Source organism: Panthera pardus, unplaced genomic scaffold (genome assembly GCF_024362965.1).
Source record: "Panthera pardus isolate Hobbes unplaced genomic scaffold, ASM2436296v1 HiC_scaffold_13, whole genome shotgun sequence".
In the NCBI taxonomy this organism is placed as follows: Eukaryota; Metazoa; Chordata; class Mammalia; order Carnivora; family Felidae; genus Panthera; species Panthera pardus.
The window spans coordinates 54,137,368-54,209,456 of NW_026526688.1; the positions used below are offsets into that span (position 1 = coordinate 54,137,368).

Genomic DNA, 72,089 nt, shown 5'->3' on the forward strand with positions numbered 1-72,089 from the left:
TCTGTCTCCATATCTCTCAAAAATAAATAAACATTAAAAAAAAATAAAATAAATAGGCTTTACTTTTAGAGCAATTTTAAGGTCATACCAAAAACAAAGCAAAAGGTAGAGAATTTCTCACACACCCTGCACTCCCACATGTGCATAGCCTCAATCACTGTTGATCAGAGTGCCTACCAGAGTGTTGCAGTTGTTGTAATGGATGAAACTACATCAACACATTATTATAAACCAAAGCCACAGTTTACGTCAAGGTTCACTCCCGGTGTGGTACATTCTATGTCTTGGGACAAATGTGTAATGATTTGTATCCACCGTCATATACCATACAGAGGAGTTTCATTGCTCTGAAAAATGCTTTATATCATCTTATTCACCTCTCTCTCCCCATTACCCCTCGCAACCACCGACGTCTTCACTGTTTCCAAAGTTTTGCCTTTTCTGGAATGCCAGGTAGTTGGAATGATGCAGTATCTAGCCTCCAGACTGGCTACTTTAACTTGGTGACATAGATTTAAGGTTCCTCCATGTCTCTTCCTGGCTTGATAGCTCCTTTCTTTTCAGCACGGAATAATGCTTTCAAGTTTCCACAATTGTGAATAAAACTACTGTAAACATCTCTGTAGAGGCTTCTGTGTGAACATGTTTTCAAGTCCTTTGGGTAAATACCAAGAGGCACAATTGCCGGATCTTAGAGTAAGAGTACGTTTCGTTTGGTGCGAAAGCATTAAGCTGTCTCCCAGAGCGGCTGTACCTTTAGGCATCCATTTCAACGACCCATGAGAATTTCTGCCGCTCCCCATCTTCACCAGCCTTTGGTATTGTCAGCATTCTGCATATTGACCATTGCGATCGGTGTACATTGTTGTTTTAATTTGCATATTATTAACAATATGTTGTGTTTGTGTAGAGCAATTGTTATATATGTTTATTTTCCATCCGTATGCCTCTTTTGGTAAGGTGTCCAATAAGGCCTTTGGCCCAGGTTTAATCCAGGTTGTTTGTTTTCCGACTCTTGGGCTTCAAGAGTTCTTTAAACTAATAACAGGTGGGGTGTCTGGGTGGCCCAGTCGGTTGAGCATCTGACTTCCTCTCAGGTCATGATCTCACGGTTCTGGGTTTCAGCCCTGCGTCGGGCCCCGTGGTGACAGCGCAGAGCCTGCTTGGGATTCTCTCTCCCCCTGCCCTTCCCCCACTTGTGCAGGCACGCTCTCTCTCAAAATAGACGTATAAACTAATAAGAGCACTTTAGCAGATGTATCTTTTGCAAATATTTACTCCCAGTTTGTGGCTTGTGTTCTCATTTTCTTGAAAACGTCTTTTGTGGAGAAGTAATCTTTAATTTTAATGCAATCCAGCATATCAATTCTTTCTTTCGTGGGTTGTACCTCTGGTGTTGGATCTACAAAGTCGTTGCCAGATGCAACTTTATCTCGATTTGCTCCGACGTTGTCTTCCAGGAATTTTACAATTCCCCACTTTACATTTTGGTCTGTGATGCATTTTGAGTTCGTTTTTCGTGAAAGGTACTGTGAAGGCCTGTGTCGAGATTCTTTTTTTTCTTTTTCCTTTTTTTTCCTTTGGCATGTGGCTGTGTACTTGTTCCAGCACCATTTGTTGAAGTTATTTTCTTTGCTTTATTGTCTTGCCTTTGTTCCTTTGCCAAATATCAGCTGACCATATTTATGTGGATCTATTTCAGGTCTCTCTTTTCTGTTCCATTGATTTATTTGTCTGTTTTTTCTCTAATACTGCACTGCCTTGATTACTGTAGCTTTGTAGTAAATTTTGAAGTTGTATAACGTCAGTCCTCCAATTTCGTTCTTCTTCAATATTGAATTGGCTATGCTGAGTCTTCTCCTCTCCCCTTTGTGGTGACAATACTTCCAGGCCAGAGGGGGACAATGGTTCTGATTCGAGGGTCCCCTCCCTGGTTAGCACAGCTACAGGCCTGCTGAAGCCACAGGATCCCATAGCAGAAGCTGCCTCAGTGTGACTATTTTAAAAATGTGGCTGGCCTTCAGTGATATCTCCTAAGAGGAATAAGGTTTCCTTGATGAGGGTCTAAGATGGCTATCCCATGTGATGTTGGAGAATTTCGCAGCTATCACCCCCCTAGATGGTTGGTGTGGACTGGAGGATGAGGGCACGCCTTCTGTATTGAGTTTCAGAGGAAAAATGTCCACGGGCAGAATGACATAGCCAGGTCTATCCTTCCAGAAGGCTCGTCTTTGTGAGATGTGTATCCAGATGGTAACACACAGTTTGTGCCACGGCTGAGCACTTGAGAGGCATGTGGAAAACGATTGTGGTTCAGCACAAATCTTCACCAGCACCGGAAGGAGTACAGTGAACTTGGGACATGGACGGGTCCTCCCTTGTGAAAGGCTGCCCTTCACCTGTGGGAAGAGCTCCCTGAGCAACGCCAGCTTTCTCTAGTGCCGGCCACTGCCAGCTGGACAGCATCAAGCGTGGGGAGGCCTTTCACAGCAGAAGTCATTGTAAGTGCAGCAGACTGGGGAAAGTTTTTAGCTACACAAACTTGTTTGGCCTCAGTGAACTCACAATGGAGAAAAGGCCTCATGAGCGTGGGGAATGCTTTAGCCAAAGCCCCAACGTCATGCCTCACACTGGAGCCAAGACTTACTACTGTGACGAATGTGGGGAACGTTTTAGCCTCAGCCCCATCTTGAGTCATCACCAGAGAGTTCTATGGAGCAGGGCCTTCTGAATGTGCCAAAGTGGGAAATCCTTTAGACAAATCCTGGCTTCGATGGACACTGCCGAGTTCGAATTTGAGAAAGGCCTCATACATGCAATGAATATAGGAAATCCTTTAACTACAAATTTGACTGCCTTCAACAACAGAGTGCACACTGGAGAAAAGATTCTTATTCAGTGTTGGAACACTGGAGGACAACCTTTGTGAGAGAGCCATCTACCCGAATTGAATTGAACTCCATCTATCTGAACATACACAATGGGAAATTCTGCATAAATTCTAGGAACATGGGAAGCTTTAATGAGCGGCATTGTACTTTTTTTCCCTCTCTAGATATTTATTTTTGAAAGAGAGAGACAGAGTGTGAGCAGGGAAGGGGCAGAGAGAGAGAGAGAGAGACACACACACACACACACACAGAATCCGAAACAGGCTCCAGGCTCTGAGCTGTCAGCACAGAGCCCGATGCGGGGCTTGAACCCATGAACTGTGAGATCATGACCTGAGCCGTAGTGGGACGCTTAACTGACTGAGGCACCCAGGCGCCCCTCCAGCATTATGCTTAACCTGCCCAGGCCAGGGCACTTGCCAGATTTATGTCACAGCCAGTTTCGGTGGCATAAGCTATTCCACTCTGCCACCTAGCAGATCGCTGATGTGTATGTAGTCATCCCAGTGTAATAAGGGAAGATCTGTTTCCTGTCTCATTTGCATGCCCTGGAGAGAACCATACATAGTCTGAGTTTTAGGGGGCCTCACTCTCTCTCCTTTCTGACTAGTTAAGACATAGTCTTCACACAGTTTTGGCCGAGAAGACCCAGTCTGGATAAGACTGGAAACTTGCAAAAAAATCTTTCTGTCAGCTCTTATTTAATCTGCATAGCAGACAAAGGCCACCTAGGAACAGCTACAACAGTTTGTGGTCCTATTTTGTGGCCTGGATCTCAGGGTTTTTGTGTGTGTGTGTGTGTGTGTGTGTGTGTGTGTGTGTGTGTGTGTTTATGTTTTAGGTCCAGAGGTCACCTTGGGGAAGGGAAAATTGTTGTGACAAGCTTCACTACTTTGGGGAAAAAGAAAAATTGGTTCCATTGTACCCAGGGCATGTCACATAATGCCCAGCACTACTGAGGGGAGGCCGTTCCCCAAGTACTGCAAAGGAGCCGTGTACCCTAATGTCCAGAATTTGATTTGCTGGTGTCACTTGTGATGAGACTACAGGGGCCAGACTGAAACACTGCATGTGATTAGTAGGGTCTAGAGAAGACTGCACCACCCTAGACAGAATGTGCCTCTTCTGAAAGTTGTTCAAGGGACTACAGCTGTATGAGATGAGTGTGTATACCTCAGACCTGGGTTTTTCCTGAAGTTGAGGTCATCGTCAGAGCAAATAAGGGTTTGTTTGCTCCTGTAGCCTCTGGATGGTTCACCTCAAGGCCATCGTTGCACAGTCAAAAGAGTGAAAGTAGAGAAAAGGGAAAATCCCATAGTCTGGTGATGTGACTTTTATCACTCAGCTAGAGATTTGTTGACTCAGAAAGAAACAATCTTTTTTTTAAAAAAAAATATTTTTATTGAAAAAAACATTTTTGGAACATTTATTTATTTTTGAGAGAGACAGAGCGTGAAAGGGGGAGGGGCAGAGAGAGAGGGAGACACAGAATCCGAAGCAGGCTCCAGGCTCCGAGCGGTCAGCACAGAGCCCATCAGATAGAAATGATCTTTATTGCTTACCAATAGTGTCTGCCACTTAGAAGAGAGCTATCCTTCCCAAGGCACACAAAAAAAGAGATGGTCACATATGTAGAGAGTTGCCAGACCTTCTGGTTTCTGAAAAAGAAGAGATCTAAACTTTTATGGAAACATTTTTTCAAGTTTTATTGAGGTATAACTGGCATGCCATACCCTCGCAAATTTTAAAGTGTACAATTGGGTTACCTTTGACAAACATAAAGACCCATAAAACCACCTTAATCATGCTAATGAACCTGCCCATTACCCTTGTATTTACCTTGTACTTCTTTCCAATCTCTCCCTGCCCTCACCAGCCCTCCAGGCAATGACTGATTTACTTTCCTTGACAATAAATTCGTTTGCATTTTCTAGAATTTTAGATGATCAGAACCATGAAGTGTTTGCTGTTTGTTTCATTCTGGTTTCTTTCATGCCACATAATTAAGATTCACACATGTTCCTTAAGTAATTCATTATTTTTATTGCTGAATAGTGTCCTGTTGTATGGATATACATACATGTGTATCCATTAGTCTGTTAATGGATGTTTGGGCTGTTTCCACTTTGGGGCTATTATTACAAATAAAGCTGCTTATTTAAAGTGGACAGTTTGATCTTTTGATACGTGCTAAAACACTACAACCAAAAGTTTCTTCTTGCCATTTTATTTATTTATTTATTTATTTATTTATTTATTTATTTCATTTGAGAGAGAGAGAGAGAGCATGAGCTGAGGAGAGAGGCAGAGAGATAGAATCCATGTTGAGCACAGAGCCTGACATGGGGCTCATTTCCACGACCCTGGGATCATGACCTGAGCTGAAATCAAGAGTCAGGCGCTCAACCCACTGAGGCATCCAGACGCCCCACTTCTTGCCCTTTTAAATCCATCCCTTGTGACATATGAAATTGAAGACATATCATGCCTTTTGGAACGGATATTTTTGTGTGTGTAGACGAATGGAGGCAAATGCCTTATGAAGCTCCCCGAAGTCTTCCCCACTTTTCCAACATTATCTGTTAACTCGTGGCCACTCTCATTGCATCTGTCTCCACCACGTTACTGGATTATTTTACCTATAATCCCAGACATCGTGTTAATTCATGCATAACTTCTTGAGAACGCATTTCTAGAAGGTAACTTCAGAACTTTAGGAACTATCACACAAAGTAAAAATATTTCAAATATGACAAAACTTGGATTAGGCGAATGGGTAAACAATACACAGACTAAAAAGAATTTTAAAAAAAGCCTAAACATGTTCCAAACATATATGAAACATATCAAATCTCACCAGCAACAAAGATAAACACAAATAAACACAAATAAACACAACTCTTGAATTTTGTTTGCCCACATCTGGTAAAGATTTGAAAGTATAATAGCGTTCGATGTTTCGCAGGGAAATGGTCTCTCTCATACCGGTTGGTGAAAATATACACTGGCATCACAGCTCTCAGATTAATCTGGCATAGCCTTTTAATTTAGAAATTTCACTCTTAGGAACTTAACTGACGGAAATAACTGAAAAAGTAAACACAAAGGAAAAATGCAAATAATGTTAATGCCAACTACAAGACAGTAGAAAATTAAAATAAATTTTGCCGTATTTCTTTCACAGAAGAATATTTTATCATTGAAAACAATGCTATGAGGGCTCCTGGGTGGCTCAGTCGGTTGAGCATCTAACTTTGGCTCAGGTCACGATCTCACAGTTTCGGGATTCGGGCCCACGTCAGGCTTTGCACTGATAGCCTGGAGCCTGCTTCAGATTCTGTTTCCCTCTCTCTCTCTCTCTCTCTCTCAAATAAATAAATAAATAAATAAACAAACATTTTAAAAACTAGGGGTACCTGGGTGGCTCAGTCGGTTAAGTGTCCAACTTTGGCTCAGGTCATGATCTCACAGATCATGAGTTCAAGCCCCACGTCGGGCTCTGTGCTGACAGGTCAGAGCCTGGAGCCTGCCTCGGATTCTGTCTCCCTCTCTCTCTGCCCCTCCCCTGCTCGTACTCTGTATCTCTCTCTCTCTTTCAAAAAAAAAAATATAAACATTTTAAAAAAATTAAAATAAAATAAAATAATATTGTTAATAGGATAGCAAATACCTTCCAATTCATGTGCCAAATTTTACAAATCCTATCAATAACTTTACCTGCTATGGACAAAAATGATAAAATGAGTAATATATGCATATTTTATTATGGATCAGATCATTATGTAAATAAATTAAGATTAATTATTTGCATGTTTAAATGTGAACAATTTATTTCATATTATTAGCAAAGTCATGCACATGTAGGCAATCTTTTGTCAATGGCAGCATAATTCAGACAATCAATATTCAGTCATCCTCTTTGTGGACCACATGAACTTAACAGAACAGAAAGACATTGTAAATATAATATATGTTTAGAAAAACATGATCAAAAAATAAATTACAAATGTATATGTACCAAAACATATATAAAACCATACTGATCAGAATAATAGCAACAACAACAATGAAGATCCTATAGTATTTGTAACATAGAGCAACAGGAAAGCATTTTCTGGCATTATTCTGCAACTGATCTATTATACTTTAGCCTTGTTACATTTTAATTACGATGGTTGTACTGTGCTTATGTAGGAGAATGTCTTTACTTGTTGGCTCTATCCCCAAATATGGGATGATGGGGGCATCACGTTGACGACTCTCAAATGGTTCTAGGGGAAAAAATCCTTGTACTATATCTTGGACATTTCTCTAAGTTTGAAATTACTTCAAAATAAAATGTAATTTTGAAAGCTTACCAAGTGAACTCATTTATAAATCGCATGCGTAACATTCTAGCTCACTAGAACAATTGACAGATTATACCTTTGTACATAGTTTTATTTATAACAGATTGAAATATCTTATTTAACTCCACATATTGTCATTATGTTTTCACTTTCAAAGAATGAATAAACTAGTATTTCATAGGGTCACATACTGTTTTACCAGATACAAATATAACTGTATATTCATTACAAATAGATTTATTCTATCTTATACTCTCCAAAGGCAAATTTGGAATTTGTTAGTTTATTTTTTAAAAATTTATATTTTATTTACTAAAAACACTTCTGTTTGTCATTTATTTTATGCACTTTACTTGGAATGCAAATTTCTAAAAAAAGGAAAAAAAAAAGATTGGGGGTCTGGGTGGCTCAGTTGGTTAAGCGTCTGATTTTAGCTCAGATCATGATCTCATGGTTCGTGAGTTCGAACCCCACATCAGGCTCTATGCTGAAGGTCAGAGCCTGGAGCCTGCTTCAGATTCTGTGTCTCCCTCTCTCTTTGCCCCTATCCGTTCTTGCTATGTCTCTCTCTCTCTTTCTCAAAAATAAATAAACATTTAAAAGAATTTTTAAAAACAAACGGGTTGAGAGAGAATTGCTAATAATGAGAAATGACATTTTACTATTTTCCACTTATAAGGTAGTTGTGTATTTTTTGAAACTGAATGGAATTTGTAAAATGTTAACTTGAAAAAGTGAGTTATTAAACCACACTTTTTCCTCATATGCCTTTCTCAAATCTAGAACTATTTTTCTATTTGCCTTTTTGGTCTGGAACATATATTAGGTTCATTTGGCATAAGAAATTTTTGAGCCGGGCTGGCTCCTAGTAGTAACCATCTTGCCTTACTAAGAGTCCAAAACTAATCGGTTCAATATCCAAGCATCAAATTATGCTGAAGATGGATGTCAGAGTGATCCCACTACAACTTCTGGAATTTATCTGTGCTAACCTCTTCCCCAAGAGCAATCCCCCACCCCTCATCTTGACTTATCTTGAGGAACCATAACCAATGTGCATTTCCGGTCTTCTGGCACCTGTCACATGCTCCTCCATGTTTGTTCACAGTGGCTATTCAATCACAAAAGAAAATGCTCAGACACTGAAGAACATCAGCATTTGGATTACTAATTAACTCACGTTAAAAGTGTTCAGGCTCCAGGCTCCAGGCTCTGGGCCGTCAGCGCACAGCCCGATGCAGGGCTTGAACCCACAAACTGTGAGATCATGACCCAAGCGGAAGTAGGATGCTGAGCGGACTGAGCCACCCAGGCGCCCCCAATGTTGCTTCTTCAGAGGCCTCCTTTCACTCCGGGAACTCCTGGAATCCTCCTCCTCCCCCACCCATGTAACTCTACCCCGGTCCTGTTTCGTTGTTTTTTTTTATCACCCATCACTACCTGTAATAATTTTTTCTGTGTCCTTCAACTAAAAGGGGAGCTCCGTGAAGGCAGGAATACTGCTGTCACCCTGGGGCTTATTACTGACCCAAGCACACAGTAAATGCTAAATAAGCTGTTGAATACAGTGCTAATATTCGAAGCATTAACTGGCCCGGTACAGACACAACAATCAGAACAGATGCCAGATGTGAACAACTAGAGTCACCCTGCTCCAGTGTTCAGACTGAATGTTAGCCTCAGTGAAATGAGTGAGTGGCTCTAAGCTTAGGTCATCGGCCTACTGGCCAGGAACTTATTACCGTTCTCCCTATTGCCTTCCTTACAACGCTTTCTGGATTCGTACCCGTTAACAGTGACTATCTCTCTCTTAATTGGAAAGCAGAACTTTATTACTGCAAGCCTCACAAATATTTCCAGCAATATTTTATAATGAACCGTGGTCATGGGATGGCTCGTATTTTCTCATTTTTTCTATTATCTGGCTTTTGAAAAGACTAATTCTAATTCCAGCCTGTCTTCCTTTGGCCAATATTAATAGATAGCATATATAAAGTAGAATATAAAGTCTCAGTATACCAATCAGTTTTTCTTTTTGGATTCGAATTCAGCACCACTGTATTTTCCTTTTTTCATTTCATCTACCTTGAGCAACTCAAAACTGACAATAAAGGAGGTCAAGTATTCTTCACATGCTTTGCTCTTTCCGTTGAAAGTAGACAAAATACGCGAGGCCCTGTCAGGATTGAGCCTTCACTCTGTATTGAGTGTTGCCCACCTGCTCTCCTCACATCCACCACGCAATAAATTGTTTAGGTCAAGACTCATTTCTTCATTTTTTAAAATCTCTTTAAAATCCAACACCCAATATAAGTGGGAACAGTAACTTTAAGTTAAATTGAGTTGAATTTATCTTCTGATTTATCCAAGCTGGATTTCAGTATGCACTATATAAAATTAATAATTTCACACTTCTCTTTTTCCTTCTTTCTTGGCCCAAATAATTTCCCTTTTAGAGTCTTGGAGTTGCAATGGTACATATTCTTTCTACTCCCTTGTCCTTGCTCTCAGATCTATTTCTGACATCTCGCTGGTTCACAGTAACAATTAAGATCATGTTCACCCATTTATGGTTAAATTTAAATTTCATTTTATTCATTATTCGCAATCACTTACATCTCCTAATTCTTTTTTCCTGTTGTTCCCATTTAAGAAGTACCAGGGAGCCATTCCAAAGTACCTGGTTTTCAATTTTATCTAATTATTGCCCCCTTCCTCTAAATGTTTTGCTAAAATCCAGTCCCTTGAAATGTATTCCAACTTTGCCAGGAACTCCCCAGGATAAATTAACATCTAATGATCTTCCTAGTATTGTGCTGGATAATTTCACATCCGTCTTATCACTTGACCTGCCTGTTGATATTGTTATACAAGCTATCATCCTCATCTCAAATTTTATATAACTGACCTGAGAGAGATTAAGTAACTTGCTTCTGGTTACACAGTTGGTAAAATAGTAAGCGGGGATCGATGTCTACTGCTCTTTGTACTTTGGGTGATTTCCCTTACCACTCTTTCTAAAACTCATCCAGAAAGAGCTTGGTACTTAGCACCACCTAACGAGACAGTTACCCAATGCCCAGTGTCTTATTCCTACTATACAGTTCTAAAATTTGCCCAAATATAACAACAGTGTCTTCCAGAAATATCATTCATTTCAATGCAAGTCAGAAAAAAATAGTAGTATGTAATGAGCCTCATGAAACTTGGCAGACTTTCAAATGAGCCTGCTTGGGATTCTCTCTCTCTCTCTCCCTCTCTCTCTGCCCCTCCCATTCTCCCTCTCTCTCAAAGTAAACAGACATTAAAAAATTAAAATTAGAAAAAAAGAACAATAGAGTGACAAGGCATAGGCTGTGTCACATTGGTCAGTTATGCCATTTCTAATATTTTTAATGGTGTGAAGTCATACAATTTACTAAATATATCGGAATCTCACTTTCCTCTTCTGTAAATCAGAAGAAATAATCATTCCAACCTCACAGCATCATTTCAGGGAAGAAATGAAAGAATGTGTGTAAACCTCTAGGTTTAAGGCCATCACTGAGAAAAGTTAATTTATTAACTTAATGAATGTTAACCACCATCATCATATTCACTGTCATCATCATCATCATCATCATCATCACTATTTTGGAAACATGCACCAGGAAAAGAATGCACATCTGATCTCACCCAAACTGGCCACTGTAATCCGAAACACAGAAATAAACTCCTCGTAGTCTAACGTGAGGTTCTGGGTGATTTTCGGTATCTGTAAATCTTGTTGTTGTTTTCTTTAGGAAGATGGTTATGGAGCACAGAATGTTCTCGCTGGATCATTTGATCTAGCTTTCAGATAGGAACCAGTCAATAAGAACTGTGTGACTGAAGAAAAGACACCTTATTGCTTTATTCTGCTCATGCATAACATAAAGGAGTTGGGACAAATCATAAACAGCAAAGACTGGATCCGGATCAAGGTTCAGAGATTATCTATTGGCCAGGTCCATCTTATGATAATTAACATCTGGGGTAGCAAAGAATAAATTGTGGGGCGCCTGGGTGGCGCAGTCGGTTAAGCGTCCGACTTCAGCCAGGTCACGATCTCGCGGTCTGTGAGTTCGAGCCCCGCGTCAGGCTCTGGGCTGATGGCTCGGAGCCTGGAGCCTGTTTCCGATTCTGTGTCTCCCTCTCTCTCTGCCCCTCCCTCGTTCATGCTCTGTCTCTCTCTGTCCCAAAAATAAATTAAAAAAAAAAAAAAAGAATAAATTGCTCTCCAGCTCCAATTCACTAAATTGATTTCTAGCTCTTGGAGAGAATTATTACATCATTTTAACTCCAGAAATAACAAGACACAAAGGCACTTCTCTCTAGTAGAGATTAATAAAGTATTTTATCCACCCCCCCCCCATCAATGCAATGCCAAATAGACATAGTAGTACATTCTTTGGAATAAGTATAGTCACCTGCCATGATCTATTACCTCATTAACTCTTACAAATTCCCTACAAATCACTTAAGCAGTATGTTGCAGAGATATTTTTGTTTTAGGAGAAAAAAAAATGTATGTAAAATGAGGAATTTGCATATTTTGCCTAAATTGTCCCATAACATTGAGGAGAAATCTGGAAGAAGAAACTGAATTTGGGAGCTTCCATTCCCGTGTCCCTAACTAAGGAAGACGAGACATTGTGAAATAAACAGATGAGAAGTATAGGGAGAGGAGAGATCTTTTTCCTTCCTTTACTCCAGCCTGGACTGCCTCCAAAACCCAGATCAGGCAAATTTCCAAAGTGTCCAATCTTCTAAAAGAAGTTTACTAATAGTGGTATTCTCTCCATACAATGGAACTGTGCAAAAACTGTATTTTTCTTCACAGTGAGTCACTGGGAAGACAACTGATCTTATCTGACCATTAAGCCAGTCATGTGTATTGCCACCGTTATTGAGAGCTGCCCTTCCTGAACAGTCACCGTGCTTCACAGCAGACAGACCTTGATTCCCAAGCAAGGGGGTTGAGATATGCTAATGTTTCCCTCCTTCCCTTTCGTGTACTCCCTCCCTTCTTTCTTCCTTTCCTCCCTCCCTCTCCCCTTCCTTCTTTCCTTCTTTCCTTCGTCCCTCCCACCTTCCTTCCTTCTTTCTTTCCTTCTTTCCTCTCTTAGTTTTTGTCTCTGTCTCTGTCCTCTCTCTCATACTCTTCTTTCTAAACTAGACTATCCCCCTAATTTCACAGGATACTTAGGCTGCTTGCAATAGTTACGATTAAAACCCAAAGGGGCTATCAGTAGGGACTTTTTCTATAGTTAGCTTGTACTGTTATTTACACAGTGTAATATAAGATCTCACCTTCTAGCTTCAAAAGGTTGACAGCAATTAGGAAAACTAAATTCCAAAGCAGAGTGAAAGCAAGCTAGCATATTTATACAAAAGTAAAAAATCTTGTAAAGACCTCAGTGTCAGGATTCAGTTAAAAAACTGATAGCTCAAGTTATCTAGATATGTCCAAACATATTTTAAATCAAAATGAAACAAACTGTAACATTTTTTAAAAGGAGTATCTGGGGGCGCCTGGGTGGCTCAGTCAGTTGAGCGTCCGACCTCGGCTCAGGTCATGATCTCATGGTTTGTAGGTTCGAGCCCCGCATCGGGCTCTGCATTGACAGTGTGGATCCTGCTTGGGATTCTCTCTCTCTGACCCTCCCTGACTTGCACTTTCTCTCTCTCAAAATAAATAAATAAACTAAAAAATGTTTAAAAAAAATAAAAGGAGTATCTGGAAAAATACACTTGTCCTAACTGCCTTGATTATTTGTGCTCTTTTGTGACTCATAGAGAAAATGAAAGGGTGAAAGGCTGCTTTGATCAGGGATAGCTCTAAAAGTTCTAGCATATTCCCTGATCAATGAGAGAATATTCATTAAATGAACTCAATAAGTTATAACACACTTAACTATTGCTACTTGTTATTTTTAGATCATCTCAAAGAAGTCAGTTCATAAATATAGGACAATTACAGGTCAATGACAATAACTTAAGTACAATTTTTCTCAATCCAAAAGTTAACCTACTTGTCCCCATTTGAAGTAAATCTGTCTATTCATAGGCTTCCGACATAAAGATGGCCAGTTCAAATTCTATAGTGTAATATATATTATTTGTTGCAGTTTGTGTTATTAAATCCAATATAGCAGAGACCTACACCATAAATTTCATAGTATTAGCAAATGTTATATCTAGCCTTCATATTGTTTTCTTTCTAAAGATTTTAATTATGTTGTTGTACAGCGGCACGGATCTTTCGCAATATTTCAGGGGCAGAGAGCCTGTGATAAATGGAATGAATAGATGTGAACCGTTGCAGCCTGTGGTCTTAGCCCTGTCCTCCTCTCTCCTCCTAGCCATGTTGCCTTCTCTCTTTTCCCACATTATCCAGGGTTCAAGAAGCTCTGAGAGTCGGGTCCTGTAAGAATCACCCACAACAATCTCTTCCCTGTCCTATTATCATTCTTTGCTTCCTGTTTGCAAAAATGTCTAAGCCTGACTTAGAAAGAGTATGGGGGGAGAAAGGGAGGAGAAATACAGAAAAAAGGAGGAAAGAGGCAGGGGATTAGGGAAGCAAGGAGAAGCAGAATCCTTAGAGGGACTCTCCACTTTACCCAAGCTGTGATGTTACAGCTGAGAAACCTGAGCATTTGGTCTGCAAATGCTCACGTGTGGCTTATTCACATGGGCTCATACCAGGGCAAATTCTCTTGACTTGCTAGTCACAAATCCTAAAAGTTTCCAAGTCTGGATTTCTATCGTGTATTCTAACTCTTTGTACCAAAAATAGATTCACTGACTGGTTTTTTTGCCCTAATTTATGAAGTTTGTTAAATTTATTACCTTAAAAACCGTAAGAATTTATGAAACATGGAAAATCACATATTAAAAGAGTCTCTTCAAAGTTTAGGCAATGGGCTTTTGAACATTACCCTTTATTGTTACCAGGTACTAAAGACCAGGACCCGTACTGACATCAGCTCAAAAAATTCTCATCACCAATGGCATATCAGCAACATTCACACATTCTAGACTCTAAATCTTCCCTCTACAGAGGATTTTGGTTGTACATTTGAGTGTATTGAGGCTTAGATCAGTTGTCCTGATACTTTCCGGAAGGCTTCCTGTCTGATAAGGCCTCCTCTCCCCAAAAATGAATGCAGTAGTTCTCGCCCTGATGCGTAGGAGGGTCGGAAAATGATAAAGAATCCCCTTACTTGCAGGAAATTTACATTTCCTTCTACTCACCATACTGGGAAATGCGAAAAGACTCATCTGATTGCCCTTCTCTGACCAAGACAGTTAAATCGCCAAAGAGACAAACAAGCCCATCCTAAAAGATTTTCTAGGATGTTACCCAAAACTTCAGCAAGAATAAATAACTTCCCACAGATGAACAGCTCAGCTCAGTACAAAAAAAATTGCCTTCCCCAAATTTAAAACCCAAATGTGCAAAGTCCTAATATCCAGAATTATATATATATTTTTTCACTTTTATAAAGGGTGCTACCAACTCTAAACAGAAAACAAGCCAATGCAAACGTGAATGGGCGATTGTCACCAGAGATTTCATTGATGTTCTTCTGCTTGATTCTGTCCTGTGAGGTTGATTCTAGTGGTTGGCATCCTGATGGAGTCTTCAACTCCCCTGCTGTCCTTACCAGTGTTCGAATCCCTTTGTCCTTCCCAAGCCCCTAAATTCTGTAACAGTACAACAGGATAAATACAGTCTTGCCCCTGACTTCAACTCATTCTCCAAGCACAACTAAGCTAATCTTTCAAACGCCAAAATCTGAGAGGTCTCTGGTTTTTAAAACCATCCAGCGACTTCCTACCATCCGAGAGTGAAATCTGAAGCCCATTTCATGGCTTAAAGAGTTCTTTGTGGTCTGGTTCTCGCCTTTTTCTCCAGCCTCATCTTCTGCATTCCTATCCCCCACCCAAGCTCTCGTCTTTCTTCTGATGGTTTGAATACATAGCACTCTCCCTTCCCGTTAGACCCCAGAATCTTCAGATCTCCCTGTTTACACCACCCTCTCTCCTGCTCCCTCGAGGAGAGACATCTGTCAGGTTTCAGGAGACCTAGCACTTTCTCAAGGAGACTAGCCTCTCCCCAGTCACACCTTACTATGTTACCTCCCTCTGACATGTGTGTGCTCCCACACACCTGCCTGTGTCCAAATTATTGTCTGCCTCCCCAGTCAGGTGAGGTTTTAAGCTCCATGGGAATAGGGCCCTGTGTTTATTTTAATGCATGTTCTCACATCGTGGTGCTGGACATATCTTTGGTGCCTAAGAATAAATCATACAAGTCATATAAACATAACATATTAACTAGGCATTACTTGAGAGCAGTTGTTTACAAATGATGCTGACCAGCATCAGGTACAGCAATTATTCAGATTCTTTTCCCTCAATCCTCAGATCTCCTGCAAGAAAGGGATTTCTTTTTCCTCTCCCTCCTTGTCACAGATTACCAACACATGAGCATTTGGCAGGTATAACCTTGACCATTCTTCTCCCATTATTTTTGCCTCCCAGCCCTTACTATTCACAGGACGTGTCGATTACAAGTCACAAAACTGGCTCAATCCTTAATGCGTGTATAGGGTTCCCCAATGCAGTGTAGTCAATAAGCAGACTTCCAGTTCCAAACTGGAAAACCTATCTGTTGTGGGGTGAATTGTGTCCACCGCCGACTTCTGCAAATTCATTGGTTGAAGCCCTCGGTACCTCAGAATGTGAGTATATTTGGAGATGAGGTCTTTAAAAAGGTGATTATGTTAAAAAAAAAAAAAAAAAAAAAGGAAAAGAAGGCCTTTAGGGTTGTCCCAAATCCAATCTGACTGGTATCCTTCTAAGAAGAGGAAATTTGAGGGGCACCTGGGTGGCTCAGTCGGTTGACTTTGGCTCGGGTCATGATCTCACGGTTCACGGGTTCGAGCCCCGTGTCAGGCTCTGTGCCGACAGCTCAGAGCCTGGAGCCTGCTTCGGATTCTGTGTCTCCCTCTCTCTCTGACCCTCCCATGCTCATGCTCTGTCTGTCTCTGTCTCAAAAATACACAAACATTAAGAAGAGGAAATTTGAATAGGCAGGGAGACACCAGGGGCATGTGCACAGAGGAAAGATCAGGTGAGGCCACAGGGAGAAGGCAGCCATCTGGGAGCCAAGGAGAGAGGTCTCAGGAGAAACCAGACCTTCCAACACCTTGATCTTGGACTTCCAGCTTCCAGAACCGTGAAAAATAAATTTCTGTTGTTTAAGCCACAGCGTCTGTGGTATTTTGTTATGGTGGCCCCAGCAGATGGATACACTGTGAAAGTTTGAAATTAATTACCTGTATTCTGGAGGTGAAAACCTATCCTTCTCATCACGGTTTTTCCATTTTTAACAAAGTCTTTATATCTAAATCCAGGAAGAAATATGAACATTAAGGAAGAACTTAATACTAATAATTCATGGGTCACCAAATATGTGCCAGGCACTGTTCTAGGTGCTTCATGGTATGTCAACCTATTCTGCACTGAACAGCTCAGGAAGCAGGACTACAGAGGTTGAGCGATCAGCTCCAGATCGTACAATTAGCAGAGAGGAAAAGACCACATTTGAATGTACACCTGCCTGAGACAGCAGAGTCGTAAAGGGAGCAAAGGCTCTGGAGCTCCATGGCTCGGTTTGGACCCAGGTTTGCTGCTAAAAGTCAGAGTGTGAACTTTGGGACAGGTCACTTGTCCTCCACGAGCCTCAGTTTCTTCATCTGTAAAACGGCGATAATAACATTGATCTTGTAGGCTTGGCAAAAGGATGAAATGAGAGAACACACAAAAGAACAAGAACATAGTATATATTCAAAGCTCCCCTCTTCTAGCTCGTGCAGGCGGAGTCAAAATGAGAATCCTTGACCCTAATCTTTGCAGAAACTGCCTTATTTTAGCAGTGCTTTTTGGTTTTAGTAAAGAAAAGAATCTACTTCTATATTGATTTATATGTGAGCATTTAAAAATTAATAAGCTGATACCTATCAGGTGACTGATTTGCCTCTCTCTTTAAGCTGGGCCTGTGACTAGTTGTATCTTGGGATGTCTGCGTTCACCCCAGGCAGGGGATGTAGGAAAATCAAGTTAAGACTGGCTTGTCTTAACAGGTCAGAACTGAACCAACAAAGACTAGTGTGTGTATGAAAATATATATATTTGATTGGGAATTCTGACTTGAATTTAAATCTATTTTTAACTTGTATTTCTTAAATCACGATTTAATCACGGCTAAAACTACTGCTCTGCTGTGATTACCTCGAAATGAAAAATTTAATTAAAAACCAAAAGGGACGCCTGGGTGGCTCAGTCAGTTAAGCATCGACTTTGGCTCAGGTCATGATCTCACAGTTCGTGAGTTCAGGACCCTCACTGGGCTCTGTGCTGACAGCTCAGCCTGGAGCCTGCTTCAGATTCTGTGCCTCCCTCAATCGTTCTCTGCCCCTCCCCCCCTCATGCTCTGTCTCTCTCTCTCAAGAATAAATAAAACATTAAAAAATGCTTTAAAATAATAAATAAATAAATAGCAAAAAGAAAAAAGAAAAAAGTACCACTCAGTACCACATCTTGACTCAAAAACACTTCCTTCAATTTTCTAGGTAGATGACCTTGGCCAAATTCCCTAATGTCCTTAAACTCATTTTCCTCATCTGTAAAATGGCCACAATGATTCATTGTTTGGTCGTAAATGATAAATGCAGTGATACACACACACACACACATACACACACACAAACACACACACACATATATGTGTGCTTCGAGAAAAAGGCATTTTCACAGCATTTGCTATGTGCCAGTCACTGGCCTGAGCACTTTACCTGAATTTATTTAACTCAGTTTAGTCTTTACAACAACCTTATGAAGTAGGTATTATTTCATCCTCATTTAACGGATGAAGAAGCTGAGATTCAGAGAGTGAAGTAACTTATTCAAGGTCACAAAGCTAGTAGGTAGTACTGAGAAAAGCCACCCCTTTTAATTTGACTGTTATTGAATTTCATTTTATCTGTTTTCATTTAAACAGAACTTTGTTCAAAATTACTAAATAAGGGGCACCTGGGTGGCTCAGTCAGTTAAGCATCCGACTTCGGGTCGAGTCATGATCTCGCGGTTCACAAGTTCAAGCCCCACGTCGGGCTCTGCAGCTAGCTCAGAGCCTGGATCCTGCTTCGGATTCTGTGACTCCCTGTCTCTCTCTGCCCCTCCCCTGCTCATGCTCTGTCTCTCTCTGTCTCTCAAAAAATAAATAAATAAACTTAGGGGTGCCTGGGTGGCTCAGTCGGTTAAGCGTCCGACTTCGGCTCAGGTCATGATCTCGCGGTCCGTGAGTTCAAGCCCCACGTCGGGCTCTGTGCTGACAGCTCAGAGCCTGGAGCCTGTTTCGGATTCTGTGGCTCCCTCTCTCTGACCCTCCCCCGTTCATGCTCTGTCTCTCTCTGTCTCTCAAAAAATAAATAAACTTAAAAAAGTATTAAATAAAATATAACCTATAAATAAGAATACTTCACAAAATTATGTGATGGTTTGTTTCAGATTTAACTTAGTTTTACCTAGGAATTATTTTTTTAAGTGTACAAACTATATTGATGATAAAATTGTATAGCTAATGTAAATGAAACTAAATACTGCTATCACATAGAAGCTGAGAAATATATATTAGAAACCACAGGGGTGTGCTTACTGGGTATAGAATATACTATATATAATGTCCTGTAGACATATTTTTTAAAGTTTATTTGTTTATTTTGAAGGGGGGTGGAGAAAGTGAGTGGGGGAAGGGCAGAGAGAAAGGGAGAGAGAGAGAGAGAGAGAGACAGAGAGAGAGAGAGAGAGAGAGAGAGAGAGAACCCCAAGCAGGCTCTGCACTGTCAGCGCAGAGTCCGATGCAGGGCTTGAACTCACAAACCATGAGCTCGTGAACCAAGCTGAAATCAAGAGTTGGACACTTAACCAACTGAGCCACCTGGGCACCCCTCCTGTAGATAGTTTTAAGTCAAAATGTACATTTAATATAAAATATCAAAACACTCCGCTTCAAAAATTACCATACCAATGTACTTTTTTCCATTCTTACTTTTACGTTATACAAAAAGATAATCATAATATACAGGAAATCTCACCATCTAGTTCAAATTTTCCATCTTCTGTCAAACACATCTTTCATATTTATCTGTACTTTTCTTCACCCCACATGTGCAAGCACACACTTTGGGTGGCCTTGTACTGGATGCTGGAGATATCCAGAGAAAAGGACCCTGAGCTGGACACATAGATGGTAAGCTCATCAGAAGGATATGATTGGTGTTTCCACTGTAGAGTTTTCATAGATGAATTGGAAGACAAGAAAAGAAAGTGGGTGGGGAAGTATCCTCAGGCAAGCAGACAAAGAATGGCAAAGACCTGGGGCTTGGAAAGTGGAGTAGGTTTGAAATGATTTTGCTTCCTAGACTATAAAGAGGAACTCCAAGAAAGATGTGGGCGTGGAATGCCCCACCTCCTATGCAGTGTCCTAGAGTCTGGATATTTTAAGGACATTAAAAGCAAGAATGTCCAAACGTGACTGGATCTATATTTTAGAACTTTTACTGGGAAGAGTGTGGAAACTGAATTGGATTTAAGAAATTTGTGGGCAAAGTAATTCAGGATGTTAACAGCTACTGTGATCACAGGAGAAAGTATAAGAAAGTATGTGATCACTGAACAAAGACAGTGACAATGGAAACTGAGAAGAAAGGTAGTTAAAGGTGCTAACTTTGCTCTAGATCCCAGTCCTTCCTATGTGCTATAAACAAACAAAAAACTGTTTCTCACATTTTTTTCTATCTCTTGTATATTATTTATTAACAATCCAGAAGTAATTAGTTAAAACAGATATTTATTGTATTACTGTGTACCAGGCATTAGAATAGTGCTTTATAAGTAATACCTAATTTAATTTTCACCAAAGTCTTATAGGAACTGCTACTTTACTAAGAAAAAGTCTGAGGCACAGAAGGTAAAGCAACGTGCCCACGGTCACCCTGCTGGTCAGTAGCAGAGGCAAGATCCAAACCCATTTTGTCTGAACCCAAAGCTGACGCTCTTATGTCTCACCCACCCACCTCCAGACTGTTTCCGGTTCCTCTTACTCTCATGGACTCCTTGCCTCATAAGCTGAATCAGTCCTCCTGTCCCTCCTTAAAGGACAAACTTATTTTCCCTCTAATCTTTCCAACTGCTGTCCAATCTATTTCTTTCCATGTAATGTCTTGAACTCCTGCAATACCTATCTTCTTGCCAGCCATTTTCTTCTTAAATCTCAGCCCTTTGGTTTCTGTGCCTTGTAAATTTACTCACACTAATTATTGTTTTGAAAAATTCAAAGCATTTCTCCATCCTCCTTTTCATTGTGCTCTTTAGGATACTTTGTGTAATTAACTGCTCCTTTCTTCTTGAAGCTCTTTTCCCCCATGTGTGCTGGCCTTCCCAGCATGGTCCGATGTCACTGTTGCAGTTCCTTCTCTGTTTCTTTTGTCAGTTCTTTTCTGTTGAAGAACTTGTTCTTCTATCCTCTGTGCATGCTACTTGAGGTTTTTATTTCCTTTTTTTTTTTTTTTTGTCCTCTGCTGTTCTCTTTCAGTATGATCTCTCAACTTACTCTTCATATTATGACTCTTTTAATTATTGTGATGGAATGTAAGTCTCTCTCTCCCTTCATTTCTCAATATTTTTTGAAGATCTAATTTCAAACTAACTTGGAGGTCTTTCTTCCGAGGCTTACTGATATGTATTTTACAGGGCCTTCCCAGCTTCCCTAAACACCTTCACTGCTGACCGGGTCACCTTCCCCCATATCTCCTGTAAACAGCAAAGTACACAAAGGATTCATTCTGCTCTTAGTTTAAAACCTTTTTCCTGACTTTCATCTCCCTGGTGCTTAGATTTCTTTGTTCATAAAGACAAATGCCAACCTGGTATTATGCTTACAGGATTAAAACTGAAGGGGCGCCTGGGTGGCTCAGTCATTAAGTGTCCAACTTCAGCTGAGGTCATGATCTCGCAGTTTGTGGGTTTGAGCCCTGCTTCGGGCTCTGTGCTGACAGCTCAGAGCCTGGAACCTGCTTTGGATTCTGTGTCTCCCTCTCTCTCTGTTCCTCCCTGGCTTGTGCTCTGTCTCTTTCTCTCTCTCTCAAAAATAAATAAACATTACAAAAATAATTTTAAATAAAATTGAAACCTGCAGGTGATAACAAGGGGGGAAAAAGTGACTAGGTCAGAAGAATAGCCATGGCGAAAAATAGCCATGGCTGAATCCATCTTGGATACACAGCCGGCACTCAGGCTCCTGAAAGAAAACTTTCTGTCCCATACTTGCAACTCAGAGCCTCCACAGCTAGTATGATTCAACGAGTAAGCATTCCATTGAACCAACAGTTCACCAGGCTAAAAGCGACTCTGGAAGTCCTGGGCAAGTAAATGATTACCATTCTTGTGGAGCCCTCTCAAGATGACACACGGTTGACACTGATCTGAAACAGAAGTGCCAAACCTTAAAGTCCCAGCCTTGAAGTGATATGATTCAGGGGTCTTCGGTCAGAGCGCAGTTCGATTATCTCTAATGTCTGTACAAGACTGTCAACCGCACAACTAAGTTAAAAAAAGAAATAAAGAAAGAAAGAAAGAGAGAAAGAAAGAAAGAAAACAATGGTGCTAGTTACCTCTGCACCCCACCCCCATCCGCACCCCAATCGCCATGAGATGGGAATTCAGACATAAACTTGGATACAGACAAACAGCAACACCCCTAAAATTTCTCTTCGTTTGCTTGTTTTTGTTTCTGATTCGGGGCAGTGGGGGGTAGCAGAGAGAGGAGGCCCTGAGGGTTGGAGGGGGACACCAAGCTCCCAAGCCCCTCCCTCCTCCGCTCTCCTTTTATCCGGGGGGGTGGGGGGGTCTTCGGCGCACTGAATGAAGGTAATCTTTTTTAGAAACAACTTCTCTGTTTTCCCTGTCAGCGCCCTGCCAGCCACAGGCTCTGACCCGGGCAGCGAGTCAGGAAGGCAAAGATCGCGAAGCCTGGCGCCCCGGAGCGCTCAGCGCCAGGTGACACAGCCGTGGGCTCCCCGGCGCGGGCTTGACAGTTTCATCCCCGCCCACTCGCAGGAGAGCGCCCCGCCGGGCTGCACGCGCGCGCGCAGGGGGCCATAAAAGCTGCGGCGGCGCGGAGACGCCGAGCTCGCCCACCGCCCGGAGCAGCGGCCGCGTCATGCATGTGAACGGCAAAGTGGCGCTGGTGACCGGCGCGGCGCAGGGCATCGGCAGGGCCTTTGCGGAGGCGCTCCTGCACAAGGGCGCCAAGGTAAGCGTTGGCGCCCGCCCCCCTCCCCCCCGGGAAACGTGTCTTCCCACCCGGAGACTCGCCCACCGGTCAGAGGACTCCCGGCGAGCTCGGGGCGGGAAGGGGGGCGGGGGGTTGCTGCGCCCCAGGTTGCCCACCTTTGCCACTTTCAAAAGCTGCTGAGGCTGACGGTCTGGAGCAGACCTCGAAGGCGGTGGGGAGAGACCCCGAATTTTAATTGCGGAGTTTGAGGTCCAAGAAGGGGGAGCGTCCCGGTGTGTATTTACTGTTCGTCCGGCTGTTTCACAAGCTGCGCAGAACCTCGATTCCTCTGCTCTTTATAGGTAGCGCTGGTCGACTGGAACCTTGAAGCAGGTGTAAAGTGTAAAGCTGCCCTGGATGAGCAGTTTGAACCGCAGAAGACTCTGTTCATCCAGTGCGATGTGGCTGACCAGGAACAATTGAGAGGTAAGAGAGGGGAATCAGTCCATCAGCACGGAACATGCCTTGAACAAGCAACAACCTGAAGGCAGCCGGGCCGCAGCGCCAGCTTGGTGCAGGCATATGCAAGGCTACCTCCTGGAGAGCAGCTATTTAATAAGCTCCAAGGCTACCTCCTGGAGAGCAGCTATTTAATAAGCTCCGAAAGATAGCTTGGACTGTTATGTTTCCTGCCGACATCCCCATAGCCATGAAAACTAAGAGGGGGAAAACCAAGACTGTTTGAGAAATCTTTTATTTTATTTTTTTTTAATTTTGGCAGCACGTAATGTAATCAAAATTCCTTTGTGTATTCAAAGACCGTGCTGCTACAGGGATTATTAAATGATTGAAATTGCAGATGGAACTTGGAAAGCTGAAGTAGGCTAAGGGACTGTGGCAAACAACTTCTTCCAGAATGCTGGAAGATGCAGAGTTCAATGACAACCAAATGTGGCAATGTTTCCTTTTAAACATACTAGAATGCAAGATCAAGGATCATCATCGCAGACGTGCTAGATGCAATCAACTAAATGTTCTCTCTGGGTTTTCCCCTATGAAATGGTACTTTAAAAATAATAATAGCTCTACTGCAGTGTTAGAATCACAGAAGAAAAGTTTCTATCAGACTTTCCTCAATGCTTTCCTGTTTCCGTCTACTCCCTTAAAATAGACCCATCTACTTGTGAGAGATCAAGGACAGTATTGGCACGGAGACTAAACACAATTGGTCATATGGAGGTTTGGTAGATCTGCATGGAAAATATACATTTTTTTTTTCTGGAAAAAAAAACCCAGAAAAATAAAATATACATATTTCACAAAGTTTTATTGGAAGACTCAGTAAATGTGGGGCACATCTTTAATGAAGGGGCCAGAAATTTTCCATAAAAGTCATGCTAGTACTCCTGTTCTTAAAGAACACTGGATATGTGAATTTCTTTGAAAGTGTTGGGCTATTCTGTAGGAGAGTAAAGATGGAGTGGTACATTAGAAGCGGGTTTTCCCCTGCTGTTAAAGGAAATTGTTTTATAGGAAATTATGTAATTAAATCTGAAAATGCTAAGACTTACAATATGACTTACAAGCTTAAGTAGAAGAGATCTGTGAACACAGTGCTAGTGGAACATATTTTGCAAGAGGGTAAAGTTTTGTTGATTGTGCATGATATTTCGGATCAAGGATAAAGTCGTGCCAGATCCCAACATCCATGCTGATGAAATAGGAAACAGTATAGATCATCTGAAAGCTATTTCTGCCTGAATTTATGTAGTTTCACATGTGACATTTAACCTTAATTGTTTTGCTTCCCAGTATTTAAAATTAGTATCTTGGCTGTAAACACATTCCTTAAGGATTGTGGAGGAAGAAATTCAGATACAGGAGTGACCAGGAGAAAGCATGTTGATCATGAGAAATCCACACATTGTCTGGACATCAGCATTTATTTGCATTTAAGGAAGACATGGCCTTGACTCTTCCAATTTCAGGATTTAATTCTGTGTACGAGTTTTGAAACTGTTTAGGTGGCGGCCGAGGGAGACTTCATTAAAATCATAAAAATACAGAGGTGAAAACTGTCTTAGAGATCTAGACAGAATTCATTTTGCAAATGAAAAAAATAGTGTGGAGAATTTAGGTAAATTACAGAGTGCCTCAGCTTATAAATGTCAGCAAGAGCTTAATCGTAAGCCCCGTGAGCCCCAAATTCAGTGGTAGATCAGAAAGAGAATGATGTATTATCTACTGATATGGGCAGAGTGTAAGGTATGCAGTAGAGACCAGGAGGAGGGAAGAAGAATTAAAGAAGCAGTTAGACTTACATACTTAACAACCGAAATCCTATAAGATGAATGTGGGGTTTTGAATTTTTTTTCCTAACGTTTATTTATTTTTGAGACAGAGAGAGACAGAGCATGAACGGGGGAGGGTCAGAGAGAGGGAGACACAGAATCTGAAACAGGCTCCAGGCTCTGAGCTGTCAGCACAGAGCCCGATGCGGGGCTCGAACTCACGGACCGCGAGATCATGACCTGAGCCGAAATTGGCCGCCCAACAGACCGAGCCACCCAGGCGCCCCGAATGTGGGATTTTGAAGAGTAGAACATGCTTAGGATAGATGCAAAAATAGATAGATAGATAGATAGATAGATAGATAGATAGATAGATATTCCTTAGATGTTTTCTGCTGGAGGACCTTTTCCAGAATCAATTTGACATTTTAAGCAGTTTAAAAATTCCATGAAAAAGTAAGCAGCTTTTATTTTGTTGTTTTCTATTCCAGTATGGTAAAGTACTGTAAATAATGGCCTTCGTAATATTTCTGGCAATTAGCTTGCATAGTGATTTACCCACTTGGGAACTGATGAGCCCGTGTCCCCCTCAGTATGTCTCACGGTTGTTAGTAATTCTAGATTTCATTTCAATCAAAATAAAGTTTCTGTGACTTTACTTTTTTCAAGGAACTCATATACTGACCTTAAGACCAGAGAAGACATTTCTGTCCTGTGGAAGAACAACCCCAATTGTTATCTGTAGTCTCAAGTAATAGAACTAGAACCAATGGTAAAAGGCCCAAGGAATCAGTTTAAATCTATAGAAGTATGTCAAAAACTGCTTTGATGATAAAGCCAAGTATGAACTGGCTAAGGAGGGTTTGCAAGGACTGGATATGTGGTTTGACAATGCCATGAATGACTTTCATGCCTTAGCATCTATGTGGGCTTTTACCCTGGTTGAACATAGCTTTTATACAAACTAGGAATACAAAACAGCAATAATAGTGAGAAAGAGAAAAGAATGAATGGTACATAATTCAAGTTGCAGTACCCAAATCAACTGAATGAAGTATGTACACTTTTACTTCCTGGGCTATTAAAACTCCCTGAAATGGCCATAATGGATCTGAATACACAAGAAGACTTATGTTTAATATTACACTTTATAAAGATAATACAGCTTATTGAGAAAGGATGTTTGTCATAGTCTAAGCCAGAGAGCTTCAATAATGTCTTAAAGACAGACTGATACTGGCTGCCCAGATGGATTTGTAAGAGCTCTTAGTTTAGGATGCTCAGTTGTCTAAAATTTACTTCATTAAATTAAGAACTTCAGTGTATACGTACAGGTCATCTACAGACCTTATTAAAGTTAAGATTCCGATTCAGTAGGTCTGTGGTGGTCACAGATTGTGCATTTATAACAAGTTCCCAGGTAATGCTGATTGATGTTCCTGGCTCACAAACGGTACTTCGAGAAGCAAGGCATTAAGTCACTATCTAAGAGTGTAATTTTCGTTATAAGAGTGAATACATGAAAATTGATTTCAGGGCACAGGGTAGGACTGAAATGTATATATGGAAAACAAGAACATATCTATATAATGTCTTCTTTTTTGGAGGCGCCTGGGTGGTTCAGTCAGTTGAGCGTCTGACTTCAGCTCAGGTCACGATCTCGCAGTCTGTGAGTTCGAGCCCCGCGTCGGGCTCTGGGCTGATGGCTCAGAGCCTGGAGCCTGCTTCTGATTCTGTGTCTCCCTCTCTCTCTGCCCCTCCCCTGTTCATGCTCTGTCTCTCTCTGTCTCAAAAATAAATAAATGTTAAAAAAAAATTTATAATGTCTTCTTTTTTTTAATTAGATACTTTCAGAAAAGTTGTAGACCACTTTGGAAGATTGGACATTTTGGTCAATAACGCTGGAGTGAATAATGAGAAAAACTGGGAAAAAACTGTGCAAATTAATTTGGTAAGCTATCTTAGCCATGTTTTTACTGCCTGAACTTATTTTTAAAAAATGATGCTTTTAAAGGAAAAAAAGGTTCTTACATTCATGAAATCAATACAAAAACCTACAACGTAGAAAAAGGGAAGTTACAGAAAGCTAGGAAAAAAAGCATTTCCTTTTACAAATAGGAAGATATTTGAGACTTCTAATTATGCAGATAAATCTGTCTTAAAATCTTCAAAGGAAATATAAGAAAAAAAAACCCACATAGTTTATTGCATAACTTAGTAGTTGGCAAACTATGACCCACAGGCTCACCTAGCCTGTCACCTGTTTTTGTATGACCTGCAAGCTAAAAATGAGTCTTATATTTTTTAATGGTTGAAAAAATGTAAAAAGAAGAATATGAAGTACATAAATATACGAAATTCAGATATCAGAGTCTATATAGTTTTATTTGAACACAGCTACAGTCATCCATCTGCATATTGGCTGTGGCTACTTTTTGCTACAACAGCAGAGTTGAATAGTGTGACAATGACCTTGTGGTGCACATTGACTAAACTATTTACCATCTGGCCCATTACAGAAAAAAAAAAATCTGTTAACCGTGGCTTAACTTACTTACTTAAAAACTAAATCATTTTTAAAAATGTTTTATGTTTATTTTTTAAAGAGAGAGAGAGAGAGAGAGAAAGTGCAAGCAGGGGAGGGGCCCAGAGAGAGGGAGACACAGAATTGGGAGCAGGCTCCAGGCCCTGAGCTGTCAGCACAGAGCTGACGCAGGGCTCGAACCCACAAACTGGGAGATCATGACCTGAGCCGAGGTTGGAGGCCCAACCGACTGAGCCACCAGGGTGCCCCTGAAAACTAAATCTTAATTTAATTCCAGAAATTTAACAGAAAATAAGGCTAAAGGGACAGTGAGACTTTGTAATTATTAAGATTTTTATCTTGAAAGTCGGTATGTGTGTACGTGTGCGTGTAATTTCTACAATGTTTGATGATCGTTTAGGTCTTGCTTAAATTACAAAAACGTCGAATAAAGAAATAAGATTTGTTTTATCCACTGTATTACAAGGTTGTTGGGTATCTCATTTTATAAACACACTTGACATAAGGTATTGGGATTTAGTAAAACTTAAACCTTAGCCAAACAAGTTGTCGGAGCTAAGCTGTAGGGGGGGGTCATCCCGCCCTTGGTAAGGCCATTCGACTAGTTTTGCAAAGCAGGGATGTGTAAAGTACAGAGAGGCCACTAAGTGTGTTTAAACATACAAGGAGTGGCCCCCTCCTTCATGATACCCTCCCGGGAGATGATAAACACCTTAAAAACAGGAACTGAGTTATGTTTTTGCTTTCTCTCTTTCCTTTCCTTCTTTCTTTCTCAGTAATCAACACAATATCTTGAAGATAGTGCTTAGTCAGTAAATGTTTGACTTGAATCTACATTCCCAGGAGTGATTGCTTAACAGTAGTAACGTGGTGGGAGTAATGAGAATTATACTACCTCACAAAAGAGAGGAATGCGTGAACACTCTGATAAGGATACAGAGTTGTTCCCCAAACTTGACAGATGCCTAAAGTCCTTTAACCAAGAGTGAAAGGTACTGTTTTAAAATACAAACAGGGGTGCCTACGTGGCTCAGTCGGTTGAATGTCAGACTCATGACTTCAGCGTAGGTCATGATCTCATGGTCTCAAGATCGAGACCCTCCTCCCCAAGCTGGGTGTGGAGCCTACTTAAGATTCTCTCTCTCTTCTCTCTCTCTCTCTCTCTCTCTCTCTCTCTCTCTCTCTCTCTCTCTCTCCCCCCCCTCCCCCATACTCTTTCTCTCAATCTCTCTGCCCCTCCCCCATATACTTTCTCTCAATCTCTCTCTCTCTCTCTCTCTAAAAAAAGAAAACTAAAGTACAAACACTCTCCTAATTCTTTTTAAAATTTGTCACAGGTGTTCCTAGATATCATGAGATTTCAGAAGAACTTTAAAATGTTATTTGTCAAGTTTCCCCCATATCTTTCTGGGATATATGTGTATGTTTAGAGACCTGTCAACTTTTATGTTATATTTGTCTCTTGCTGACAATATACTGTGAGCTCTTATTTTTAAAGCCATATGTGAGCATATCTGCATTGTATATTTGTGAATTTAAGCCACTTTTATTTTTTACCCTTCTTTTGGAACTTATTTCTTACGCTTTAGTTCATATTTTAAATTTACTAAGTTTTCTTTTTGTTTTTGATCTTTTTCCATTCCTTTCTTAAATTCCACTGGATACCTCTAAATTTTTTTTTTTTGCTGTTAAGAATATTTTATTAATCTTTGGTGGTTGCCCCTGACTTATTATGAACCATACTTCATTATATACTTTGGTTGCCAGATTTAAAAAAAAAAAATGAATGTACAACCATTTGAGAACTGCAGGAATAGTTAAGAATACATTTTTATAAACTTGATGGCACTTTCCAAAACCACATAACGTGGCAAGAATTTCTTTGAACTGAGTTCTGCTGGTGAAAAAGCACAAATCCCACAGCCATTTTCTCCCTGAAGCATCACTACTGATATTTTTAATAATTTCATCAGTGCTGTCTACAGATATTTTATAGATAAAGTTCACTAGGGTATAAAATTCCATATTGGTTGTATTCATAATGGACAGCTACTGTGTCTCTTCTCTGAGAAATCAGCTGTCAGAAAGCAGTGTGCAATGATTAGAGCCAATATAAAGAACGTGAAAATAGTGAAGAGATTATCTTAAATAATAGGATTCAAATTGTCTATCTTCATCTGACTGAGAGGGAGTGTTTGCTCTAATGTAGCCTGGGTGAATAAACACTTGCTGCATGCTAGAAAGTTCTTACATTATCTGCAAATAGAAAATTCTGGAAAACCAGGAGAATTTTATTTGGCTCCTTTGTCTACAACTCACTCTCCTGGATCCTTGCTCATTGAAATTATCTGGTGTTTATTTTTCTTTGGCCTCTGCTGACATAGGCCACTCCTTAGCTTAACTCCAGGAACTAATATTTGTTTAATTTTACATCGAGAGAGCAAGATATAACCTTTGTTACCTATATATAACTCGAAAACATGTTACTTCCCTTCCTACCTTCAACACCCATTTCAAGAGTAGATTAGAATCTGACCAATCATTATCCTTCCAACTTGATTATGTCTGTTAGTATAATGCAAATATTTGTGTTAGGTTTACATAACATATATTTTTTTTCGACTCTGAATGTAATTTGCCCCTTTTACAAGATCCTGTGTGTGCTTTTGCATTTTTCTGTGCTCCTGTCCCTGTCAAGAGAAGAACCCTTTAGTTAAAGAACCTTACCACATATCACTCCCTCTTCTGGAATCTTGTACAACATTATTATACCATTCTTAGAAAGGCTTACAAATTTAAAATTTTTATTAGAATTATTTTTTATACCCATGCACTATATGCCAGTATACTCTGAGCTCTTTCAGGGCACAAAATTTGTGTTTTGTGTACAGAGTAGGTGTTCAGTGAATGCTTATTGGATAAATAAACTGTCATTCGATGACATTTTGCATACAGGGGTATTCATTTTTGTGTTTTAATACACTGTTGGGATTATTTCCTGATATATCAGCGTTGCCAGGCTGTATCATCTGTCCTTCCACTTTTCACTCCTTACCAGACTTACCCCTTCCTTATCCTTAACTCCACAGATCTCCCCACTCTCCCCACACAACAGGTACATTAAACCTCTTCCCAGTCTTTTGTTCCCACAAGGCTAGTCTGTGCCTCCTCCTTCATCTGGAGCCAACTGCGCTATCTTTATTTCGAACTGCTCAGAGCTAAGAATGTTCAGGAAAGAATGAATCTTTTCATAGCTATCAAAGGTTACTCTGGCAATTGGGTGGAAGTAGACTTGACTTTGAGAACTGGTAAAGCCATTCTGTGATGTATTCCTTTTACTCTTTGACCCTTTAATATGCCTGACTAACTTCTTCCCGTTCAGGTGGGATTTCATAACCTAATTTGGACACGTGACTAATGTATATTGAATCCCTTAGTGTACTCAAATAAAAACTAAACAAAATAGATAGCTTATTGCTATTGATTATTTTTGTCAGACGTACACGGGTTGACTAAAGATTTGCACTGGAAAGGTCAGTCAAGACTGGATTCGGTCAAAAGTAGATTCCAGCCCTGAATTTAGAATGCATGAGCTTTTATTTCATTTCTGTGGTCTTGGGTTTCACGGTTGTAAGAGGATGGGGATACTTTCCTTGCCACGAAGGATGGTTAAACTTAAATAAACCAGAACTTGCACGAAGTATCCAGCACAGTGCCTGAACATAGTATTCACTCACTAAATCATATTTCTCTTCCAGATTGTAAAAACACATTGTTTTCATTGGCACAGTCTGATTTCTATATGAGGTTGATTTCTCTGCCCTTCTCTACCTCTAAGGAAAAGTTGAGGAGGTAGATAGGAATGTTGTCAAATGTACTCCCTTTTCTTGGTTCCCAAGGATGTTAATTACAAATTAAATTAGTAACTTCTTTCTGTTATTGCTACTCAATAATATCTAAAGGTCTAGTTGAGCTCTAATGGTTAGGCAAAACTTGCTAAATTTTAAGTAGTTCTACAAGGGGAAATATAATATTTACTGCATAAATGAGTAAAAATGGGAAAAGACTGGACACAGAAACAAAAGATAAAAAAAGGATTTCAGGGAAAAAAATGGTCATCTATTTTAGTATTTCTTGAGAATTGGGCTGGTGAAAAGACAAGAAACCTGAAAGGCAGTGTTTCATGATTTAGATGACAGAATTTTTAAAATTAGAGGTAGAATGTAGCACAAGAACCGTAAACTAAAAGGGACCCCAGATCGGAGGAAGGGAAGGGAAATGATAGATTCGGAAATTTCAGTAGCGAATGCACAGGCACACTTGTATTATATATATGTTATAGAAATATATATGTAATACATAACATTGTATGTTATATATAATACATTATGTATCTATAAACTAAGAAGACATAATGTCTGATAAGAAGAGTTAAACAAGTAAGCTACTACCATTTATCCATTTATCTTTGTTACAGGGGAATTTGCGAGTGGTTTTAACTTATAGAGTGCTTTAATCTGTGGAAAAAACTAATTTAAGATCTGGAATACAGTGCAATTATAATTTTGGTTTTACATATAAAAATTGCTCGTAACCAAAACTATGGAGTAAGCATGTGTTAATTAGGTCATTTGGTCACTAATTGAATTTTTATTCATATTATGTGAAATTAGACACAAGATATACTTTCTTTCTTTCCTTTTTTTTTTTTTTTTGTTTTTGAGAGTCAAGTACAAAATGTTTTGAAGGTCAAGTACAAAATTGAGGGTACCTTGGGGCGCCTGGGTGGCTCAGTTGGTTAAGCGTCCAACTTCGGCTCAGGTCACGATATCACATTTTGTGGGTTTGAGCCCCCATCAGGCTCTGTGCTGACAGCTCAGAGCCTGGAACTCACTTCAGATTCTGTGTCTCCCTCTCTCTGCCCCTCCCCTGCTTGTGCTGTCTTTCTCTGTCTCTCAAAAATGAATAAACGTTAAAACAAATTTTTTTTAAAATTGTACCTTTATATAATGGACTGAAATCATACTATAGACTCCAGCTACTTTGTGTTTGTAGCTAGAGCATGTCTGTAGTTTTCATTTTCTTATTTTCCCCTAGATGCTTGGTATTATAATGACCAGATCTATGTGGTATATAAACATTGCCAAGGGACAAGAAAGATATTTAGAATTTAACAACAACAACAACAAAAAAACCATTTTGTTCTGTGGTTTCCTAATATTTCATTTAATATATTATCTGTATAAGGCAGAGATTGTTATAGGAAAAGAGGTAAAATACCCTATATGCCCCAGCCAGAGCATATCAGACCCTGTTTTGTAGATTTATTCTGAGAACACTTTCATTTGAAAAGTTACTCAGTTTTTAACCTGATACTGGATGGGAAAATAATCCTTTGTCCTCCACCACCAAAGACCTGGAAATAAATCTTCCTTCTTTAAAAAATTAAAGCTTAAATATTCCCAAACTGTCTAACTGGCTGCATCTTGTAGATGTTGAAAACACAAAAGCAGGGTGTCAGCAAAGCTGTAAATACCTGAGAATAAAAGCATAGCGCCAATACGCATAAATAGAAATTCTGTCCAGACATGCTAGAGACTTAGGCAGAAACTACCAGAATCTGACTGACTTCAGTAATTTCAGCCATATACATTTTTTCCTTCTTATATAAACCATCGATGTTTTGGGTTTTTTTTTTTCTTTTTAAAGGGAATCATGGGGAGATTTTTACTTATTCTCCCTAAGCCTACTTAATATCAAACTGACATGTGGTTTAAGTGAATAGAATCTTCAATTTACTTTTTTGTTCTAGGACTACTGTTAGGTAGAGAGGCAAGAAATCTTGTTAAGAAAACTCTAAAAGGACTTTAAAGAAAAAAAAAAGGGTAAACACCAGTGTATGCCCTCAGTTTCAGGCTCATTACCTATTTCATCATTATCTTTACAGTCTCGTAAAGAATGAAAAAAGTAGGAATAAAGATGTCAAAAGAAAATATCCACCTTCTAAAAGTCTAAGTTGGAAAGGAGAGCAGTTCTGACATCTAAAAGGGAAAATAAGGTTTCAAATATAAGTTTTGTATCACAAGTTACTCTGGGTAGTGGTGAATTCTTAAATGTCAGACTCCTGCAACAGAAGAGTTGCCTACGCGTGGAGATAGGTAACAAATCAGAGTAAACTCTCAGAAAGACGGTGCGAGAGTGAGGAGCAAACTTACGTGACAGACGTGACTGAAGATCCTATGTCCAGCTAATGGAAAAGTCAGGGTGCTGAAATTGGGTAAAAGAGTTATATGATCTCACACCACACAGGCTTCAGGATTGCTTTATACTGCAACACAGTGTTATCAGAACCTAGTTTCTTTTCATCTCTCTGCTCTGTCTTCCTTCATGGAGGTTTCATCTTCAAGACACTGGTAATGTAATGATTTAACCCAGCCATCACACCTTTATGAAATGATGCAAAAGGAAAAATGGAATCATTTCTTTCTGGTTTTCTTAAAAGCAAAAATTTTTTCGGTGACCTCCTCTCCCACCACCCCATCACCTACCTGGACCCCCGCCCCCTTTTAGCTGACTGCTCTTCAGATCTCACCACCTAGAAGTGGGTCACCTACAGGCTCCTAAGCCAGTCACTGGCATAGAGAATGGGCTTTCTGTGACTGAATTAATCAGTATCTACCCTAAACCTGGGGAGATCACCTTCCTCTGGATTACATGGGGAAAGAAGTGGATACAAATGCAAAATAGACTTTTTATTAGGAAAAAAAAAGATGAAAACTGTATAGGAAATCAAGGGTTTCCACTATTATAGATTCCCAAATCCAAAAGAGTTAAACACAGCAGCTGAATATAAAATACCTGAATCTGAAAACCTTACGCTAAGAAGGGTAAATACATTTTGTGTCCAATATTTAGAAAAGAGAAAGAATACACAGTACGGTACACACGAAAGAATGCTGTAAACTGTGTACTGGAAGGTGCTGCGAATTGAGGTCAAGTGACAAAACACCACGGGTATACAACTTTATTCATAAAATATCAGGCGGGGCAGTAAGTGAAGATTTGCAGAGATGTGACGGGCTCCACAACAGTAGGCAAACAAAGGAGAATGCAGTCAACGACTAGCTTTAAAAAAAGGCAAGCAGTCACTTGAAAAAGCTTTCAGGGGTAGTATTTGCGGAAATCTCCCTGGGTATCTGCAAGAGCAATAAAAACTTTGCTGTGTGACTGTGCAATGAAGTATAATGAATAGCTTTTCCCATTTATGCCTCTGGATTAGGTTTCTGTTATCAGTGGAACATATCTTGGCTTGGATTACATGAGTAAGCAAAATGGAGGTGAAGGCGGCATCATTATCAATATGTCATCTTTAGCAGGTAAGGACAGTTACTACATTAATAATAATTTCCTATTGGTAATTTGGGCCACAAAAGTGAATCTTCAGAGGATATTCATTATCAGTTCAGGTTTGGAATTGAAAATGTGCTTAATAGTTTTGTTGTTACCGGCTCTATGGGATTTTCTATTGCATTATGTCAGAAGTTTGAAGTAAATGTTTATTTCTTTTAATTAATTAATTAATTAGAGGGTGCAAGTGAGTGAGGAACAGAGAGATAAAGAGAGGGAAAGAAAATCCCACTAGAGGGAGGGAGGGAGAGAGTGAGTGAGAAGCGGGACTCACCTGACTCGAGGCTCATGTTATACCCGACATGGGACTCAAACTCACGAACTGTGAGATCATGACGTGAGCCGAAGTCAGATGCTTAACAACTGAGCCACCCAGGCGCCTTATGTCTATGATTTTAAACTGTGACTTTTCAAGTTCCCTTACTGTGGCACTAAGCAGTAAGGCACGTGAAAGCATCTTTGACAGAGTCAAAAATGCTAAAACACCATTAAGGTATCTCTACTCCCCTGTGACTTTAGAAAGAGAATAGAACTTAAAAACACGGCACATACAGTTGTTGGGATCTGTTGTGGGCAAAGCCAGATTTTACTTGTAGTTTCTCAGGGTCTCTGGCTGGGCCTGAGAATTAAATTGACCTAAGACAGATTTGCAGGAAAAAAGCTTGTGGATTTTTATATGTCCACGAGAACCCCTATGGGAAACAGAGACCAAGGATAGCTAGGCCTAAGCGTTTATAAACAAGGTTGAAGGTTGAACGAAGAAAGGTAATTGTGGGAAAGTGACTAAAATATATGGGGGGCCCTAAAGGAAGATAAGAGTTATTTTAACAAGGTCTGTACGGATTTCCGTTGGCCTCAACTCCCCATCTCTGGTGATAAGCATGTTTCTTTGCCACATGCTCTTGCCTAGGAAGGCCCTATTTTACATGGGAGTTGTAGCACCTGCTTTCAGGAGGAGGAGAGGTCAGAGTACCCTTCTCGTACCTGCTGATTTTTCAAGTGCCCTTAGGTCAAAATAACCCTTATGCCAAAGTGCCCCATTTGGGGTGAACTGTTCTGCCACCCATCAATGCTAAACTGCTATAGTAAATAGACCCAAACATGTAATGGCTTAAATATAGTATAATCTTATTCCTCACTTATATATCAGCCCGGGGCAAGATCGTTGTTGCCAGGAACCTCTTCTATATGCAATCACTTGGAAAGTCAGGCTGGCAGAAACCCTTTGGCATGGAGCTTCCACAGTTAGGCTGGCAGCGGGGCGGGGGGGGGGGGGGGGGGACTCCTTTCTCTGCAGCAGAAAAAAAGAGAACACCGAGGAGGCAAAGCTTCTTTTCTAAAACCCCAGCCCAGTAACGGCACACCTCATCTCTGTTCATGGCCCGGTACAGGATTTGATCTCCTGGGTCACCTAACTCCAGGGGAGTCTGAGCATGTGGTCTAGCCATGTGCCTAAGAATGGATTTCAGTAGACTGCTAATCATCTTTGCCACAACGTACAATCCCAAGCTACGTTTTATTCAGAGCAGGAGGCTCTAATACCATCTGATACCATATTACTCAACAGTAGCTAGAATATTTGGCAGCAGCTTTTTGAGCCACTTAACCAGATGACTTTACTTTTAAAATTCTAGGGGGAAAAATCATCAATGGTTCTTGAGTAGTTCAAATGAAATGACGAAGTCTTAGAAGTCTGGCCGTTATTGAGAGCAAGTCTCAATTATTCGTGTCCAGGAGTAGTGAGACTGTCTTAAATTATCTGGTTGGTTTCAGTGAGTGTGGTAATTGTAGGGGTTCCCCATCTCTCCCCCTTCTGCCCCACCTGCCAGTTCTGGTTGTATTTCAGGAATCCGTTTTGGCGATGCCTGTGATCACACCGGAGTCTGATTCTCTTCGTCTTTACCTTCTCCTTCCTCTGAGAATCATTGTCAGATGGCCCTTAAGCTGCGGCAACCGTGCCCCCAGTGGAGACCTAGAAACCTCCTTCCTTACAACTTCTCCAAAGCAGACTAGCATCTCATTTTCTGGGTTGCCGAAAGACAAAATGACATCCCTAAAGTTATTGTAGAACTGATGCTATAAATTTTTCAGGGTAACCGGGTTATTTTTCCTAATGCAACATCTCCTTATAAATGATAACACTGCAACTCTGAGGATACAGTAAAAGGTGACAGCACGGACCACACTTACAAGAGATATTTGGCCTAAGGGAAGGCCATGTTTTAGATTCTGGGAGGCCGAAACCCTGGAGTCAAATTGTCAAGGCCACATACACACTATTTTAAAATGAAATTATAAGGAAAAAATACACAAGTGACTGGAGAAGTAACAAGAAGTATTTAATATTTTATTAAAAACAGAAACTTAGAGGGGGGCACCTGGGTGGCTCAGTCGGTTGAGCGACTTCGGATCAGGTCATGATCTCACAGTTTGTGGGTTCGAGCCCCGTGTCGGTCTCCGTGCTGACCGCTTGCTCAGAGCCTGGAGCCTGCTTCAGATGCTGTGTCTCCTTCTCTCTCTACCCCTCCCCCGCTCACGCTTTGTCTCAAAAATAATGTAAAATAAATAATAAATAAATAAAATGTAAATAAATGTGAAATTCTCAAAAATAAATGTAAAAAAAATTTTTTTTTAGTTAAAAAAGAATCGAAACTTAGGGACCCCGGGGTGGCTCAGTCAGTTAAGTGCCTGACTTCGGCTCAGGTCATGATGTCACAGTTCATGAGTTCAAGCCCCACATAGGGCTCTGTGCTGACAGCCTAGAGCCTGCTTTGGATTCTGTGTCTCCCTCTCTCTGTGCCCCCTCCCCCACTTGCACGCATGCTCTCCCTCTCCGTCTCTCTCTCTCTCTCAAAAATAAATAAACATTAAAAAAATTTTTTTAAATAAAAATAGAAATGTAAAAAAAAACAACAACAACAACAACAACAAAAAAAAAACGTGGGCTTTTTTTTCACCACCCGGGGTGGTGATCAAGAGATAATTCCATGGATTGTGTCTTAAAGCCAACAGGCTAGAAAAGCTTGTTGAGCCACAAGCACTGTATAGGGAGCCCCTCGCCCTTCTGCCACTAGAGGTACTTATTTCATTCCCAGGAAGCCTGCAAGGCTCCAGGGCTGGATCAATTTAGGATTCTGTGGGAGACATTCTATACCATAAGGGGAGGCTTGCTTGCATCAAAGTAAGTATGAATAGCAAAATGCAATGTAGCACTGTCTTTTATCCAATAAAGACATTTAAATGTGTTAACACTTCACATTCATTGAGCACTTGCTGTGTATGTGATACTGTTTTAAACACTGCGTGAGCATTACCTCATTGAATACAACAGACATGAAGTAGATTCCGTAATCCCCGTTTAGTAGATGAGGAAATCAAGGTAGGAGAATTTAAGGATCTTGCACAAGTGTATATGGCAAGGAAGCAGGGAAGCTGGAATTCACATGCAATCAACCTGCTACAAGACCTCTTCTTTTTTAACCACTAGATTATCTATCTCTTCTCTCTGGGAGTTTGTTAATTTGTCTCTCCATCCACCGCCATTTTGGCCTCACTGTGAAGTAAAAGAAACAGAATTCCTATAACTTGATTATGCCAGGGAAACTTCTTGAGGCCTGGGCACTGCTCTAATCTAAAGACGACAAGACTAAACCCCAGTGGTATCTTAAGCTTTTGCCCATTTGACACACATAGTAAAGCCCTGAAAACATTTGAGGAGCTTACCAAAGTCGCAAGTCAAAACACGTCACTGAGAAGAACAATTTAAGGATTATAATTAGACGTCCACTTGGCTCTCTTGTCTAAGAGCTTGCTCTATCACACTACCCACCCCAGGGTATTCTTTCTCTCCTTCCCTATTTCAGGGTCAACATTTGGAACCGTGTGTGGGTCTTTCTCTAATTATGCAGATAAGACAGTGATTAGATCCCAAAATCAGTGATAAGATCATTTGGGTTTTAAATTGCCTTTCTGGCACTCTTATAATTTAAAGAATATCCTAACCTTCCTAACTGCATCTCTGCCTAATATTCCTCCCAGCCAGCAGGGTAACTCTATTTATAATGGTTAAGTAGTTTATCTTTGTCCATTCTGTATGACTCGGTGCCTCCATCCTTGTGAAGAAAGGTTCATAATGCCTGACCATACCTGTTGCCTTTCTACTATTTGTCGCTGGCCAGTCTGGACAGCCCTGGACCAGGCCCTGCCACCTCTCCTCCCACCTGGGCTTTGTCATTAAGGTACTTTCATCTGACAAACAGTATTAAGATGTACTATCTTGTATTTTGTCCACTCACCAAGCGCTTCTATTCTTCCCATAATAAGATGAGTTCGATAAACATTCAGGATTTTGTAATGGTAGAAAAACAGAACCTCTCAGGTGTCACACTTTCCTCAGAAATGTGATAAAAAAATTGTCTGCCCTTGAAGTCACAGCATGATGGGAGAGGCCAGATGACCAAAAGAGTCTTTGAGGAGTTACCAGAGTCAAAGTAATTTTTTTTTTCCAGTTTTATTGAGGTATAGTAAACAAAATGTAGAAAAAAGCATTTCTAACGCTTGTTTCCTCTGTGTTTTCCAAAAGTGCTTTCCAAACTTTCTCTCCTCACAGATTTTTCCTCTTTTTCCCCTTACTGCTCACTCTATGAAGGGAATAGCTTTGGGTCCTGTTGAACTCAACCAGTCTTTCCTCACGGTCTCTTACATAGATTCGGTGGAGTCCTTCACTGTCAGTAAAACCTTAAGTTGAAACACTGGTTCGGGCAGAGAAGTTAATGAGTAATGACCACTGACGCAGCCCAAGTATCAAATGCAATTAATTAGTTTAACAAACAGGAGTAAAGCGGAGAGTGATCCCTCAGCGTACTGAGGGAAGGGTGTGCTCCATCTGGAAGCTCCACAAGCTGTTCTGATCACTGTTAACCACACAGACTCTTCCGTAGGAGTTTTTGTCTATAAACGTAATATATACAGCTGAGCTCATTTTGCCACATTCATCATTAACTATTAAAATTTTTTTTTTTTTTGAGAAGAACAGGGTGACGTCTGGTGTCATGCAGGTAATTAACCAGCTGTGCTCTGAGCCTAGGACATCCTGTAAGAGTCAAGTTTGCTCCTTACATAGTTGCTTCAAACAGGGAAGGACAAAGCAGTTGTCAGAGGAAAAGCAATCCCCTTGCTAATCCTGCTTCCACCTGCCTGCATACTCAGCTGCTGAGGTCTTTCACTGGGGGCATTCTCTGTGCCTCTGACAGTCACTCAGTAGCATTTTGTGAGAGATCCTATTAGGGTCTTTTTTTTTTTTTTTTTTTTTTGCTAAGATTGAAAACAATAAATAAGAAAACTTATTTTCTGAAAACATTTAGAGTCTCAAGGAAATACGTGAGCATGTCTTAAATACCAGCCCAGTAACATACTTATTTGAGGCATACATTTCATCTAAAGGAGTGTAATTAGCTTGCCATTTGTGTTAAGGTGGATGTGCCAAAGTTACCACTTTAAGTAACAAATTCAACTTAATCATACATATCTTGGGCATGTACAGAGAGGCAAATAGGGATGTGAAAGTAACGAGGCAAAATTTCTGCCTGAAGAGCCGCATATCGGTATCTCTCATCAACATGGCAGAAGTAAATAGAATGACATAGACTTTTTAAGCAGAAACATGATATCGAATTGCAAGGCGCTGGGATTCCCATGGCCTGATGAGTGGTAGTTGGACTGGAATGTCGCAACAGACCAGAAATATTGGGTGACTTAGACTACTGATCACCTTCTTTCATCTCCAAGCCGACAGTAAAAAGAATCAGGTGGTACCACCCTCTGCAGTATTCTTTTTTTTTTTTTTTTTCAATAAGCGTTTATTTATTTTGAGAGACAGGCATATATAGAATGAGCAGGGGAGGGGCAGAGAGAGAGAGGCAGAGAGAGAATCCCAGGCAGGCTCCCTGCTGCCAGTGCAGAGCTTGACGCAGGCTTGAACTCACAAACCAGAAGATCATGACCAGAGCTGAAACCAGTAATCGGACACTTAACCAACGGGGCCATCCAGGCACCCCAGAACTAATAAAGTTGATTCTTAACAAACAAAATTACCTTTCCGGAAAGATTTTCATTACAGAAGATGCAGTAGTTTTGTGAATGCTTACACCACTTTTCATGTCCTGTCACACTTGCAAACGTGACTTGTTAATGGCGCACATGATACTGATGGAAAAAAGCAGCACCAGATAAGGTGTTCTGTTATGTGGAAGATCGCGTATAACGAGGAGGTGCACCGACTACTTGGGTCAGCTGTCTCCACCAACCTAGATAAGCAGATTCTCATCACTTCTTCCTTCTCCCTCCTCTTAGAAGAGCGATGGTTGAAAACAGAAAGATGGGTAGATGTTTTCTTTTTTGACCGTAAAGAAAACGTGAGGGGTTCACATTCCTGCTTTTTGGCTGAGCTGCTGAGCTACAGTTTCGCATGCGAGGATTGGTGTCCTTGGATTCTCAGTTTGTTTTCCTAAGTGGAATTTCTTCAGCACTTCTGTGTAATCTATTTGACATGGCTTCTGTCCCTTTGAAAGGAAGTATGTTTGGTGATTCAGTACAATTGCCTTGTCTGAGCAGATTTGCAGTTTTTTACCTTCTATGAGATGTAAAGGTTACAGCTATCTGTTGTAAATATGGGCAGAAAGAATATTAAAGATAGAAGAACTAATGTGGAAATGGAAAATGTATTTTTCTAAATGACTTCCTTCTATGTTCTGTAATTGCATATGTAATTTTCAGGTATTTAAATTTTTTTTTGTAATTATCTCATCCAGTCATTCGCTATTTGGTGTTATTATCCTGAGTGTTTATAGAAAGCATTTATTTTGTGGGTAGAATTTCTCCTTCCATTGATTTTTTTTTAACTTTTTTAATGTTTATTTATTTTTGAGAGAGAGAGAGAGCGACCAGGGGAGGAGCAGAGAGAGAGGGAGACACAGAATCTGAGGCAGGCACCAGGCTCTGAGCTGTCAGCACAGAGCCGGATACGGGGCTGAAACTTACGAACTGTGAGATCATGACCTGAGCCGAAGTCGGACGCTTAACCGACTAAGCCACCCAGGCGTCCCTATTGAATCTTTTTTCCCAAATGAATCTATACTTAGGGTGGACATAAACCTGTAAGTAATTAGACCTATTATGTTTTGGAGAGACTCATTTTGCAATTCTGTAAGTCAACTTGCATCATGCTGGGTCTAGACTAAGGATTAAAAAAAAACTATTCTTTTTAAATAAAGTTTATTCTGAGAGAGAGAGAGAGAGAGAGAGAGCGAGAGAGGGAGGGGCAAAGAGAGAGGGAGAGAGAGAATCTCAAGCAGGTTCCACACTGTCAGTGCAGAGCCCAGTGTAGGGCTCGAACTCATGAACTGTGAGATCATGACTTGAGCCAAAATCACAATTTGGACGTTTAACCGACTGAGCCACCTAGGTGCCCGAGTATAAGGTAACCATTTTTAAGCACAAATAATAGCTTTCTCTTTCACAACATTAAACAAAACGTCATTTCTTTAGAGACTGCTATCTCGTTGTCATAATCCTTTGTTTTGTTGTTGTTCTTAAATCCTTTAACATGAATATCCTGTGCATATCGGTATTAATTTGCAAGATGTTAAAAACCCACATTAATTCCAGCCGCTGGCCAGCTAGTTACATACTGGCAATATTTCCTTGAAGTTGGATGACTGGCAGTGATCTGGCCTTTCAGCACTGGAGGGACTCATTTCAATAGAGTATATTTTAAATATGCTTCCCTGTGCCTTGTACTTGAAACAGACTAAACACATAGATCTCAAACGAATGTACTTCTGTAAATCCTCTTGAATTAGGATTAGCAGCAGCCCACGGTTCACCAGGTTCAGAAACCCAACCAAGTTAGGACATTGTACCAGATTTGTGGCATTGTAGTTCAAAAGTATACATTTTCAGAAAAAGATACAATGTGGAAAAATAAGTCTGTAAAATGAGATTTGGGGATACAGATCTCTAACCCACCCTTCCTGTTCGGAACATAAGAAGTAACAGTTAAGATCTATATATGCTGGGAAGATTAAAAAAAAAAGTCTCCAAATTAACTGTGGCTTGCCTAAGTAACTGAAAAATAGAATTCTCTTAACTTGTAATACCCTCAAACTGGAAACAATCCAGATATCTATCAACAGGTGAAAGTATATGCAATTGATGGGTATATTCTTACAGTGGAATAGTATTCAGAAAAAAAAGAAAAGAAAAGAAATTAGCTATTGATACACACTATGACGTAGGTAAAGCTCATGATTATCCTGGGTGAAAGAAGTCAGACTGAAAGAGTTTACAGTATGTGATTACGTTTATATAAACTTCAAGAAAAGGAGGACTGTAGTGACACAAAGCAGATCAGTGGTTGCCTAGAGCAGGGAAAGGGGGGCAGGAAGCAGAAGGAAGGGGTGACAAAGGCACAAGAGGAGACTTTTAATTGATGGATGTGTTCATTATCTTGATTGTGGTCATGGTTTCATGGGTGTTTACATATGTTGGAACTTCTTGAACTGTGCACTTTATGTAGTTTATTGTGTGTCATTTATGCCTTCATAAAGTTATAAAAAAAAAGGACAATTTCTGAGTGTCTGCTATTGATTTATACAGCCTTTGATCTGAAATCAAAAAGCGAAAGCAAAGTACAAGTCAACATTTTGCAGGATCGCAGTGAAAATGTCATTATAATGGTACAAGATTCATAAAACCAAGTGCCGCTTTAAAAATGGAAGCAAATTTTTCCCATTCTGGTTGCATTTACAGTTGTGCCTTTAAAGAGAAGTATATGTTTTGTGCTTGCCTGTTTAAATGCAACCCACCTAACAGTACTTGATTTACTTCACTTCTGTGATACTTTGAACCAGCTTGGGTTCAGAAGTTCAGTACCTTCACAGAAGTTACAAAAGTCCATTTCAAGTTCATCTTTGACAACATTTATGAACAGCGCCCTTGTGCTTTTTGTTTCTGTGGCTGTGTCAGCTTTTCTCTGCCTACGGCTCCTTCTGCACTTCCTACAGTCCGTGGACACGGTCCTACCACCAAGTGACTTTATCTCTTAGACCTTTAAGGAGGGTCAAAGCCACAACTAACTCAGAAGAACAAGATGCAGCAATGCCTGGCTGCACCTGCTTATTCCCTTTATCCCAAAGTCCTGATACACGGTGATACACAGTCCTGTGTACACGGTGGAGGCATCATGAATTCTTGGTGGCTGACCTTAATGAACTTAATTAACTGACACATTTTACTAAACCTAAAAACAAAAAACAAGAAGAGAACCACATGTTATAATACTTTGAGGTCACTGGGTGGACGCACTACGTGTGATCTACCATCAGGGATTTAAAGTGCTCTTGAGCAAACATACTTTATAAATTGAGACCTGGCAGGCACCCAGGGAGTGGTTAAGGTCTGCATTTAGTGCTGAACTTTGGCACAACACACTTGACTGATTGGTGGTGCTCTGGGACTAGTTAGCTGGGTGGAGATGAACATGTCTCAGCAGAATAATTTAGTATTATTAGCATGACATTTGATATTAATAACATTATAATAATCAGAGATCGCTGTCCCTTGACTCAGAGAAGTCACAATGTTAAAAATGTTAAAATGAGTTAATGGAAGAAATTTGTTAAAAACTGAAATATACAAATGGCTCTAGTTGAAAGTTTCACTATTGATTAGAAAATTGACAATTCTGAGAAATAAACTTGGTAGTAGTAGAACTAGAAATAGAATTTGTTCAGGAAAAGGTTTTTCCTGTTGTTTTGTTTCTTTTGGGGGGTTGTGCCAAGAGGTAGGGGGACAAAAGATGCTGTGCGTGCTACAATACTATTTCTGCAGGCCGTGAATTTAATCATGCATTCGAATAGTTACTGTGCATATGTGGAAAATTAAGCCAATTCTAAAATTGCTTGAATTGTGTTAGAGTGCATAATTATGAAACGAAATAAAATGGAATCATACATTTTTAGTTGTGGCTTGCTTTCTTTTTCCTTTCTTTCTTTCTTTCTTTCTTTCTTTCTTTCTTTCTTTCTTTCTTTCTTCTGGTTTTCTTTCTTTTCTTTTCTTTCTTCTGGTTTTCTTTTCCTAAGTCATGGGCAAGAAGATCTAGGCATCTACTACAGATATAAATCAAATGAAGTTACTTTGAATTTTCTTAAACACTTACAGGCATCATTCAGTACAAGTGGTGATGGGGAAATACATACTAATTTATAACAAGGACAGCTAATCTCCATATCTCGCTTAAGAAATTTAAACTTCCTCAGCCATTTGCAAGTCTTACAAATATAGAATATATACTTTTTAAGATCCAGCCTTAAAAACTGAAAATTGATGGTAACTTACTGGAATTTAAAGATGATTCCGTTTGTGATTTGTTTGTTTATTATTTTTAAGAGAGAGAGAGAGAGAGAGAGAACGAGAACGTGAGCAGGGGAGGGGCAGAAAGAGAGGGAGGTACACAATCCGAAGCAGGCTCCAGGCTCTAAGCTGTCAGCACAGAGCCTGGCGTGGGGCTCAAACTCAAACCATGAGATCATGACCTGAGCTAAAGTCTGACGCTTAACTGACTGAGCCACCCAGGTGCTCCTGTTTGTGTTTTAGATAACACTGACTTCTCTTGACAGAAGGTCAGGGAGACAGAAGGGCTTACCTATCGCTCTTGACTTCATTCCTAGGCTGTCACTTATATACCATAAATTCTGGACAGTATAATAGAGATCGTGGAAGGAAAGTTGTCCAATAATGATTTTAGTGTATTTTGTAGAATAAGCTTAAAATAGACACAAATTATCCATTTGCATAGCAACTATTTCTTGGTTTTTGTCTGCTTATTTTTTAGTTAAGTTGTTGAAATTTTTTGTTTGTTTCAGGACTCATGCCTGTTGCACAACAAGCCTGTTTATTGTGCTTCAAAGCATGGCATAATTGGATTCACACGCTCAGCAGCGGTGAGGATGTAACAACTACAGTGTCTCCTTTTCTCTTTCTGTACCTGCATGAAACATGAGTTCTAGAAAGTAGAGGGGAATAAAATCAGAATTCAATACATCTGGATTAAAAATAGAAAAATAAACTATCCTTTAATCTTTATTATAAAAAAGAAAATGGTTCTCAAGTCACATCAAGGGGCAAATGAAGACTAGATCCTTTTAAAATGAAGTCGGTCCTAAACACAGATGTGGTATTGAAAAATCTCCTAAGGGCAAAAAATGGGAAGATACTCTTTATTTTTAAAATTGGCTCCAAATTTAAAAATTATTAACTTTAGCCCTCCTTGAGTAGAATATGCAGTGTGCCCCAGATATTACTTATCACTGGAAATATGACAAAAAGGAGAGCACGGGGGGGGGGGGGGGGGGGGGGGGAATAGGCATTTACCAGAGAGTAGTCAAGGGGGATGTCTCCATGGGGGCCTAGGGTAAGAGGTGCACAGAGCTTAGAAGAATATTTTAGGCCTAACTGACCACATGCATTGATGGCATGAAGTGAGAATGCTTGCCTTTTTATAATAACTGAAAAAAGGCCATTTGAATGGAACCTGAGGAGGAAGGGGAGAGTCGGAAGTAGGAGCCAGATGAAAAGCAGCTTGTGCCCCACAGTAATGAGCTTAGATTTATTCTAAATGCAGCTACCAGGGGGTCTTTTATGCAGAGGAGGGACAAGATCAGGTTTCCATTTTCTGAAGACCATTCTGGCTACTGTTTAGAGAATGTATTAGGACAAGTATAGAAGAGAATAGGACAGTTGGGAAAGTCTCTGCAGTGGGCAGATGAGGTGAGACAAAGAGAGGAGGCAGACAAATAGAGAAAAGATGGCGAGAGAGGAAATAGATGCATGAACAGTAGATGTGCAATCAAAAGGGAAGACAAGCAGCTCTCCTCCTCTTAATTCAAATTGATTGGAAATTTTTATTTACTTTGCAAAGACTTACTCTGTAATTCAACTTTCAGTGAACGCATAAAGCTATTACAAACAAAGCAAATCTGAAATACCAGAAACTCCCTCTTTACAATGACAAGAATGGACAAGAATGGACACCTGTACAGTCAGTTCACTCGCAAACGCTGAATTAGAGAATACTGAACTGTTGCTCCTAGGAGAAATACAGGGTTACATTCTTTCGAGCCTCTGGTCACAGCATTTTTGATCAACCATATATAGCCTAGTTTAAATGTATTTGTATTTAAATACATCTTATTTAATGTGTATTGTGTTCAATATGTATTACAGTAACATGACCAACAGCATTTATGCCTCATGCCTGCATCAGGCTTATCTAACACATGTAGTTTCTCTATAAGGCACATCACAGCCTTCCCACACTTAGGAACACCAAACGGCACTTCACCACTAGGGTTGGGAGTCATTTCAAATAGCCAAGTCACCAACAAAAGGCACAGAAGTGAGAAAAACATGGACTAAATATATCACAAAAGGACCTTTGTTTATAAGAGCTGAAAAAGAAAGAAGTGCATCTTTTTTGATCTTAGCTGAAACATTTGTGTATAGCAACTCAAATTTCCCACTGCTCTGTGCCTGTCCATAAATGACCCCAAAAGCTCTATGACTGTTGATTTTGGAGGTTACAAGAAAGCAAACGGAATGGAAAAATAATCGACTGTATTTTGTTCTACAGATACTTTAAGTAAAATCAGTAGGTGCAAAATTAAGCCAAAGAATGCTACTCTGAAAATACTTAAATTACTTTCCAGATAGTACATATTATCAAGAGTATCTTTAGAATCCATCAAAGTTGCAAACTTTCCACTAACAGTATTTTTTAAGGAAATGTTCTTTGTTCTACAACCCTGATCTTTGAAAGCAAACCTGAGATATTAATTCTGAGCATTAGCTTTTTACATTTGGGTTCCTGCAGAATTCAGTAGATAAGATCAGCTTAAATAATCAAGTATTTTCAGGAGTTTCCCAGTAAAACTAATTTTTGAAGAATTAATTGAGGCTTTCAGGAATTCATTCAGCATTTTAGGTATGTATTCTTTTGCTTTCTGCTACCAGTCAACCTTACCACTGTCATTGTCCTATAGCTAGAAGGATATCTGACTAGCATTTTTCACTTCAGACTCTTTGAAATGGTTTTAATTATCAGTGTGCCCCATGGTATACATTTACAAAGCTTGAAACCTGCAACCTTCTACTTCTCATCAACAGATGGCAGCTAATCTCATGAACAGCGGTGTTAGACTGAATGCCATTTGCCCAGGCTTTGTTAATACACCCATCCTCGAATCCATTGAAAAAGAAGAAAACATGGGACAATATATAGAATATAAAGATCACATCAAGGATATGATGAAATTCTATGGAATTTTGGAGTAAGTACTTATTTTCCTTTGTACTGTGGTTTAAGTACCATCTAGTCTTAAGTGATAAAGAGGGGAAAAATAACCTTTTAAATTTGAGAAGCTAACGCCAGCTTTGACGTGTTGGTTCAGCAAACTCTCAAAAGAGAATTTTTTTTTTCTGGGCTCCTAATGTGTATGTTTACACATTATGAATTTTGAGATACAGTCAGTGCATCGTAATTGCCTTCAGCCATGATGAGATTTTTTTTTTTTTTTAATGTGAGGCTTTTGGAAGTAATGATACCTTTATCTGACTAAATACCAAGAAATATTCACATTTGCCTCCTGTGACATCTCACATGGCCCCTTAACTCCAACCATTTTCATAAGAATCAACACACATGGTTGGTGAATAGTGTCTGTGTTTGAGCAGTTGGGTTTCACAGCGTGGAGTCGTAACTATCAGGTTGAAGGAATCCCTCCCCCCCCCCCCCCAATCAAATCCTGGTTCTATCTCTGACCAGAAACGTTATCTCTCAACCTCTGGGTACCTCAATTTTCTCACCTATAAAATCGAGACAACACGAAAACAAACAGGGGACTTTTGAAAGGCCGTGAATACATTGATACATGGAAGGTACTTAAAATAGCACCAGATAAATAAGAGATGTTCAAGAAGCGTTATCTCTGATTCTTCGTGATTCGATTTTAAGACCCTTTTCATCTGATTAAGTCTAAGATCTGTAAGCTCGAGGGGAGAAAATAATCATTGTCTCAATGTAAACAATAAGCCCCTGAGTTCTTCCTGTCAAAATGACAGGGTAGGCAAGGAAATGTATGACTAAGGTTGTCATATAATTTAGTTCATATCAAATTGAATAAAATAATGGAGGTAGCAATAGCTTCATGACGTGCATTTCCTTAATACTTGTTAAAGCTAGTAGATTCTCCAAAAACAATTCAAAATGTAGTGATAGTTATGCCTCATACTGAAATTTAAAAAAAACAATGTTTCCTTTCTTTTTAGCCCATCAATGATTGCGAATGGATTAATAACGCTCATTGAAGATGATGCTTTAAATGGAGCTATTATGAAGATCACAACTTCTAAGGGAATCCATTTTCAAGACTATGAAACAACTCCATTTCATGCAAAAACTCAGTGAACATCTTCTAGATCAGCCATAGCTGAAAATAAGAGCTAATGACTTCTATTAGAACATATCTTCATTTGAATATAGCTTTTTAAAGGAAATGTCATTGTCTGAAGCTTTCCTTCGTGTATTTGATACTAATTTTATTTCTAAATGATTAGTGGAGTATTTGAATAGAAAAATTCAGGAACTGGGGCGCCTGGGTGGCTCAGTCGGTTGAGCAACCGACTTCGGCTCCGGTCATGCGGTTTGTGAGTTCGAGCCCCGCGTCAGGCTCTGTGCTGACAGCTCAGAGCCTGGAGCCTGCTTCTGATCCTGTGTTTCCTTCTCTCTCTGTCCCTCCCCCACTCATGCTCTGTCTCTCTCTGTCTCAGAAATAAATAAACATTAAAAAAAATTAAAAAAAAAATCAGGAACTATCAGAAATACGTGAACCAAAGCTAACTTTTGATCTTTATAGTCTGAGTAATGATTAAAACAAAGGATATTCAGGGAATATTCTACCTTTCAGAAAATGTATTTAAATTTGTGGTACATAAATATTAATGTTTTTCAGAATATCAGTTCAAAGGAGATACTTGAATTGTTATTTAAATCAAACCAGATGTAAAAATCTCATTTTGTTTTTATGTTCTCACTTCAAAAGAGAGAAGCTACCTACAATGGCAAATTTTTAGGAACAATAACTTACATACCACATTTCAGCTGAACATTTCAGCTCTTTAAAGACGTGGCATATTTGGGGGCCAGATAAGGAATAAATTACTGTGTGAATATATCCCAAATGAAAAATCTGATGTATGGGAAAGTGACAGAAAGTAACTGGCTGAGATGTTGACCCACAGTTCGGCCTCCCATCTAGGAAAACCATTTCTTTCCTATTTGCTAGTTTTAAGAAATTTAATTTGGGGGGCATGTGGGTGGCTCAGTCAGTTAAGCAGCTGACTCTTGATTTCAACTCAGGTTATGACCTCACGGTTCGGTTCGTGAGTTTGAGTCCCACATCAGGCTCTGTACTTCATGGAGCCTGCTTCGATTCTGTCTGTCTGTCTCTCTCTCTCTCTCTCTCTCTCTCTCTCTCTCTCTCTCCCTGCCCCTCCCCCCCAAAATAAATAAGCTTTAAAAAAATTATATAAACAATGTAAAAACAAATAAAAAAAATATAATTTTCTCCAGAAATCTCAGGAATAAACTTGTACAGTTACAGCAAAAAGGATAGTTAATGCTCTTTAAATATTTTACTTAACATAGCCTAATTAAGAAAAAAAAATACAAATACAATATTTTTCAGATAACTTCTTTATCTGTACCAATTTCAAAAGTGCCTACTTTTCAAAATAACTTTTTTTTCTAATCTCCAGAAGTTACTTCGTGTTCTATGTATAGCTGTTGAAGAAACTAATTTTGTCACAGCTTCAATTGTAAATGTTTTTGTGTGCTCAAAGTCATATTAACAAAAGGTAAAGATAGCTGTGATATTTTGCTATTTTCCCTGTCAGGTGATTTAAGATCAGATCAGTAAGTGCAGCTGCATTGGGTAACATTATTTGCAAGTAATAATTAATGCTAATAATAGTGAAAGCACAAGATTTCCAAATCAATCTTTTTTTTTTTTTTTTTTTTTCCCCCATAGAGTATTGTATGAGTGATTCACTCTGCCTGTGAAGGCCAAAGCTCCCTGCTTGGAGCAAATTCCATCCATTTGAGATTGATGAATATTTTCTAGAGACACTGGAGTGTTTTCCTATCTTGTTCTGTTTTAATTCTACCATAGAGAACTATTGCCTTCATTTTTAAGGAGTAATTTGAATATGAATAACTTATCTAGAGGTTCATATAATGTATTTGAAAAACAACAAGAAATAAACATCAGTGAATGTCTGATAGAGAAAAGTTGTAATAATGCAAAAATTTGTTCATACATTGTGGCAGGAAGCCGTCAATAATAATATAGGCATGTGGAACGTCACTTATCTTAACAGATTTTCCTACTGTAATGTTCAATGCTATAGCTAAAACTTTTCATTTATGGATAATTTTCTGTACTGGCAGCCCTCAATATACTTTGTGCTTTGAATTGGAAATTTTTTCTCAAATCAATGAACTCTGCAGACATTGGAAATCAAATACTGAGTAGAACTGAAAAAAATGAGTTATCTGTTTTAAAAGTTTATTTTACATTAAAATGTATCTGCTATAAATAGCTTTAAATAAACCTATAATGTTATATGATATCTCTGTATACTAATTGGGAAAAAAATATTAAATTTGGGGGAGGGGAAGCGTTAGTTTCTTTAATTATATTTTTTTCAATGAAAATCCTAATGTAAATAATATGCATTTTTTTTGAAATGTATTTGCCTTAATAAATAGGGCAGGGCTCCCAGAACAACAAAACTAAAAGTATGTGGACGCTGGAAAAAGATTAAGACTTGAAAACGGCATTGAAATGTCCAACAAACTTAATTTTCCCATACCAAAATAATTTGATACTTGTGCCATTTACAATACAAGTGATTATGTGAAGATTTCTGTCTTTTTTTTCCCCCTATCTTCATAAGTTTAGGATATTGAAGAGGTCTGAAAGTGTAAATTTTTAATAAAATTCAAGTTGTTTTGCATACTAAATATCATTTGAAGGGTAGCTTCTTTTTTATATTTGAATTTCAGTAGGCAAATTTACTAGTGCCTGGTGCATGGGACGAGGTAACTGGCCCCAGGGTCACAAATGGTGGCATCAATCAGTCTTCATCTATTTTCCTCTTTTTTTCTTTACTGAGAGAGAGAGGGAGGGGGGACAGGCAGAAGGAGAGAGAGACTCTTAAGCAGGCTCCACACAGGGCTCAATCTCATGATTGCGAGATCATGTGAAGGGAACGAGAGACAGATACTTAACCGACTGAGCCACCCAGGTGCCCCTCTTTCCTCTTGTTAGCTTCCCTCCTAGGCAGCAATGTCCATAGGATGGCTTCACGATCTGTAGCCTGATTCTCACCAGCTTCCAGTCTGGCGAAAGAATCGACAACAGAGCTCGTTGGCCTTGCTTAGGTTATGTACCAAGTACTGAGACAGCCCTCGTGGGCAGAGAGATGATCATTCTGCTCGGCCAAAGCCAGATGACATGCCTCTCCCAAAGGTGGTAGAGAAAGGGTGGTGGGGGGACAGGAGAGGTGGGCAGGAAGTTGACCTGAACCCAATGGATGAAGACAAGGAGAGGAATCATTTCCAATTTGCTGACATTACCAGAAAGGGGGTGATCATGCTGAGCTAACAAAAGCAATCGTCACTACAGAGGAAGAGAATGAACAAGGATTAGTTACATCTTAATTGCTTGGATAAATTTCCAAAGACTATTATGGTTCCTATAACATATGTAAAACCGTGTTTTCATAACTCCGAGTATCACATTGGAGAAGATATGATGAAAGAGAAGAAAATGAATAGAAAATACAGCAGTTTCCTCATGCATATGTAATTGTACTCAACATATGATCTCACCGTGAAGCACAGTAAGGTTCAAAAAGTTTCAATAACTACTTGCTTTAATATTGACTGTAATCATTACCTCTCAACTTTGTTTTTGAATTTCTAACTATTTTAACTACCATTTTAATCCTATGGGTCCATTCAAATGTTTTAGCACCACTTCTAATTCTTGGTACTAAAATTTCATCATCAATGTACAGTTACACTAAATTTCAGTAGGTTCTTTTAATGCTTTTTTAAAGTTGATTTATTTTTGAGAGAGAGAGAGAGAGAGAGAGGGACAGAGAGTATCCCAAGCAGGCTCCATGCTGTCAGCACTGAGCTGGACATAGGGCTCGAGCTCGTGAACGATGAGACCATGACCTGTGCCAAATCAAGAGTCAAACGCTCAACTGACTGATCCACACAGACACCCTTTAACAGAGTTTTTAAGTTTAACTTTGAGCCATTAAAATATCTTTTTTCTTCCAGTTTTTTTTTTGTTTTTTTTTTTTTTGGTTTTTAGATACATGTACTTTTTTTTTTTTAATGTTTATTTACTTTTGAGAGAGAGACAGAGTGTGAGCAGGGAGACGGGCAGAGAGAGAGGGAGACACAGAAGCCGAGGCAGGCTCCAGGCTCTGAGCTGTCAGCACAGAGCCTGACATGGGGCTCAAATTCACGAACTGTGAGATCATGACCTGAGCCGAAGTCGGACGCTTAACCAACTGAGCCACCCAGGCGCCGCTCTCCCAGTTTTTAAGTAACACTTTCACCCATAAATTCACTCATTCAACAAATAATTCTTGAACGGTTATTTTGTTGGTAAATTTATATATCCAGGTTTCAATATATTATATTCTATACAAACATTACTGCATATGTACATTGATTAAGGTGTGGTCTGGGAAACAGCATTCAAGTCTAAAGGAATCGAATATGGGGAGCTAGTTACAAAGGTATTAGAAGAACTGAGGAGCCAAAGAAAAAGGATGGGATGATAAAGCAACCAGCAACAGCAGGAAAGCACTACCTGAGTTGGAATGCTGGGGGAAGGCAGCCACTGCCAGAAATGTCACTAAGAGAGGGTACAAGGAGGAAATAACTCTGAAATCTCCTATTGGCCTTCCCTTCAGTATTCTGTCAGTGTCTCCCAGTTCAGGAGGAAGTTGGGAAAAGACAGCTCACAAGGTCTGCCCCTTGTGATACAGGGCTGAGCAGTAAGATGGAAGGGAATGGATTTGAAAATAAATAGTCAAGTGACAGTCACAACATACATTTGAGATTTTCCTACTATAATCATAGATTTGAGCTTGCTCCTTAGCACACACTAAAGCTTATTTTTAAGATTCATGAGTAAAGATAACTCTAACTCCATAAAAATAAAATGGTGCAACGGTCTGGGGTCTAGTTGCACAATAGCTAATGACCCTGCAGACACCTTGCATATACGTAACAGCCTATGCACTTGAGTATAGAGATGAATGGATTTTTACCAATTCCTATCACTAATCATTAAGATCGTTAGTCTTTTTTTTTTTTTTTTTTTAACGTTTATTTATTCTGAGACAGAGAGAGATAAAGCATGAACGGGGGAGGGTCAGAGAGAGAGGGAGACACAGAATCCGAAGCAGGCTCCAGGCTCTGAGCCATCAGCCCAGAGCCCGACGCGGGGCTCGAACCCACGAACTGCGAGATCGTGACCTGAGCTGAAGTCGGACGCTTAGCTGACTGAGCCACCCAGGCGCCCCAAGATTGTTAGTCTTATTTGTCTTATGCTGGTACTTAACATTTTTTTTTCTTAACGTTTATTCATTTTCGAGAGAGAGAGAGAGAGAGAGAGAGAGAGAGAGAGAGATGGAGCTCAAGCAGGGGTGGGTAGAGAAAGAGGGAGACAGAATCCAAAGCAGCCTCCAGGCTCTGAGCAAGCTGTCAGCACAGAGCCTGACACGGGGCTCAAACCCACTAATCGCGAGATCATGACCTGAGGTGAAGGCAGACACGTAAGCGACTGAGCCACCCAGGCGCCCCATTATGCTGTGACTTTAGATATGTACTTAAGAAATACTGTCTCACCATCACTGTATACATTCTAAAAAGGATTCATTGATACTAAAACATGTTTCCTGTCTTACTAAATCCTATCAGATTTTTGGATTCAACCTGCTGAGTTTAAATTGTAATGAAGTGGTAAATTCCTGGATTTAGGTTGCCCTAAAGTAGTCGCATGTTAATCAGACACTATTATCTACAATCTAAACGTATAAATATAATTTTTTTTATTTATCTGCACTTAAATTCGTGTATATATATATGTGTGTGTGTATAAATTACACATATATATGAAGTGAAGATGATAGATAGATAAGATATATGGATGGATGGATGGATGGATGGATGATAGAAAGAAAGAAAGAAAGAAAGAAAGAAAGAAAGAAAGAAAGAAAAGAAAAGAAAAGAAAAAGAGAGGAAGGAAGGAAGGAAGGAAGGAAGGAAGGAAGGAAGAAAGGAAGGGGGAGGAAGGAAAAGGAAGGGAGGGGAAAGGAAGGGAAGGGAAGGGAAGGGGAGGGAAGGCAAGGGGAGCGGAGGGAAGTAACTGGAATAGATCAGTGGCTTTCAAATGTTTTGCTCCTGTGCTCATAAGGGAATTTTTAGAACTATGTATACTTGTAATCATTGAGTAAGAGTAGGAGAGGATTCAGATAAGCCTCGAAATTCATGACTTAGTAATAGAACTTTTTTCTTTGCTCACACAGGAATCCAATCCTTGTATTCAGCGAGCAGCTTTCTATGAGGTGATTCAGGATCCTTCTGCCTTGTAGCTCCACTGTCTAGGTCTTTGGAATCATTCACTTTCAGCCAGTAGACTGGAGAAGAAAAATGGATAAGGTATACCTGCTTCTTAAACATGTCAGCCTACAAATAACATAAATTATTTTTACACATAGCCCATTGGGGAAAACTAGTCCCATGACCCTATTGAAATGCAAACAATGCTGGGAAATATAGAACCTGTAGACACAATCCTCCCCAAACCAACTCTATACAGTAGAAAGGGAGCATGCATTTTTGATGGGCAAACACATCTTTTATGTTTTTGCCACACCAAATATCTCTATAAATACTGAATATACACACTGTCCCCCACACTGAATACACACACCCCCACTCAAGGGAAACATCCAAAATTCCCATGCAGTTACTACATGGAACTCAAATCTAGATCCCGGTAGATGCACAGTCCTCTCCACTAGTACATGTGGCTTTTCATGATCTAGTGACCTATGAACTCAAAAGATAATTTGACCTGTGCGCACACACACTGCATAATGATGACCAAAGGGAGAAAATCTACAATAAATTCTTTCACGTGGAAAAGGAAAGAACAAGATCACTGGTCAATAGCAGCGATAACAATCCTACAAGTAGGCACTGTGAAGTCTCTGCTTTGGAAGTGAGGATCTCCTTGTCCACTATCCACGTAGACTCTGGGACTCTGAATGGTTGGGGGAAGGGGAATGTAGGATGGAAGGAGCCTGAATCCTTAAATCACCCTCTTGGAATGCTGCCCACTCTACATCTGCATTGAATTCTTGTGTCTGAGAGGGGTAAATTCTATTTTGTTAAGCTCCTGCTATTTGGGGATTTCTTTCCTACAGCACTGAATATTACCTTAGCTAATACAGGTGACACAGAAGTATAATGTTGCCAAACAACAACCAAATCCAACATAAGTACATTGGCTTACTAGGTGGGGAGCAGGTGGTGAGGCTAGAAAAATGAAGGACCACGTTAAGCAAGGATAAAACATTTGATCACTATATTGTCTTCTATGCCTACTGAGGCTGATTTCTAGGTGAAGAGGTTGCAAGACAGAATGATGGTGGTGTGGTTTTGTACTTTTTGTTACATTTAGCAAGGTATAGAACCCAGAGGTAAGCTCAGGCTGGAATTGGCTGGTTGCCATTTGTAACCATGTGGATGGAGCTAGGAGAATACTATGCTAAGTGAAATACGTCTGTCAGAGAAAGTCAAATACCATATGATTGACTCATAGGTGGAATTTAAGAAACAAAACAAATGTGCAAGGAGACCAAAAAACGGAGAGAGAGACAAACTAAGAAACAGATTCTTAACTATTGAGAATAAACTGGTGGTTACCACAGGGGAGGTGGGCGGGGGGATGGATTAAACAGATGATGGGGACGAAGGAGGGTACTTGTGATGAGGGTACATATGGAACTGTTGCATCACTAGATTGTACACCTGAAACCAATATTACACTGTATGTTAACTAACTGGAATTTGAATAAAAATGTAAAAAATAATAATAATAAAGTATAGGTCTGTCACAAATCGCAAGTGTAGAGTTCCATCCAAGCCTGCCTATCTCAACACAGCTGCCATCATGTTGGAGGAAGAGAAGAATGGGGGGAGGAGGTGCAAAGAAACATATCAAAGCTTGATCATTGTGACTATTATGACAAAGATTGTTTCCAGGCAAACAAAACTGACTAGAGCAAATAATAAGTCTACTAATTTTTTTTAAGGAATTGTCCACCTAAAAACAATTACAAACCAGACTGAAAAAGCCTTTAACTGTTTAGATTTAAACCTTGGGTTTTGAAACTTGCATTGATAGTGCAGAACATGTAAAAATGGCATAACTTCCCCAAAGATTTGGTACCCCAATCCCCCCCAAAATGGAATATAATAGACCAAGAAGAAACTTTTTTTGCCCAGATGGCTTCACACTGGTTAATTCTCCCAAAGATTTAAGGAAGAAACAATTCAAACTTTACATAAACTATCCCAGAGTACAGAAAAAGAAGCCAATTCCCAACTTACAACCTTGATTTGAAAACCTGCTAAAGACATTATAAAAAAAAAAAATTATAGGCCAATCACACTTTTCCTATAGCGAACATATGTCTAAAAATCCTAAAAGTTAACACACAAAAAAATTCTTCCATGTCAAAAAATAACAGAAAACAAGGTGGGTTATTACGGTAATTGAATCTGGTCCAACATCCAAATTTATTCAGTGAGAATTATCATATTAACCAAATTAAAAGAAAATCATATAATTGTCTTAATATATGCAAAAATTTGATGAAATTTAACCTCTTAATTGTAACAAAATGTAGAAAAATGATAATAAAAGTGTGATTTCTTAGCCTTACAAAAAGTATCCACCAAAAAAGTACAGCGTATTAACAGTGAAATGTTTAATCTAGGGCACCTGGGTGGCTCAGTTCTTTGAGTGTCTCTCAGTTTTAGCTCACATCACGATCTCATTCGTGGGTTTGAGCCCCACATGGGGCTCTGCAATGACAGTTGCAGAGCCTGCTTCAGATTCTGTGTCTCCCTCTCTCCGCCCCTCTCCCACTCGCTCTCTGTCTCTCTCTAAATAAATAAAGTTAAAAAAAATTTCCCTCTGTAATTGGGAACAAATCAAGAATGTCCACTATCTCAGCTTTTATTTGAAATCAAATGATCTATCCAGTGCAATCAGACAATGAAAAGGCAATATAAAAATTGAAAAGAAAAAAAAAAAACTATCGTTATTTGCTTTGGATGTGACTATCAATCTACAAAAGTCCAAGAAACTTAAATTATTAGAATTAATGATGTATCAAGCATGTGGACTGTAAAAAAAAAAAAAAAGAAAGAAAGGGCTGCAATTGTTTCAGCTCCCTTCAGCAACAAATGGGGTCTGTTTCTGCACCCCTTGAGTATGGGCTGGCCTCGTGACTTCCATCGTCAAAACAATGCAGGAAAATCAATACGGTATGATGTCCAACATGAGGTTTTTGCTTGCTTCTACTTTCACGCGTGGAATCCTGCCTCTTCACGAACAAGGCTGATGCTAACCTGCTGGTGGATGAGAGACCACGTGGAAGAACACCAAAACATGCTAATTGGCCGGTTCCCAGCCACTCCAGGAGGCAGCAGCAGCTACATGAGTGAGCCCCATTCGAGATTAGACAAGCCTAACTCATGCAGCAGAACCATTCAGCTGAGCCCAGACCAAAGTGCCAACCCACAGAATTTAAGAGATAAATAGTTTTAATCCACTAATATAGGCGTTCTTTGTTATGTGGCAAATGCTACCTGATGTAAGAAGGCTTTGAAAACAAAGATGGTATAAAAAAAAAAAAAAAGTGAAAATCTTAAAAAAAAAAAAAAAAGACTATTTAAAATACAGAATGCTCCATAACGTAAAAATTACAAGTAGCCTCCGTCCTTGATGGGCTGCAAGGAAGAAAGGAAGAGAGGGAGGGGGAGAGAGACAAAGAAAGAGAAAGAAAAAGGGGGAGGAAGGGAGAAGAGAAGAAAGAAGGAAGAAAGGAGAGATAAAGAAAAAGAAAACTGAAAAAGCTTGATTGAATAATAATAATAATAAAACACATCTGATTGATGGCAAAGGAAAGCTACCCAGGCAATCAGAATTTTGAGGGATCAAGATGCTGGAGAGAAGAGAAACTCAGTGAAATGAGCTTGGTGTTTTTACTACTAATCCTTGGAGACACTGGCTGAGTTTTAAATGCTCAGAGATGCTGACAACAGTAGAACATGGCTAATGGCTACCAAGTTGCAGAGAAGCAGAATAGACCAGAATTAAAATGTCAGACGGCACAGCGTGCCTGGGTGGCTCACTCTGTTACGCATCAGACATTGGCTCAGGTCATGATCTCACAGTCTGTGAGTTCGAGCCCCACACTGGGCTCCACACTGTCAGTTTGGGACTGGGATTCCGTCTCCCTCTCGTTCTCTGTCCCTTCCCCACTTGTGCGAGTGCCTGTGTGTGTGCGCACGCTCTCTCTCTCTCTTTCTCTCTCTCTCTCAAAATAAACAAGTAAATTTTAACATGTTACATGGTTGGAAGAAAACTACTGGACTTTAGGATGACCAAGGAGCCAGAGGGAAAGATTATAAAGAAAGAAGTACAGAGAAGAAAGCCTAAAGCTCTGGAAGCCAGTTTCAACACAAGCCAGTCAACAACTCACAAACAGCTGGGTTTGAGAGGCAGATAAGCTCATATAAAGTGGCTGCTAAGAGACTGAAAAACTAAGCATAATTCTCATCAGCATCACATGTGGGAGAGAAAACAGTAAGAGTCCCAATTTTGGTGGGGAGGTAATAGAAAGTAGCCTCATGTGAGGCCCCTAAGGCCATACTCTACAAATAAGGGCAAACCAGAAATAGAGACCAGTCTCTACACAGACGAAAATCCAGACTCGAGCCATCTGAGTCCCTTTTAGATTTAACTGATACACGACTATTCTACTCATCTACCTTTAGCTAATGAAAACCTTCTCTGGCAAAAAGTAATCAGCCACAGCTTCTATAATTGTTCATATACGATTCCTAGCAATTAAAAAGTAGCAGAGATACAGAGAAACAGTAGAAAAGTATTTTGTTTGAAAAAAGACAGCCTCAAGGGACTAGATATCGGCGTTATCAGGAGTGGACTTTAAAATCTAATTTGGGGCCCCTGGGTAGCTCAGTTGGTTAAGCGTCTGACTTTAGCTCTGGTCATGATCTCCCAGTCCGTGAGTTTGAGCCCCGGATGGGGCTCTGTGCTGACGGCTCAGAGCCTGGAGCCTGCTTCGGATTCAGTGTCTCCCGCTCTCTCTGCCCCTCCCCCACTCATGCTCTGTCTCTGTCTCTCAAAAATGAATAAACATTAAAAAAATTAAAAAAAATAATAATTCTAATTTATACGTTCAAAAATTAGATGACCAAGATTGGGAATTTTGCTGAAAAACCAGAAACAAATAAAAGAGACTTTTAGAACTGAAAATACAATTACTGAAATTAAGAAAACAATAGATGAAATAAAAGATTAGACAAAACTGAAGAGATTTGTGAATTTGATCTGTGAATCAGAAATTAGGCCAGCAGAAAATCTCTAGGCTGAAACCAAAGATAAAGAGGGATGGCAAATACAGACATAGGGGTGAAAGAAGTGTGGACTTGCCATGCCTGGGTGGTTGAGTCGATAAAGTATCTGACTTTCGGCTCAGGTCATGATCTCTCAGTTTGTGAGTTCAATCCCTGTGTGGAGGTCTGTGCTGACAGCTTGGAGCCTGGAGACTGTTTCAGATTCTGTCTCCCTCTCTCCGCTCCTCCCCTGCTCATGCTCTGACTCTCTCTCTCTCTCTCTGAAAAATAAATAAAAATTAAAAAAAAAGAAAGAAATGTGGACTTAAAATTATCTAACATAAGGGGGCGCCTGGGTGGCTCGGTGGGTTAAGCACCCAACAGTTGATTTCGGCTCCCATGGTTCGTGGGTTCAGGCCGCGCATCCCAGATGTCCTAGAAAAGAGTGCTAGAAAAGAAGAAAAGAGAAACTGAGGCAGGAGCAATATTTGAAACTAATTTTCAAGAATTTTTCCAAAGTAATTCAAGCTGCTGATTCGAGAAACAATACAAATGACAAAACAAAAGCACACTTTGCTAAATGATAGTAAAAAACCACTGAAAACCAATGACCAGAGGAAATCTTAAAACCAGCCAGAGGGGTGAAAAAGTCACATTATTTTCAAAGGAGAAAAAAAAAATTGGCAACTGACTTCTTACAGAAACTATGTAAGTCAGAAAACAATGAAATGATATTTCAAAGTCCTAAAGCAAACAAAAATCCTAGAGTTCTATATGCAATAAAAAAATCTTTGGGTCACCTAGGTGGCTCAGTCAGTTGAGTGTCAGACTTCGGCTCAGGTCATGACCTCACCGTTGGTGAGTTCAAGCCTCGTGTCAGGCTCTGTGCTTACAGCTCAGAGCCTAGAGCCTGCTCCGGATTCTGTGTCTCCCTCTCTCTCTCTGCCCCTCCCCTGCTCTCTCTGTCTCTTTCTCTCTCTCAAAAATAAATACACATTAAACAAATTTTTAAAAAAAATCTTTCAAAATTGGGGGCACTTTGGGTGGCTCAGTTGGTTAAGCGGCCAACTCTTGATTTCGCCCCAGGTCATGATCTCACGGTTTGTGAATCTGAGCCCTGCATCGGGCTCTGTGCTGACAGTGTGGAGCCTGCTTGGGATTCTCTCTGTCCCTCTCTCTCTGCCCCTCCCCTACTAGCATGCATGCACACTCTCTCTCTGTCAAAAATAAATAAAACATTTAAAAAATCTTTCAAAATTGAAGGCACAATAATATTCCGGGGGGTGGGAACCTGAGAGAATTTTTCACAGCATATCCCCATTCAAAGAAATAAAAGCAAGGAGGCTTTAAGCCACCAGAAAGGATCCCCAGATAGAGGAAGAAAAATTCAGGAAAGTATGAAAAGTAATAGAAAAAAAAAGTTGTGATAGATAAAAAAAAATATTTATTTCACTAAGCAACAAAAATAATGACTTACAGAATTTAAAATATATGAAAGAGTAGACATCAAGAGGGAGTAAATAGAGTTAGGGTTTTCGGGTATTTATATTTTCTAGGATTTGGTAAAAACCACAAATTAATGTTAGGTATTAATAAATTCATCATGATAAATAATGTTCACCAAATTCTACACATGAAACTAATATTACACTGTATGTTAATCAACTGGAATTTAAATAAAATGTGGGAAAAAGATAAATAATATATAACTAATAAGCTAATTGAGAATTTCTTCTATAGATAAAAAAGGAGAATTTCTATATTTTATTATTTTTTATTTAGTTCTTTATTTTAGAGAGAGAGGGCACATGAGTCGGGGGGAGAGAGAGAGAGAGAGAGAGAGAGAGAGAGAGAGAGAATCTCAAGCAGACTCTGCCCTCAGCATGGAGCCTGTTGTGGGGCTCAATCCCAAGACCCTGGGGTCATGACCTGAGCCAAAATCAAGAGTCAGATGCTCAACTGACTGAGTCACCCAGGCACCCCGAGAAGAAATTGTAATAATAATTAGCTGATGAGTCCAAAGAGAGAAAGAACAGTGCATATAATGGTAGACCCAACAGAAAACAAGTAAGTGCATGAGTGATGAAACTGTAAACTAAATCATCCCACACTTCTCTTTACAAACCCCAGGACTTCCCCTTGCTGTTAAGATAAAATCCTCTTTCTGGGATCTCACCTGTTCTCACTTCCTTTGTTTCTGACTTCCCTCTAGACTTATGGCTTCTCTGACCTTTGAATGTGTCAAACTTTCCCCTTGGGGCCTTGCACTCACTCTGCAGCCTTAAGGGCCCTCTTCCCATATATTTCCAAGACTGGCTGGGCTCTAATGTTCCCTCCTCAGTACAGTCCCCCATGACTCCCATTCTAATCCAGCCATATAGTCCTCCTACCCGAGGCTATCACATCACAGTTGTTTTAGTTTTTGCCTTCATAGCATTGATTCTCTGTAAATTTATCTTGGTCATTTATTTTTTCACTGCATGATGGTTTTTCTACTCTAATACAACCTCTATAGAAACAAGGACTTTATCTGTGTCTGGTCTCCATCTAATCCCAGCATATAAAACCGTGCGGGGAACGTGATGTGCATCGAGTAAAGATTGTTGATTCGATGAGTGAAATGTCTGTTAAGTGGCTGAAGCATCCCAGACTGTCTTTAAAAATATAAGTTCCCCAAACCCCAGAAGTTACTATTCCACTGTTCTTTGTATTCATCATATGACTTCTAGGATATTGGGTCGGAGCCTAAGTAGCACATTTTAAGAAGACTTTGGAAATCTGGAGTTTGGATTTTTATCTTAAGCGCAATGGGAGAAATAGACAAAACTTCAAATACTCGGAGTTGTTTTCAGGAAGAATAGACATAGTTTTCTCCAGGGAACAGAACTGTGAATAAGTAGAGGCACAAGGGATGTGGTTTAAGCTACCATGAGAATGAGGACACTCCTGGGGCGCCTGGGTGGCTCAGTCGGTTAAGCGTCCGACTTCGGCTCAGGTCATGATCTCGCGGCTCGTGAGTTTGAGCCCCACATCAGGCTCTGTGCTGACAGCCTGGAGCCTGCTTCGGATTCTGTGTCTCCCTCTCTCCCAGCTCCTCCTCTGCTCACGCTGTCTCTCAAAAATAGATAAATGTAAAAAAAAAAAATTGAAAAAAAAAAGAACGAGGATACTCCAAATGAAATATGCTGGTCCTGGAGGCACAAATTTTGTTGATCGTTGAGATGATTGAAGCTAATACTAGCACCTATTAGGGATGCTGTACCCAGCATTTCTGCACAAGTGAGAAGTTGGCCAAAAGAGCTTTAAATCTCTTTTAACTCCGTTTCCATTCTACAGTACTACATAATGGTCTTTGCCATTAAGTTTATACAAAGTAAAAACCATTTGTGGCAACACTTTCCTTAACTGTAAAGGGTCACTATGGTATTTGTGCATTATTCTGCTTCCTTTCAAACTTCCCTTGATGTCTGATTCTATGCATCGTGGTAGGAGGCTTTCCAGAACTGTGTGGTCCTACTTTGCTGCTTGTGTAGCTGCAATCTGGCTGCCTTCTTCTAGGCTCTGGCGAGGACTTTTTAAATGAGTCACAGTGGCCACCTAATTTTGTATAATTCCAATGCTTACTTTATTCAATTTTGTGGTAAAAGACTTACAAAATGTTAGTTAACGACTGGCTCCATTCTTTCTGCCCATGGAGGTGGGGGTGAGGAAGTTTCTTGGGTAAGGAGGATGATTTCAGCATCACTTTTCTTAAATTCATCATCCTCATCTGATGGCTGCTAAAGTGATACGATAAAATTTATCTTTTTGTTGTTGTTTCCTCTTCCCATATCTTAGGAGGGAAGAGATGTTATAAATTTATGGGATTCCACAAGTGGACACCCAGGATTTCATGGTGGTGAACATGCTACCTCTTATAAAACTGAGACAGAAAGTTGGATCTTTCTAGCCTGGGGCCTCTTGTTTTTCCTATGTCTTTTCTTTTTCTCTGACCCACATCCACTGCCTAAGATCAGATTCACATAATATCTTACAGGTGCTAATATAGTTTGATTTTCCTCATAATTACTCTCAAGCCTCCTGTGTCTGTCCTGGTCAATTAACCCTAACTATTGTGTTGGTGTAATCTAATCAGGTCACTCCCCTGCTCAAAACTTCCTGCCTCCTGTTTCCAGAGGCATGAAGTCCAGGAGCTCTGGCCAGACATGCCAGGTCTTTCACAATCAGACCACAATTTGCCAGGCCTGCCTTATCTGGGGCTAATCCTTATCAAGTTACAGGCTTTCCCAAATCCCACCTCTGGCTTTTGCTTATTGGATTTCCCTTTTATCCTCATCTCTAAGTCTTTCTCATGTTGAAGGGAACAGGAGAATGTGCAAAGGGGGATGGTTAGAATTCCTGCAAATGGCAGAAAATTAAAACTGAGGGGGTGGGTGTTGGGGGTGAAGGGAGTTTTAGGCTTAAGATACTAGGAAGAGATTTAGATAAACTTCAGAGGAATATGTTTTTCAGATTTAGCCTGGCATAAAAGCATAAGGAATAGATTTCTGAATTTAATTGTCTGTATACAGATGTTTGTAATCAGTGTTGATTCAGATTCAATTGAGCAATGAATACGTTTTTCATATTATAATCATAGCACCTAAGACAGAAAAGCAGGCCTTTCACAGTTCCCAAAACCTCACTGGTCCAAGGAAGTGCCTGTTACTTGCTAGTTGATTTGAACCCTTTAATGGCCGGAGTTATCAGCTGTAATCCAAAATGGACCCACCCATCACAGGACTTTATCCCAAACATTTTTTTTTTTGTCCTGAAAGATCACCAGTCAGTGGCCAGGCTTGCTGGGTTGCTGCCTCTCAGTATCTCTTCACGCACGATACAACAGAGCAGTGACTGATCTCTGCTTTCCACTCTCTTTTTTCATCTTATTATAAGTTACGGTGAGTGAGTAATGAGGAATGCTGCACTCCAAACAATCCTGTTTCCTGTCATTGCTATAAAACATTCAAAATTTAAAAAAATAAATAAATAACTAAGTGGAATAACACTTTTTGGAGAGCTCTTTACACACACACACACACACACACACACACACACACACACACAGAACTTGATGAGTAGAAAGCCAGGAAGGATAGAAATGGCAACCTCCAATAAGACTTTCTCTTTCATAAATTTTTTTTTAATGTTTATTTATTTTTGAGAGAGAGAGAGAGGGAGAGGGAGAGACAGAGTGCAAGCAGGGGAAGGGCAGAGAGAGAGGGAGACACAGAATCCAAAGCAGGCTCCAGGCTCTGGGCTGTCAGCACAGAGCCCCATGTGGGGCTCGAACTCACGAATCTTGAGATCACAACCTGAGCCAAAGTTGGAGGCTTAACCGACTGAGCCACCCAGACACCCCTAAAACTTTCTCTTTTAAAAGGCTGCTTATTTTGGGGGGTGCTTGGGTGGTTCAGTCGGTTGGGCATCTGACTCTTGATTTCAGCTCAGGTCATGATCTCATGGCTCTGCACCGACAGCAGACCCTGCTTGGGATTCTCTCTCCCTCTTTCTGACCTTCCCTTGCTTGTGCTCTCTCTCTCTCTCTCTCTCTCAAAATAAATAAACTAAAAAAAAAGTCTGCTTATTTTTAAAAGTTTCTAAGGCAAATGCCTGTTTCTTTTTTCATTTACCTTGTCTTGGCTGCGTAAGCATTTTATAGTAGAGAGAAAAGACTGAGTATCCCCATACTATTTCTCAACCACAAGCTTCTCTGATTCATCGGTTTTGGTGTTCTCACCCTTAACATGGACACAAAAAGTAAATAAATAACTAGTTCTTCTTAAAACTCCCAATACAACAACTCTGTTGTATTGCAGTTTATCTGTGACAAATCCTACTTTAACGATGTTTTAACCTACATGCAGAAAGCAAGTAATGGGAAAAGTTTTTCTGTTCTTCCCCATCTCACTATCTAAAGAGACAAACTTGCTTTACTTTAATTTAGTGTTCCGTAGTCTGAAGTAGTCCTTTTCCCCAAGAGAAGAGAAATTTGTGAGGCAAGTTAAATTTATTGAGTTTTTTCATTTAATTTACTTTAATTTTAAATTACATTTAATACTGTCCATTCCAAGAATAGCAATAGATCAACCTTTCAGTTTTACATACGTTTATTGAATCACCACCTTGCTTCAAGAACAGTACTAGACATCAAGGAGCCAAGGATGAGTAAGTCAGTCACATGCCTGCCTTCAATTGTGTTTGGGAAACAAATGTATAAAGGACAAAGTCCATGTTTTAAAGATTTTAGTGGCTTTATGGTTGATGGGAAGATTGTAATGGAAACTTTGCTTGAGTGAGTCAGGGAAGAAGCTTCACAAACAGGGAGATATTGAGCGGAGCCTGAAAGATTTTTTTTTTAAGTACAATTGTTATGTGAAATTTATTTCTTTTTAAGTTTATTCATTTGGGGGTGGGGAGGGGCAGAGAGAGCGGGAGAGAGAGAATCCCAAGCAGGCTCCGCACTGTCATCATGAAGCCTGATGTGGGGCTAGAACTCATGAACCGTGATCTCATGATCTGAGCCGAAGTCAGAAGCTTCACCCCCTGAGCCACCCAGGTGCCCCCAGCCTGAAAGATTTTTAAGACTTTGGGAGAAAGATGTTCCAGGTAGAGGCGAACCGCATAATTAGTTTAGCAAACGAGAATCAGGTTTCTATAAGTTTAGCATCACAGGTAGACTTGGAAGCTGCCATAAAGCATCCTGTGTGCCATCCTAAGAGGTTTGCACTTTGTGTTGGCCGTAGGAAACCTTTTGTGGGTGTTATGAAAGGGGTTGTGTTTGAGAAGATAATCGTGGGGTGTGGTCAGAATGGAACCGATAAAAGCTGTCCTGAAAGTCCAGATAACTAAGTGGGAAAATATTGCAAAATCCCATAAGAGAGATGATAGAGGCCTTAATACGTGCAATTAACGGAGGGAGGTAAAAAGAGGTAAGCACAGACAGAAGCACAATAGGATCAGAATTAGCAGTGCTACTTGGGAAATGATCAGTGAAAAGGACGGAGAGCCCTGGGACAACTGTCAGGTTTTCTCTGTGCCACATGCAAAGATTAAAAACAGATCAGCATCCTCAATGGCATTTATCGAGGGCTTACTCTGTGCCAGACGCCTTGTCAAGCACTTTGCTTCAAATCTTGTTAACAATCTTCTAAGACAGATAACCATTATTATCCCAATGCTACAAAATAGATGCAGTTTAAACTACCCTTGGGAGGGGCATTGAAATGTAAACTGGAATATCAGTAACCTTGAATATTCTTTTCAATACATGTTGAAGTTTATTATTTATTTTCTCCATATCCTCAGGAGGCAGGGGTCAAATATTAAATTCACTTTGCTTTCATAAATGGGAGGGGTGCCTGGGTGACTCAGTCAGTTAAGTGTCGGACTTCAGCTCAGGTCAGGATCTCACGGTTGGTGAGTTCAAGTCTCACATTGGGCTCTGTGCTGTCAGCGCAGAACCTGCTTCAGATCCTCTGCCCCCCTCTCACTCTGACCCTCCCCGACTCAGGCTCGCTCGCTCTCTCAAAATAAACATTGCTCTCTCTCAAAGATAAACATTGAGAAAAATAAATGGGAAATTGGTCTGAAAAAAACAATGGCAGCTCAAGAGAGAAACTCTGGATCTCATCGTCCCCATGCTGGAGGGCTTTTCTGGACCTCACAGAGTTATTATTATTAGAGAAGGTACTATCTCTAGTTTGTATTTCACAAATTACATTTCTGCAGAAGAGATTCTAGGAAACAACATCTTTGAGTTCAGGCTGTTAGTTTCAAGTGAAAAAAATTCTAAGCACACCAGGGAGTCTTTCAGAACTCAAGGACAGGGATTCAGCTAGTGGCAGAAACAGCTAGAAGGGAAGATCTCCAAGGTATCAGTACTGTCCTTTTCTTCCTACTATTTGAATTTTCTCTTTCTCTTCCCACAGACTGGCTTTTGCCAATGTAAGATTTTATTTTTGGATGAGGATCTTTTTTTGTTTTGTTTTGTTTGTTTCATTGTGTTTTGTTTTGTTTTCTTTTTGCCTACAAAGGACAAATCTCAGCTACTGGGACTTCTAAAAATTAATATTCAATTTATTAAAGTAAAGGAATTCAAAAATTTAGTTTCCCTTAAACTTTTAATTTTCTTTTGTATATATCACAGAATTCTATTTACAGATTTAGTAAAACTTAACAATCACTTTCAGGCTGGTCTTTGCTATCTGAGTAACTCATGATGCAGAAATCACTAAACAACCAGGCCTCTTACAAATTAGTTAATCTAATTGCCTTTAAAATTTTAGACAACATTTAAAATTAACACATTTGTTGCCTGATCTGACCTGACCCAACAAGTGAAATTTTCTCAGGTACTTTCTTAGATATTTAAACAGCTCTAGTAAACCTAATAAATTCATAAACATGGTCAATCTGAAGTTCTCTCGAGCATCTCAGCATTGTTTACGATCTTAGAAAAAAAATTGTCTCCTGATCTTCAACTAAATTACAGGTCAATCAGTTATTCAACTATACTTTTAAATTGAAATAAAAATCCTCAACTGTCAGATTTTCCAATAAGCTGAATAGAGTAGACAACCTCCAAGAAAGCCCCAGTGATTCTTAACCTCTTCATAGTCACTCTCTTATATAACACCTTCCCCTTGGAGGGTTGGTGTGTATGTAGTGACTTACGGTGAATTTCCAAAGAAATGACACTATCTTATTTCCAAGATCTGGTTATAAATAACAACAACAACAACAACAACAACAACAACAACAAATGACTTTCGTCTTTGGTGATCTCTCTTCCTCCCTTGATTGTTTGCTCTAATGTAGCCAGCTTCCATGTTGTGAGCTGCCCCTATGGAGGATCCATGTAGCAGGGAACCGAGGGAGGCCCTCAGGTAACAGCCAGTGAGGAAATGGGGCATTCAGTTCAACAAACCTTGTGGAACTGGATCTTGCCAATAATCAGGTGAATGAATTTAGAAGCAGGTTGGGCCTTGAGAGGAGACTACAGTTCCAAGAGACATTAAGGCACAAGCATTCAGCAAAGCAAAATATTTTTGTTGCCTTAAGTCACTGAATTTTGGAGTCAATTGTCAGAAATATGTATTAGACAGGATTCTCCAGAAAAATAAACCAATGTCTGTATGTGTGTGTGTTGCGGGGGGAGGGGGCAGGGTGTGTATAGAAGGAGAGAGCGTGGGAACTGGCGAGTCCAAAATCTGCTGAGCAAGCTGGAAGGCTGTCAATTTCAGCAAGAGTTGATGCTACAACCCTGAGTCCAAAGGCATTCTGGGCCAGTGGTGGTATGGTGGCAGAACTCGTTTGTCTTTGAGGGACCTCTATCTTTTTTCTTAAGGTCTTCACCTGCTTGGATAAGGCCCATGAACTTTACAGAAGGTAAATCTACTGGTAAATACTAATCACATCTAAAAATTACCTTCACAGCAACATCTGGACTGTATTTGACCAAACAACTGGTCACCATAGCCTAGCCAAGTTGACACAAATCAACCGCCATAGTGCCAATAGATAATAAATAAATATATATAACATTATAAATATTTCATACCAAATATGAATAAATCATTCTTATCCTAATACCTAAGTGTTAACTTGACGTACTGAACATTCTCTATTTTTCATTTTAAACTTGCACAAGAGGACGATTTTATTATTCAAAGAATTGGTATTGCCATTTCCGTGTGTTAAAATTGCTAATGACCTTGGGGCTTGCCTTGGGGCTAGAATGAAAGACCTGGGACAGGTAGACATACAGACTGACATCAATCCTGCCGCTGACAACAGGGTTCAAGACATTCTTTTATTGAATATTTCCACCTGAGTTGAATAAATGGAATTCTGCTACCTGAGACTCTAGCTAACTTGTTTTTTAACCACTTAATTAGATTTTGCACTTTTTTTATGTTTCCTTTTAGACTTACATAACATCTATTGGAGCTTGCCTATTTTTCATAACTTTGTTTGACTCACATATCACACTAGTGAGTGCACCCTGACTTCACCTACCCACAGAATAGAAAACATGGCTACTAATTGCTTCCACACTTCCACCTTTATACCTACATTCCTCGAGTGCTAAAAGATATTGATTTCCATTTCTTAGTTTCCATATCTAAAATCCCTGTAAGGATTCCAGTTGATCCAGTTCAGATATGGTGTCTGTCTCTAGACAGAGCAGTGATACAAGGGAGGGATTATAGAGAAGGTCCTATAGCACTCATGAGAATAAGGGATGCTGGACAGACAATCCCCCAGATTTTGTAATGCATAGGCATGAAAACTCATGGTATTAAGTTTATATTGCCTTAATTTAAGTTGGTGAACAAAAAATATTTGCATGCTCAGCTCTAAACATGAAAGATTTCATAGTAACACTCTTCCCAGTTCCTTACCTGCTGGACTTCTACTCAAGGGCCAGTATTAGATCTTCATATCCCCATTTTACCCACAATGTCTCAGCCATGCCTGTCCTTTGGAGGCAGCAAGAAGAGCTTCGCATCTATTCTCCTCTTTCAAAACTGGAATTCTGCAGCGTGTAGGTGAAAAAAACCCCACACAGCCAGGGCCAGAAAGGCAAGGGCCAATTATCTCACATTTCAACTTCACACAAAGGTCCGATCTGCATATTAGCAGCGCGTTCTTATACGCAAGCCATTTTAAGCATTCCAAAAAGCAACCTTCTGGGACAATGTCTAAAAGCAAATAAGACATGATTCTATAGGAAGAATTCTAGGCATCAGACGCAGGTAAAGAGATATTTTTGCATATAGAGACTCTGAGAGCAGCGGAGGTTGGAGCAGGCCTGCTACAGTCCCGTATGTCAATACCAAGCAAAAAACTAGTTATTCTCTGCTTTCTGCCACTTGAGTTGTCCCCAAATATTTAAACATAATGAGCTGAAAGTGAAAACATTGAAAACGCCTAAAGAAAACCACTGTACTGAAGCAGGAGCTATAAAAGAACATCAGATTAAAATTCTTAATTATTGCTTATTAGAAAACATGGTAGCAATAGAACCAAGAATAGAGATGAAAACAAAGGAAACTGAGCCCTGGATAACTCTTCAAGCAGCAAGTTGGTTCTTTCCTCAGAATTCTGTGGGTTTTTTTTTTTTAATTTGGATATTTAGGGGCGCCTGGGTGGCTCAGTCGGTTAAGCGTCCAACTTCAACTCAGGTCACGATCTCGCGGTCTGTGAGTTTGAGCCCCATGTCGGGCTCTGTGCTGACAGCTCAGAGCCTGGAGCCTGCTTCGGATTCTGTGTCTCCCTCTCTCTCTGCCCCTCCCCCGTTCATGCTCTGTCTCTCTCTGTCTCAAAAATAAATAAAC

The 72,089-nt window shown here is 39.9% G+C and overlaps 1 protein-coding gene across 1 annotated transcript; it reads left to right on the top strand.

The window, feature by feature from the left end:
* Positions 1–22,316: 22,316 nt before the first annotated feature.
* HPGD (15-hydroxyprostaglandin dehydrogenase) lies at positions 22,317–51,583 on the top strand. Its single transcript, XM_019440964.2, is given in 8 exon segments — positions 22,317–22,643; positions 22,967–23,090; positions 26,740–26,846; positions 34,720–34,816; positions 45,770–45,792; positions 45,794–45,847; positions 48,069–48,232; positions 49,230–51,583. Coding segments are annotated over 8 exon segments (801 nt in total). The 5' UTR covers positions 22,317–22,550; the 3' UTR covers positions 49,369–51,583.
* The last annotated feature ends 20,506 nt before the right edge of the window (positions 51,584–72,089 follow it).